This window comes from Narcine bancroftii, chromosome 5 (genome assembly GCF_036971445.1).
Source record: "Narcine bancroftii isolate sNarBan1 chromosome 5, sNarBan1.hap1, whole genome shotgun sequence".
NCBI classification, from domain to species: domain Eukaryota; kingdom Metazoa; phylum Chordata; class Chondrichthyes; order Torpediniformes; family Narcinidae; genus Narcine; species Narcine bancroftii.
The window spans coordinates 238,717,786-238,789,874 of record NC_091473.1 but is presented as its reverse complement, the minus strand read 5'-3'; the positions used below and the strand labels follow the sequence as shown (position 1 = coordinate 238,789,874).

General features: G+C 39.9%; 2 long non-coding RNA genes across 2 annotated transcripts; one reads left to right on the top strand and one right to left on the bottom strand.

Moving 5' to 3' along the window:
• Nucleotides 1-42,792: 42,792 nt before the first annotated feature.
• Nucleotides 42,793-54,353, bottom strand: LOC138762954 (uncharacterized). The gene is made up of 3 exons (XR_011357259.1): nt 54,329-54,353; nt 49,333-49,506; nt 42,793-43,587 (listed from the first exon to the last, which is right to left on the bottom strand). It is a non-coding gene; the product is annotated as an uncharacterized lncRNA (long non-coding RNA).
• A 112-nt stretch (nt 54,354-54,465) lies between these two features.
• On the top strand, nt 54,466-59,396 carry LOC138762953 (uncharacterized). Its single transcript, XR_011357258.1, has 3 exons — nt 54,466-54,526; nt 58,429-58,563; nt 59,070-59,396. It is a non-coding gene; the product is annotated as an uncharacterized lncRNA (long non-coding RNA).
• The last annotated feature ends 12,693 nt before the right edge of the window (nt 59,397-72,089 follow it).

Here is a 72,089-nt window from a genome sequence, read left to right as displayed (position 1 = left end):
TTCACCTTCACTCTATCCTCTCTCAGCCCTGCACATCAATGCTACCATTAACTACCATATATAGTCAATACAGAATAAAAACACCCCCACCCTATTTTTGGACCTGGCTGCCCACTGGATCATCATTCTGTGGACTTCAGTACCAAACACCCATCAGGACTTGGTGCTTAACACAATTAAAAGCAGTGTGTTATAGTCAATGAACCCTAAGTTTTATAAAAATTGGTCCACAGAATTTGGCTAAAGTGAACTGTGTCTCTCCCCATATCCTGTTGCAACTTCAGTTCATTGAGAAGCACAGTTAGTTGCATGTTTCTCGCTCAAAACAATTTTTCATAACCAAGAAATCACCGGAAATGTTAGAAATCTCAGCGCACATCTATATAGGAATATAGTTCTTGCAGATTTTTAGAATCAATTTATTGTCATGAGCCTTTCTATAAACCACCTCACAAAAAATGCAGGAATAAAGGCAGCATCCCTTTTCAAATTGCAGCACTTTGGGTTAGCCCTTCAGGGACCCGAATGCAATTACTGGGGCAAAAGTGCTGGAAGGTCAAAAATTACAGGGAGATCAACCAGGCGATTTAAGGGCAATCCCGCCCCCACAATAACATCGCGTCACCAGAAATACTGCCGGATATTCAGATGCTGGCTGCCCAGTCATGCATGCATACAAACACTGACGTCACCAGAATAAGCGGGTCAGCCATTTTTATTTTCAAATGACCTGGTTAAGTTTCAACGAGTCTGACGTGGTTGGACCCTTTCTAACTGCTGGGTAACGGGCGCTAAATGGGCGAATTGCCAGGTTAACTCCCATTTTACGCAGCAGTTTTGAAAGCCTATTATTTGTGTTTCATTGTTCATTCAGGAATCTGATGGCAGAGGGCAAAAAGCTATATTTGTGCTGCTGAGTGCTCGTCTTTAGGCTCCTGCACCTTTTTCCAAATGGCAGGAGGATGAAGAGGCCTTGGGTTGGGTGGTGGGAGTCCCCATTGAATAGTAACTTGAAAACATCTGAGTAAAAAGTACCCTTGTTACAAATCCCTTGCCGACACATCTATCCATGGTCTCATGCATTGCCAGACTGCAAATTGGAGGAACAACACCTCTTCTTCCATCTGGGCACCCTCCATCCAGATGGCATTAACATCGACTTCTCCAGTTTCCATTAAACCCCTCCTCTACCGTCTTATTCCCCCTGTCATCTTTCACCCAGATCTGTCACCAGACCACCAGCACACACTCGGTTCTCACTGCTTCTATCAGGAAAGGGGAATATGTGCCACAAGACTCACGCCAGGAACAGCTGTTACCATACCACCATCAGACTCAACAATAAACTCGAATCAGTGACTCATTTTAAGGACTCTTTTGCACTTTGTTGTTTTTTCCTCTCTGCATTGCAATCAGTTGTTTACATTTCTTTATTTGTTTACACGTGTATGTTGTGTACAGTTTATTTTGCATTGGTAATAAGTAGTAATTTTGCCTCATCCTCAGGAAAAAGAATCAGGGTTGAATGTGATGTCATTTTAAAAAAATTTCAACATACAGCACGATTACAGGCTATTTCAGCCCACGAGTCTCTGCGGCCCAATTTACCCCCAATTAACCTACACCACCAGTACATTTTTGAATGGTGGGAGGAAACTGGAGTCCCAGGAGAAAACCCATGCAGACACGAGGAGAATGTACAAACTCCTTACAGACAGCATGGGATTTGAACCCTGATGCTGTCCAGATTGCTGCCACTGTAAACGCACTGCTGACAATAAATCTGAAATCTCTCGCTCTCTCTCTCCCTCTGACTCATTTCATAGAGCCCTAAATCAATTTTACCTCTGTCTCCTTTCACAGAGCCAAAATTAGAGCCAAAACCAAAACCATTGATCATATCCAATTAACTCCTTTTGTTGGACTGAACTCCTCCCCCTTCCAGTCTTCGGTCTTTATTCTGATCCCTTCCTGCTCTTTGCTTATTCCTTGAGGAAGGGCTTAAGCCCAACATGTAGGTAATATATCTTTACCTTCTATGGACGCTGCAAAACCAGCTGAGTTCCCCCAGCATCTCTGTGCTTTTACTGCGAACACAGCTTCTGCTGACATTCGTGTTTCATTCAGCCCAGTAACAGGCCCCACCAGTCCATGCCTCCCAAAAACACCAATGAATCTACCACCCCCACACCTTTTTAAAGGCTGGGAGGAAACCCTCGCAGACATGGGGAGAACGCATTTTAACCAGATTTTAACCCAGGTCTCTAAATGCTATACCTACCGTGTTACCTGTGCCAGATCTACCTGGACCAAGCAGATAGCTTTCAGAATTTATGCTCAAGATTGGGATGCCCAGCTAGTAGTGACTAACACTTTTGGGCAGATACTGATATTTATTCAATCTTAGTAGCTCCTCCACCTTGGCTCTTTGGAATTAGAGAGTAATTTAACAATGGCATCTCTAGGCATGAAGAATTTGATTGGGCAGTTTATAGACAGAGTTTTATGAGCATGCCCAATGAAGAGCTTGGAGCATTGACACTGGATTGAAAATTGATTACAAAATGTCAAAGAATATGACTTACTTTGCACACAGCTTTCCTTTCCACCATGGAAGTGGTAGCCAGTGGCATCTTTCATTTCTATCTGTCACCCAATGGCTGAGGCCTCTAAGTACAGGGAAATGTTATTCTAAATATGTATTGCAGTGGAAGATCAAACTTCTGGTATTCCACCTCAGACTTCTATTATTGTGCATTTGGGTTACATTGTTCAAAAAGGTATGTGAGCATTCCAAGTTCTCCAGCATTTAATAGTTGTCACCAATTAAATTTGAGAAGGAGGAGGAGGAGATGCTTTTGGCTCTGCAGTGTTTGAGGTAATGATAATGTCATTGTTTTCTCAAATTTAGAAGTTGTCGGAGTTTGACTCAGTTGTAAAGGAAAAGGATAAAGATACTTCCCAATCTGGATGGTGTGAGACTCAGCTCTTGGTGGTGTATCCCCGAAACACACCACGGATGTGTTGCTCTATGGATCTTTGGCTGCTCAGCAGCAGACGTCTGGGTGAGGTGCTTCCAGGCAACTTTTGCATCGATACTGAGGATAGCATATGATGCAGTGGCATTCTTGCTGCTACTAAAGCACAGTTTTCTTATTATAAATCAGATAATATAGTAAAATCTCTGTTATCCAGCAGCCAGCAAAAAAAATTGCAGAAAATAAATGGGTTAAAAAAAATGGAAGTTTAAAATAGGTGTGCCTCACTGTTAGTTCTCCATTCACATAGCACATAGTTTCAATCAAATGGGAAATTCATTTAGCTGGCATCTACTAATCCCTGTAAGATACCGGATACCTGGGAGTTTTACTATATGTTGTCAAGGATGAAGTTACATGGTTTCACAGCACATGCATCAAATCAGTCATCATACTATCTTTTTCAGATTCAATGTCAGAGTACATACAACCCTGAGATTCTTTTTCCTGTGGGTGAGGCGGAATTGCCACTTAATGGTGGTGCAAAAAAAACTAAACAATGTATACATGTCAACAAATTAACAAAGTGATCGGGCAATACAGAGAGTAAAAAAAATCAATAAAGATCAAAAGTAAACGTCCTTAAATGAGTTCCTGATTGAGTTTATTGTTGAGGAGTCTGATGGTGGAGGAGCGGCAGGAGTTCCTAAACCTGCTGGTGCAAATCTTGTGGCACCTGTACCTCTTTCCTGATGACAGCAGCAAGGATAGAGCATATACTGGGTGATGTGGATCCTTGATGATTGCTGCTGCTCTCCGATAGCAATGTTCCCCATGGATGTTGCTAATAGTGGGGAGGGTTTCGACTGCGATGTCCTGGGGTGTGTCCATTACCTTTTGCAGGGCTTTACCATCAGTGGTATTGGTGTCCCTATACCAGACCTTGATGATTTATTTTTTTTTCCATTTACTTTATTTTTGATACAGAAGGGATTTTGCAATTTTTGTTAAAAATGTGCATTTGCAATTTTTAAATTTCAACCAAATCAGCACTCACTGGGCCAAAATTACATCCACATATCACAAAATGTTGTGGCCTTATTGGGGATGTTTATTTTGAAGAAGTAACATGGTTGGGATGGATTAAAAAGGTTTATATCCTCTAGGAGAGATTAGATCCCAGAGTAAAATTCATTTGTTATAGATCTCATTTATGTGAACAAAACTGTACCCAAATCTATTTGGATTGGAAACAATCTCTGGAAAAAGTGTGGAATTTAATTTGTGATGGCATGGGTTTTTTTTTTGGTACATTTTTATGCAACTGTGTCTGTCATTCTAACAAATATTAAAGGGACTATTTATTAAAACTGATTATAAAAATTAATTGGATTTAGATTTTAAATTTTAACCCTGAATGTGTGATTTTGTGGACAGTTCAAGGTGGAACTGGTTGACTTGCTGCCTCAGAGCTCCAGTGACCTGGGTTCAATCCTGACCTTCACTGCTGTCTGTATGGAGTTGCACATTCACTCCATGACTACATAGGCTTTGTTTGAGACCCTGGTCTCTTCCCATATCACAAATTAGTAGATAAATTGCTGACTGTAAGTTGTGTATTGATGAGTGGCAGAATCAGGAAGAGTCAATTAAATTGTGTAGAGAATAAAAAAACGATTAATGTTGGATCATTGTAAATGGATGTTTGATTGATGACATGGATTTAGTGGACAGAAGAGCCGATTTCTTGATTCTGAGATTCTATGTATCCTACAGTAATTAACCCATATCGACTTTACTGTTTTATTTCTTAACTTTGTGTACCACGGTGAACAACCCAGTGATCTAACTACTTAATTCTTCAATTTTAAAACAATTGATTTTGGAAGGAAAAATAAGATAAAAGAGCTCTGATGTATGATTTCAATGTCAAAATCTGACACATTAAAGAAAAACATATCACCCATGATTTACGATTATATTCAATTGGGGGTGCCGTGTCACTCCAAAGGACTTTAAGCCTTGCCACCTTCAACCTCCACACCATTTTTGGGATTAAGTTCGTACTCGCTCCAAATCCGTGCCCCCACTTTTTCCAAATGAGATCACTGAGATGAAATGAGAACACAGAACAAAGAACACTACGGCACAGTACAGGCCCTTAGGCTCTCGATGTTGTGCCAAAGTATATTCCTACCAAAGTTTAAAAAAACTAAACCCTTCTTACCTCACAAACCTCTATTTTTGTCTAAAATTCTCTTTTAAAAACACTCCTAATTTTTAGCCTCCACCATCACCACCCACGCCTGGCAAGGTATTCCAGGGGCACCCACAACTCTATGTGTAAAACATCTACCGATGATGTCTCCCCTAAACTCTCCTCCCTTTGCTTTGTACAGATTAGGAGCAGGAATTCTGATTAATTATCCTGCCCTCTCTCACACCTTAGCACATCAAGGCTAATTGCTGTAACCTGCTTGAGATAAACAAGCAATGCGGAGGAGTGAATGATCAAAAAGCTAGTTAAGTGTGGCGGCAGTCGTTCTGAACACTATTATTGGAGTCAGAAATCCTTTATTAATGTGAGGCTGGGTGATGATTGGGAACAGTTTTCATGTTGCATTTTTAATTTGGAGCCTGGGAGCACTGGGCTGACCCCTGGATGCTGTGTTCTTGGAATCAGAATTAATGGAAGAAAATACAAAAAGGACCATAAACTTTTAGAGTGTTGTTCTTCTCATTTATGACACCATCTGAGCCCTTTAATGAGATCGCTGCTTTGCATTAACTTTAATTATTATACCATATGTGTTTAAGTCGTGTCAATAAAAATATTTTCTACTTTTCCTGGAGATGCGAACAGAGATCACATTTTAATTAATGGGAGTAACTGTACTTTGAAGGGCCTAAAACAAATATTGAATCAAATATCATTTTTGCTTATTTTGTATACATATTGGAACAAATAAGTGCTGTTTTAGATATACATCCATAACTTCCTTTTCATAATTCAGAATGTTCAATAGCTGACCCTGCTGGAGTCATTTTTCACACCTCCACAATGTGTTACAGCGAGTAAACATAATCATTCAACAATAGCAAAAAAAATCTTTGTAATGAGGCTCTAATTTTTCTCCAGCTGGCAGCAACGTCCAAGAGGCATACGTTTAATTTCTGGAGACTCCAAGACAATCCAAGAAAATTGGCAACCATACCTCCACTGTTAAAAAAAATCATTAACACCTGAGCTGTTTCCAAATGCATTAGGTTAGGAACCAAAGAATTAAGAGGAGATATTGTTGATTTGTTAGTTCTAAAATAAGAAGAAGTGGATATCTGCTGTATTCAGTAAAAACACACCAAAATATTGGCAGAAAAGGAACTCAGCTAGAGGAAGATGACAGGTGGTTGGGGGCGGGGGGGGGGGGTGGGGGCATGGGGGAGGTGAGAGTTTAACAAAATCCAGAGAAGTCGCTATTAATGCTATCCAGTTGGAGAGTGCCCAGTCGGAAGATGAGGTGTGGTTTCTCCAATTTGCAGGTCGTCTTGTCTGGCAGCAAATGAGACCATGGAAGACATGTCAGTAAGGCAATGAGAAGGGGAATTGAAATGGGAGGCCAATAGCATGGATCTCCCAGTGGCCGTCCAAGAAGTTCCCCTAGCTCCGTCTCTCCAATCCATCTCCTTTCACACAGACTTGATAAATTCTTATCTCATCCTTTATCATATTCAATTAACACCTTTTGTTGGTCTGGATTCCTTCCTCAGTTAGCATTGCCTGAATTCTGAGATTTCCTGCTTCTCACTTACCCTGCTTATTCCTCGAAGAAGGGTTCAGGCCCAAAATACTGGCAATATATCTTTCTCTCCTATGGATGCTGAGAAGATTGGTTGAGTTACTCCATTATTTTGGTGTGTTTTTACTGCGATCGTAGCTTCTCCAGTCATTTATGTTTCACGATTATGCTGCATTCAACCATGCAAAGCCATCATTTATATTATTTTGTAAAAATTTGTCAGAAAACCAAAAATACACCTTTATTTTTGACAAATAGTTGCGACTCAAAATAGTGACTGATCATTTCTACCTGTCTGATCTGCTTATCTGAGCATTCTGACTGGTTGCATCACTGTCCGGTACGGAGGTGCCACACTCAGGACAAGAAAAGAAATCTCCAGAATGTTGTAAACTGTGACATCATGAGCACCAGTCCCCACACCGTTGAGGACGTCTATAAGAGGCGGTGTCCTTTCCTAAGAATGCGGCCACTATCCTCAAGGACCCCATCACCCAGGTCCTGCCCTCTTCACTCTGTTACCAATGGATAAAAAGGTATAGGAGCGTGAAGACGTGCACTCAGCAGCACAAGGACAGCTTCCTCCCTGCTGCCATCAGTTTCCTGAATGAACAATGAACCACCTTATTTTGTCTCTTTCTTTATCTTGTACAATTTATTTTGTAAGGTGGTTTATATAAATGTTTGTACTGTGATGCTGTCGCAAATCAACAAATTCTCTGACATGTTCACATCAATAAGTTCTGATTCTAAGTGCCTTCAGCAATTCTTTGTTTGCTCAAGATTCCAGCATCTGCTATTTTTGTGTTTTCTGCACTTATAAAGGCGCTAAATTTGCTGATCATTACTTCCATTAATGCATTTCTTTGCAAATTATATGAGGGCTTTGTTATATTTATTCATGCATACTTTTCCCTTAACTCATTTTACCACAGGGAATAAAGCATGCTTTTTTACACATTGGGCTAGTGCCATATCATATTCCATTTGATACCTTCTCCTTGTAACCACGCCATTGGGCACTCTCTGGAGTTGGATATTTACAAATAATCTTATGAAATACAACTCCAGTCTGTGCAAATATATTTAAGAAAGAAAATAAGAAGTGGAAATGTTACTTGAAGTCTTAATTTGGTTCAAGGTTAATCCATTAACTGTCTATTTGCAAAAGCCTTGTAAGTAAGAATCTTGGGATTGATGGTGGTTAAATACAATGACAGGAACAGAGTCAAAGTAGGATTTAATTCACTTAAATAAGGAGAAGCATGATTGCTGAGTCTGACCAACATAAAACAGTTACTAGGAAAGATGGAGCATTATTTTCGAGCATAAGCAATTAAAGGTTTGTTGTTCTTCACATGAGAGTTATTGGACTGTGCATTCACTGAAAATGCATATCATTAGGTGCATGAACAAATATATTTTTCAGGATCAAGCTATCAAGTTTTACCTTTAAATTGGCAGAGTAAGTAAAAGAAATCTGTCAGGTTATTTTTCAAGTTTAAATTTGTTTGTAAACATAATTGATTTAATTCCTTAACGTTAACTTTTTCCAGCATTCTTGTTGATTTACCTCTCAAGCATTATTAAATGGTAAATTAGGATTTTACCTAAAAGGAGGAAGCAAACTTATATTCCACTCCCACCCTTCGCCATTTCCATGAGACCATAACACCATAAGACAGAGAAGCAGAATTAGGCCATTCAGTCGATCAAGTACCACGCCATTCCATTTTGGCTGTTTCATCTCCATTCTCTTGCCTTTTCCCTTGATTCCCTTCCTGATAAAGAATTGCCTCCATCTTAAATTTCCCCAATGACTTGGGACGATTTCTAAAGGACATTTCCATCCATGACTTCACTATTCAAACATCCCTTCTCACAGCAACTTCCTGTTGGAAGAGCAAGAGTTAAATTTCTCACCCTCTTAACCTATCTGGGGATTTAAGAACTTCTTAGAGTTGAAGCACCAATTTGTTTATACTTCAGTTGAGGATCCTGTTCATGATGCAGTTTTTTTTTTAAATTAGAGAAACTAAATGCAGATTAATGGTCTTCTGTCCACATGTCACTTTACTTCTGGGTCATGGTTACAATATTGATTATTGGAGCTCACTGCAAACCATTAAATATATTAGACACTTGAAGTACACAAAAGTTTAAAATTTAGACACACAGCACGGTAACAGGACATTTTAGTTCATGAGTCTGTGCCACCCAATTTACCCCTCATTAACCTACACCCCCGGTAGGTTTTGAACAGTGGGAGGAAACCGGACTCCGCAGAGAAAACCTACGCAGACATGGGGAGATTGTACAAACTCCTTACAGACAGCGCGGGATATGAATCTGGTCTGGTTCTGATCGCTGTCGCTGTAAAGGCGTTATGCCAACCAAGTGATGGAGAGAGTTAGCAGGTCATGCAGCATCCACGAAAAGCTGTCATCAGTTGAAATTTCGGGCCTGCCCTTCTTCAGTTATGCCAAAAATCAGACAGCTCCCTTGGTAAGAAGGTTCAGGGGGTTGGTGAGGAGGGAAACGTCCTCTGGAGACCCTGCCTCAGGCAGGCAGCTGGCATCATAAAGGACCCTGGTCACGATCTCTTCTCAAGTTCAGGCCATCAGAATTTTCTGCCAACACATGTGGCTACAGGTTGGAAAAAAAAGAATGTTATTGCTCTTTTCAATTATTTAATTGGCTCATGGGAAACATTTGTTTTAACAATGAGACATATTAATGCTTTCTTGAATCACAATATCTGCCTTGTTTTTAATGGGTGGACTTGAGTGAGTGGAAAAGCTTTAAAATTGTTCCACTTATGAAGTTGTGTCCTCATGTTTGCCTTTCATCCTGCCTGAAATACATATTAAGTTTGCAGCTAAAGCACTTAAAGTGGAAAACCAAAACCACAATTTTTTAAAATATATATGACAGCGTGTTAACAATAGATTTTAACGAGGTGCTCCCCCTCATTGACAGCCTCGAGCATTAATCTTCCCATGAGCTGACGTGAGTCATTTTTGGCCTATTTTGTTTCTGATCCAAATTAAATAAAATTATTTTTCAGTCCTTCATCCACAACCTTCTCCATTAGGTTCTGTTCAGGTGACATCTGTTTGATAATGACTTGGTTCCAGCAGTGTTATTTTGCTTGTTCTTGTTCATTAGACAATATCAGTCAGATCAGGTTTTCCTTCCCTTATGGTATTTTAAGAGAATTATGATCACATCATGGATGTATAGCACTTGGAGTTTTAAGAGAAAAGCAGGTCGGAAGAACACAAGGTGTGAGTTAGTCAATACCTATCATTTTAAAAATCTATTCTGTTATAGTGAGTTAATGTTAAATAAGCTCCCCTATTCATTTACATTCACTTAACTAGTGACATATTAAGGACACACAACATCTCAACACTTGTCAGGAAAGCGCAACAGTGACTGCACTTCCTAGGAAGACTGAAGCATCCAAGGCTATCGGCCACTATCATGTCAACCTTCTACAGGAGCTCTATCTGGAGCAGTGGTTCTCAACCTTTTTCTTTCCACTCACACACCACTTTAAATAATCCCTATGCCATCGGTGCTCTGTGATTTGTAAGGGATTGCTTAAGGTGATATGTGAGTGGGAAGGGAAGGTTGAGAATCAGTGTTCTGGACCCATTTGTTACTGAAATATTTTGCTTGAGAAAAATTGTCATTGGCCCATTTCCTTTGGAGTTAATGAATCTGTGCTCATAACGAGTCAATTAGGCACAATCCCTTACTAATCACAGAGCATCTATGGCATAGGGATTGCTTAAGGTGGTATGTGAGTGGAAAGAAAAAGGTTGAGAACCACTGTTTTAATTGTGCCTAATTGACTCGTTATGAGCACAGATTAAAAATAATTGAGGACACCCTGCACATAGCATCATTAAGTTGCTTTCATTGGGAAAGAGATTATAGGTGTATCAGAGACTGCATCACCAGGCTAAGGAACAACTTCTTCTCATGGGCAATGAGAATGCTGAACGACCAAAGGAGCTGCTCACACTAACTATCCGAGACTCTCGTTCACCAAACAAATTTTATTTATTTATTTGTATATATATGAACATTTGTACATATGAATACTAGTCAGTATTATGCATTACCTGTCTTTTAGTGTGTTATGTCTGGTTGTACGTCGTGTTTTGTCCCGAGAACGTTGTTTCGTCAGGTTGTACTTGAGCGATTAGATAGCAATAAACTTGGCTATTATATTTTCATCTTTGTGTTCAACATTTTAATTAAAAATTCTCTTATTTATGAAGCCCATAAGTTCTCAATATTTATGTTCTCCATGTGTGAAGGCAGTTTATGAATTTAGACAGCATCCATGGGTAGAAATGATCAGTCAACAGTACTTTTTACATAGCCACTTCATTCTGAGATATTTGTGGCTTTCTTTACACTACGGTTGCTGTGTAAAAAATCACCGACAAGTCCCGCTTTATTCCAGCAGCAGAGATAGCGCAACAGCCATTTGTGTAAAAGGGCAATCAGGCATCCTGGGACCAGGTAAGGAGGTGTATGTGTGCTGTATTTTATTTGTTTATTTATGGACAAAACATGCAAGAAGGACAACACAAAAAAATAACAATACTACTGTCCTGATCTCTCTCAGCGACCCACAATTATACAGCAAAGGTAAAAGGCAGAATCAATCTGACCTGCAGGCACTTGGAGTTTAGTCCATCTCAGACGTCTATGCCTGTTCCTATAAATGCAGAAGTCTGAAATGAGCTGGAGATGAAATGAGCTGGTGATGAAATAATGACGCATCCACTATTCGACTCACCGTTTTGTTAGGTGGGTGAAGCACTGATGTGTGGCTGGGAAGAGAATGAGAAATGGTTTAATTTATAAGTACATAATTCATGGTTTTGACAGGGTAGGTGTGGGGTGGCTGTTGGTCTTTCAAAATAAGGCTTGATCATTCATGAATAAGATTAAAAAAAAGCGCATCAAAGGGTATTGAATTTGGAAATCTACACAAGGAGCGTGTGAATGCTCAGTTACTGAATGCATTCAAGACAGTCACTGTCAGACCTTTAAATATTAAGGGAGAGGAGATTAGGGAGTACCAATATGATAAAATACTAGCCCCCCACACTGATCCCACTGTCCCGCTCTTGACTGTCCCCAGGTGTCTCTAGTCACCTTGTGCTGTGAGCAAGCTGGTCTGTGGGTTTGTCCTCAGTTTGAACAGTGTAAAGCCCACCACACCCCTCCCCACCCTGACAGCCCACCACCAGTCCCCAATGATAGATAGCAATGATTAATAAGGGATTGCTTAAGGTGGTATGAAAAAGTTTGAAAACCACTGTTTTAGTCATACCTAATCGACTCATTATGCGCACAGTTTCATGACTCCAAAGGAAATGGGTCAATGACAATTTTTCTCAAGCAAAATATTTCAGTAACAATTGGGTCTAGAGCAGTAGTTCTCAACTTTTTTTTTCTCACTCACATACCACCTTAAGTAGTCCCTTACTAATTACAGAGCACCGATGGCATGGGGATTACTTAAAGTGGTATGTGAGTGGAAAGAAAAAATTTGAAATCCTCTGCTTGCAGTAGATTTTCCCACATTCTTTTAGAAATTGTGCATGCACGTTTTATTAAACTGTGCACATTTTTCCCGCACTCATTTATAAATTGGGCGCATGTGTGCCTTAGTCCTGTTACAATTTTCCCATGCTTTGCTATTGATTGTTGTGTGTTAACAAAAGTAGCCCTTGTGTCCAGATTTGTCTCTCTCAAACGTTAAACTTTCTTAACAAAACAATGACCAGTGTGGGGACCAACAACAGGCGAGCGGGAGCGTCTCCTGACAACCCGCCACCAACAATTATCACCTTAATTTCATCTTTGTATATAAGACAGGGGGAATATTTTTGAGCCATTTTTTTGGTTAAAAAAATGGGTCTACAATGCCATAATATACAGTATGTTATACGTGATACTAGATGCCAACGCTGACATCATTACATGATACAACCTGCCTCTTTTACTCCTGAAATGCCAGCTTGCTGTGTAAAAGACACACTGACCTGACATTATTCCTGGCTTCATTCCACTCAGTATAAATGACCAAAGCCAGCTTAATACTGGATCTTCCTTTTGGCAATATCCTGGGATTTCTGTGTAAAAAGCATAACTGTTTCAGGTGTATCAAGAGTAAGATAAAATAGGCAAAATTACATGAATCTTGGGGGAACAAAGCTCAGAGGGGGGACCGGAGATGTAGGACAGAAGGTGTGGGAGGGGTGAAATCACAAGGAAGGGGAAGGGGTGAAAAGTAAAAGAGTGAAACGCAGAAGTCTACAGACACCATGAATGAAGTAACAACACAATGCTGGAGAAACGCCGCAGGTTAGACAATGCACTTTATGTAAAAATTGTAAAAAATATGACATGGAATTTGAAAAGTCAACGTTCATGCCATTAGGTATAAAGATGTCCAGGAGGAATATGATGTGCTGTTCAAGTTTATGTTTGGCCTCACCTTGTCAATGGATTAGGCTGAGGACAAACATGAATGGTTGGTGACAGGAAGCTCAAGTTTAGACCCACAAACAGAGCAAAAGTGTTTGGCTATGTAGTCACCGTTACACTAACTGTGCTGCCCCTAACAGTTACGCCAGTCGTACTGCGTTAGATCTCACCAAACCACTTTGCTGAGTAACGACCTATGGTGTTTGTGGATTTGTATTTATAGGCTTTGCACACTGTGTGAAGCTGAATGTTACTGCATCTGTACTAATCTGGATGAGAGATGAGAATTCCTTCACACTTGAAACAAGCCTTTCAGAGTTAAGAATCAAAGCACATTCTGCAGTAGTTGTCACTTGATTAGGGTTATTAATCGGAATGGTCTCATTTGTTTTCTTTTTTTCCCCTTTTTGCTTGTGGAGGTAAAATCTAAAATAACAGGAATCAACACAGTCCGAAGACTGAATCTGATATTAGACTGGATAACCACACCTGTGATGTATATCTATAGAGCTTTCAAAAGAGTCCTGCACGCTAGACAAGATTAATTAGATATTAGTTGTTTGCAGCAGGAATTTTTGCAGCATATTGAAAAAATAATCAAAAAGATTTAGGCAGAATTTCAATATTTCTAAATTCATTGTGTAGCATTACATTTAGTGCAACACAGTTACAGCACAAGCAATTTGGACTGAGGTTCGAAACCCGCGCTGTCTGTAAGGAGTTTGTACATTCTTCCTGCATCTGCTTGGGTTTCTTCTGGGTGCTTCTGTTTCTTCCCACCATTCAAAACGTACCAGGGGTTGTTCCTTAATTGGCTGTAATTGGGTGGCATGGGCTTGTGGGCTGAAATGGTCTATTAACACGCTGTATGTCTAAAGAAATCTCTTGGTGCCTGCCACATTGACCACCGCCAGTGGGCTGATATCGCCTCCAACCGTGCATCTTGGCGCCTCACAGTTCGGCGGGCAACAACCTCCTTTGAAGAAGACCGCAGAGCCCACCTCACTGACAAAAGACAAAGGAGGAAAAACCCAATACCCAACCCCAACCCACCAATTTTCCCTTGCAACCACTGCAACCATGTCTGCCTATCCCACATTGGACTTGTCAGCCACAAACGAGCCTGCAGCTGACGTGGACATTACCCCTCCATAAATCTACATCCGCGAAGCCAAGCCAAAGTTAAGTTAAAGTTAAGTTAATGTCTAAAGAAAATCGTGTACCCTACCATAACCTTACCATCACTTCCCAAGCTTGTGCAAGATTCCACGACGAAACAAAGGACTCCCTGATTTACAGGTTGTTCCTGGGGATGCTTGCAGACAGACATCCAGAGCTGCTGGAAGATCATTAATGCAGTGAAAGATTTCCTTTGGTCTGCCCAAAACTTGTTGGTAGTCCAGCACTTCTGAGATGTCTTTGAGGGAGGGCTGCAATTTGGCACAATGCAGTCTGCAGGAGTACGTGAGGAGCAACGGACTGAGGCAGAAAATATAAGGACATTGTGGGGAAAGATCACAGAGTAGAGGCCTTCTGCTACTGGACATTGAAGGGCTGAGACTGAGGGGAAGTCCTTCAAACCTCGGTGGGGGGAGCAAGGGGGAGGTAATGGAACTAACCACAGTACATGGTGTCACACTGGTGGCAATGCTGTTAAATCGAGAACAAATGTAACAATGTAACAAAGACTGATCGGGTTTCTTTTATAAATAATTTATTGCGAATAAAATTTATTTTACTAAAAAGTTGAGTAAACACAATGCAAAACCTTGTTCAGTGGGGAATAGTCAGGTAGGTAGTTGAACATTAATGTTCTCATTAAACATACTGGATGAAGACATAAATAACTAAAACATCATTCACAATAGACTTTTGTTAACATTCTCCTTCCTATTTTTATGCTCTTTATATTCATTTCACTGAGCTATATACTTGTCTTGTTACCACTTCACTTTTTCCCTTCACCTCGGCAGTTTTTCTCAGTGATTGATTATGAAATTATATTTCTGAATACAGCGACGGGATCTCATCCTGAAATGGTCATTCAGAGATCACGTAATGCTGTATTGTGTTCTGTTAACTTTCACGAACAAGAATCACACAAAGCTGCAAACTATTTTACAATATTGGACAATTGTGGGGATGGTTAGCGCAATGCCTTGACAGCCCCAGTGATCGGGAATGGTGTTCGAATCCCACGTTGTCTGTAAGGAGTTTGTACGCTCTCTCCGTGTCTGCGTGAGTTTTCTCTGGGGGCGCCAGTTTCCTCCCACCGTTCAAAACTTACCGGGGGTGGAGATTAACTGGGTGTAAATTGATTGGCACAGACTGTGCTGCGTGTCAAAATTTAAAAAAAATCTAAATTTAAAAAAAATCGATTGCTTTCATTTTAAGCTTGACGGGAAATGAGTAAAGTTGAATGAACATTACAGTCAAATTATGAAAATTCTGTAGCTATGTATATCAGAAACTGAGGAAATACTAATTGAAAAGTAATTTGCAAATGCTGTTTTTGCTATGTTTTGAGGTAAGAGATCATATCTGTTAAAATATAGATCACCAGATAAAATCAGTTTTTCAAAGAACTGAACTCAGATAAGGCTCAGTCCATTTTAAACAGAAAATCTTTTATGTGTATTCCACAATATTTTGAACAGAGCAAATTATTTTTAGATACAAAATAAATTGTTTATTATGAATGGCATATCAACATTAATGATTTGCTCATGTTTTGGTGATAAATATAGTCTCTCATGCTATCTTCTCACAAAAGGAGTATTTCAGAACATAAGCTTTAGCATTGCAGGCGGAAATCAAGCCACAGGATAGTTCAGGACCCTTTGACATTCAATGTTAGGATATCCTTCCTGCTCCTGAATGCCTGGTCCAGCTGTTTGGTGTTAAGAGAGGGCATTAGCTGGAGTGTTTGACTCTGAAACACCATTGCCTATTGATTGACATCAAAACGTACCCATTCTATCTATATATTGCATGCATTTTATAACCCAGCTTGATAAGCAGCCAAATTTTGCAGACATCCTCCTAATGTGGTAAATTGTAAAGTTGAGAGAGCAATATGGTAAACATCAAGTTCTCTTCAGTTTCCTTTTTAAAAATAAACTCCATCCAATTTAGTTATCATTATTTAACTGTTATTGCATATGTAACCAGGACTCGGCTCTTTTTACATCTTTACCATAAGATATAGGAGCAGAAGGAAGGTATTCAGCCCATCAAGTCTCTCCCGCCGATTAATCATGAGCTGTTCCATTTTTCCACTCAACCCCACTCCCTGGTGTTCTCTCCATAACCTTCGATGCCCTGGGTAATTTATAACCTATCCATCTCTGCCTTAAATAAACCCAATGACCTGGCCTCCACAACAGCCTGTGGCAACAAATTCCACAGATTTACCATTCTCTGGCTGAAGAAATTCCTCTGCATCTCTGTTCTAAGCGGACACCCTTCAATCCTGAAGCTGTGCCCATTAGTCCTAGACTCTCCCACCATGGGAAACAACTTTTCTATTTTTACTTTCAAAATGTTTCATCGAGATCCCCCTCATTCTCCTAAATTCCAATGTACAACACAGAAAGAAGCAGTCATAACACCGAGCCCTGTGGAGCACAACTAGCAACAGGCAGCTAACTAGATATGATTCCTGTATTCCAACTCTCTGTTTCTTGCCAGTCAGCCAATGCTCTACCCTCAGTATGTTTCCTGTGAGACGAAGGTCTCATATCTTGTTAAGCAGCCTCATGTGTAGCATCTTATCAAAGTCTTTCTGAAAATCCAAATACACATCATCCACTACATCTCCTGTATGTGTATCTAGTCTGTTTGCCACTTCTTCAAAGAATTCCAATAGTTTTGTCAAGCAAAATTTTCCCTTAAGAAAACCATGCTGGCTTTGGCCTATCATGTTTCCAGGTTTTCCATAACCTCATCCTTGAAAATCACCTCCAATATCTTGCAAACTACTGAAGCCAGGTGAATTGGTCTATAATTTCTTTTCTGCTGCCTCCCTCCCTTTCTGAAAGGTGGGGTAACATTTGTGATTTTCCAATCCTCCGGGGCCATACCAGAATTTATTGATTCCTGAAAAATCATTACCAATCCCACTACTTTCACAGTCCAAGGGTGCAAATCCATCTGCTCCGGGAGACTTACCCACCCTAGATCATTCAGCTTTGAGCACCTTCTCCCTTGAAATAGAAACTGCACTCAGTTCACTTTCCTGATATCTTTTGACATCTGGCACACTGCTAGTGTCTTCCACAGGGAAGACTGTTGCAAGATACTCATTTAGTTCCTATCCATCTACTCTCACCTCTCTTCTACTCTTTATATACTTGACGAAGCTCTTTGATATTATTTGCTAACCTCCTTATGTTGTTTAGTTACCTTTTGCAAGTTTTTGAAGATTTCCCAATCCTCTGTCTTCCCAGATATTTTTGCTTCCTTGTATGCCTTCACTTTTGCTTTTACATTGGCTTTGACTTCTCTTGTTAACCACAGTTGTGACATCTTTCTATTTGAATATTTCCTTTTTTGGCATGTAATTATCGTGCATATTCCTCATTTCTTGCAGAAGCTCCACTCATTGTTGCTCAGCCATGTTACCACTAGTGCTCCCTTCCAATCTACTGTGCCCAGTTTCTCTCTCAAGCCAGTTTAATTCCATTTACTGCACTGAAATACGGGCACATTTGATTTTAGTTTCTCCTTGTTAAATCTCAAATTGAACTTAATTATATTGTGATCACCGTCCCCTAATGGTTTCTATACTCTAAGCTCATGACACAATACCCAATCCAGTACAGCCAACCCCTTAGTGGGCTCATCAACAAGCTGCTCTAAAAAGCCATCTTGTAGGCTTTCTACAAATTCTTTCTCTTGACAGCCAGTCCCAGCCTGGCTTTCTACTTTCACATTAAAATCCCTCATGACGACCATAACATGCCCTTCTTTCACACCTTTTCTTGTTTCCTTTTTTTGTTTGAAACTTTGTCCCATCATGTATTACATTGTATTACACCTCATTCATATATAGATCTTATGCATGGATCAACATCAACAAGAAAACCATCACACTTGATCTGATCCTTCAGTGCCCACATTCACATGTACTTTAGCAACAAGGGATTAGAGAAGGCAATCAGGAATCCAAGCCAATTTAACTTCTATTTGGACGGAGTATTACCAGTTGAACCCACCTGTCCCTCCTCTCCAAATTAATCGTAAGCAAGCATGTTAAGCACATCGTCTGCAGAAATGTTTCAATAGAAAAAAAATCTTAATTGAAAGCAGTATATATTTTAAAATTTATTAATCATTAATGCTATCTTCAATTGTCATGAATATTTACAATATAAAAGGAAAGTAATCAAACTGATGCAATCTGATGTATATACTTCAATAGAAATTAATTATGAGAGAAGGGCTGGATGGATAGTCATATTCCCAGTGTCTCAATATTAATTTAGAGATACATCACAGTAACAGACCCTTCCAGTCTATGAGCCCACACTGCCCAAAAACACAAATTAGCCTTCGAACCCTTGGAGGGTAGTGGAAACCAGAGCACCCAGAGAAATCCCACGGAGTTAAGGAAAGAACATAAAACCCTTACAGATATGAACCTGTGTCACTGGTGCTATAAAAGTGTTGCCCCTAATCTTCGACGAATTAGACTTCCATGAGGTTTAGAAATTTCTGCTTTAGAAAGGGAAACACTTAGAGCTGTCCTGAAAAGTAAAGAGAACTAGAATTGGGAGACGAAGCTGAATTGAAAGAAATATAAATTAGTTTCTCTCCCTCCCTCACTCTATCAGGTGCTTCTCTTGGAACCACTGGAGAGTGTAAGGTTACTGACACCAGGTGCCAATTAGCATCCTCAACAACTGACTACTTCTCCCCGAGAAGTAAGCCTGAGCAGAGTCTTTTCTCTCTCTCTCTCTTAAGATGTAGCATGACATTTTCATTTACACACTATCATGCATGATTTTCAGCAGGTAAAAGTGAGCGACAATTTGCAACAAGAACCTTGATTGGTTTTGTCTCTTTCTAGAGCAGCGAAACTGAGACAAGTTGTACAATCATTGCCTTCAGGATCAGTTAGCATAAAGCAGGTGGGCAGTGAAACTTGGCACCGTCTGGCATGATTGATTTACCTCTGCAGTTAGCTCTACTTCTATACTGGGGCAGCTCCTAAAATTCAGGCTATGTGAATAATTTATGCTTTGTAATCCTCAGGTTACCCAGCATGCTGTGTTAAGGATGATATTTTTCCATGTTAGAGGCTCGGTAATGTTTAACATAAACATGACAATAAACGTATGCAGTCGCTGTTATTAAAGCTGAAGATATGAAATATTAATTTTTCCAATGTACACTGGTTTACTTGTGCTTTCTTTCTTACTTAGCTCTACTGGGTGAATCACCTCAACTATCACAGCCAGCTCATGATCAGAATATGAAAGTCCTCAGTTCAAGAATTCTGTTGTAAACTACAATGAGTCATAGCGAGTCTGACAATGTTGTTCTCCCTCTGATATGCAGAGGGAGAGAGTCTTTTGGGATCTCCTGGAAAACTTGTGGAAGATTTTCAAAGTATACTGAGCCTTTACATTCTTTAAGAGGGGATTGAAAACAATTTCAATAGTCACAATTGTACCCTTCACTTCAATATTTTGAATGTGGTCAAATGGTTCCAAAAAATAACACAACTGCAAAGTGAGAACATCTCAAAAGACAAGATGAGCAAAGTTGCAGATGAATCTCAAAATTGGTGGTGCACAGTGAGGAAGGATATATAAGTCTACAACGGGATCTAGATCAATTAGGAAGCTGGGCCAATGAGTGGAAATGGAATTTACCTCTGACAAGTGTGAGATGTTCCACTTCGGTAAGTTAAACCAGGGTAGGATTTACACTGTGACAAGATTTGGAGAAAGTTGCAGAAAAGAGGGACCCACAGATGCATAGTTCCCTGAAGGGGAACTGAATGGAGTTAATTTAAATCTGATTTAAAGGGCATTTCCATGGGATCAGATGCCCATTAGAAGCCCATTGAATTTAATTGTAAGGAATACATAACTAAATTGCAAACTGAGATTTGCCAGTTTCCCTATGGGTGTAATACTCTTGTTTGCTTGTTTTTCAAAATTATGAGTTTATATTTGTGGGAAAGGAAAGAAGTTTGATCATCTATCATAGTTCAATTGAAAATATTCTTGAGTTCCACTCATGAGACTTGAGCACAAACATTGAAGATGAAAGATTCTTTTATTGTCATCTGATAGTAGAGAACATGTAACTGCCCTCTGCATGCCCTAAGGGAGACATAGAGTCACCATTAGTGTCACCTAGTGCTCCTTAGAGTAAAAGAGAAAGAGAGTCCCTTTAGAGTTTCTGTGGATTTGCCTCCAGCCCATCCGCACCCTCTGCAGCCACACAGACCATCTGCAATCGGGCTCCAGGTCCAAGCCTCCAATATGATCAGGAAGTGTTCAGCACCTGAGGCCCTTCAAGAGCATTCTCTCGAATCCCAGCTCTAATAGCTGGTTCCCAATAGTCACCCTCCAGGTCTCCAGCAGCCCACAGACTATGTAAGTTCCCCGAATGCAAGTTGTCCAAATCCTGTGTGGATCCCTCAATCTCTGGACCCCTTGCTGGTCTGTTACCATGCTCACCTTCCCTGTAGGGTCAGCTCCTCTGCTTCTTATTCTTATGGAGGTAGTGGGGGGGAGGTGGTGTTCTTCCTGTTTGTGACGCTCTGTTCTAGTCCACTGCTCACCGGAGTCTGGAACTGCTTGGGGCCACTGCTGAGTGCTGGTGTTGCCATTTATGACACAGAGTTCCATGGTTGCAGAATTTTAATTACAAACATGGGTGGCTCCTTTAACAGGCCTTTTAAAGCCTGTATGGAGCCATTGGCATTGGTATCAGTCTGTGGAACCCATCAGAACAGTGTTGTACCCTCTTCTAGCTCTGCACCAGTGGCAGGGCACTCATTGCGACAGCTCCAACATTGGCATAATTTTTCTTTTGATAGTTAGGTGTTGATGAGAGGCTTTCAGGTGAGAGGCTCAGTCTCTCAAATGGATATAAAAGATCTCAAGCTGTAGTTTGAAAAGAAAAAAATAACTGAAGAATTATCCCTAGTGCCTTGCCCAACATTTATCCTTCAATAAAGATAATTAATACATTCTATCTGTCCATTATCATTTACTGTTCATGAGAGCTTGCAGAATGCAAATTACCTGCTGTATTTCATAAATTATAACAATGGCTATCATTCAAAAAGTACTTCATTGCATGCAAAGAGATTTTAAACATCCCGAAATAGTAAAAGAAAGATATATTAAACAAATATTCAGTAGAGCTCTGAGATGGAGTGGCACGGTTGGTGTAATGGTTAGTGCAACGCCTTTATAGCACCAGCAATCTAGACAGGGGTTCGAATCCTGTGCTGTTTGTAAGGAGTTTGTATGTTCTTCCCGTGCATATGTAGGTTTTCCCCGGGGGCTTCGGATTCCTCCCACCATTCAAAACATACCGGGGGTGGAGGTTAATTGGGTGTAAATTGGGCGGCATGGACGTGTGGTCCGAGATGGCCTGTTACCATGCTGAATGTCTAAATTGGGTCTGTGGCAGGAGGTGAAAGAAAATTAACCTATTTGTCCTTCTTTGCACCAGATGTATCTGTTGCAATTGCATCTGTCCGTGATAATATTGGATATAGTGATTTGCTGCACTGTCTTGTCCTCACACAAGGATACCCTCTGTTGTATAGTATGCCTCTACAATTGTGCTAACAGGAATAGATTTAGACCTGGTGTCTCAATACTTGGCATCCATAAAACTGCAGCAGAATTGTGTTCCTCCATATTCCTCCGTATTTTATGGCCTCATTCAGTTGTCAAACTATCTTTGGTTCAATAAGTAGTGATGCATTACCAGGAACAGCATCTGCCACATCTAAAACTGATGTGGCAATTTAGTGAAATTGTAAAAATAAAAATATATGCATGCTAAATAGTAGAAACAACAAATACAAGATCCAAGATTCAGGGCTAAAGATTCCCTGACCAGATTAAAGCTTTGTCTTTTCTCATAAATTAGAAAGGGGTAAGTCATTAAACATAGAACATAACATAGAACACGACAGTACAGTACAGGCCTTTCAGCCCTCGATTTTGTGCCAACCCGTATATTCCTTTTAAAAAAAGTAGCAAACCCACTCTCTCCGTAACCCTTTGTTTTACCTTCATCCATGTGCCTGTCTAAATTATATTAAAATATTCCTGACAAGGCATTCCAGGCACCCAGAACTCTGTGTAAAAAGCTTACCCATGATGTCTCCCCTAAACTTCCCTCCCTTTGTACATATGTCCTCTGATGTTTGCTATTCCTGCCCTGGGAAACAAGGACTGGCTATCCACCGTATATAGGCCTCTCATAATCTTGAAGCCCTCCATCTAGTCTCCTCTCATCCTTCTACGCTCCAAAAGAGAAAAATTCCAGTTATGCTAACCTTGCTTCATAAGACTTGTTTCGCTATCCAGGCAACCTCCTAGTAAATCTTCTGTCCACCCTCTGCTTCCTATAATTAGATGACCAGAATTGAACATAATACTCTAAGTGTGGTCGCCCCAGAGATTTGTAGAGTTGCAACATGACCTCTCTGCTCCTGAACTCAATCCCCCATTAATGAAGCCCAGCATTACATAGGCCTTCTTAACTATCATATCAACCTGTGTGGTGTCCTCGAGGGATGTATGGATTTGAACCCAAAGATCCCTCAGCATTTTGGTTTGTCCTTCCAAAATGCATTACCTCACACTTGTCCGGATTGAACTCTGCCACTTATCTGCCCAACTCTGCATCCTCTCCTTATCCTCTTGTAACCTTCGACAACTTTCAGCTTCATCCAAACTCCTCCAACCTTCGTGACATCTGCAAACCTACTGACCCATTCTTCCACCTCTTCATCCAGGTCATTTATAAAAATCACAAGGAGCAGAGGTCCCAGAACAGATCCATGTGACACTCCACTAGTCACCGACATCCAAGCAGAATACTTTCCTTCCACTACTAATCTCTGCTTTCTTCCTGCAAGCCAATTTTTTTATCCACACAGCCAAGGTTCCATTGATCCCATGCCTCATGACTTTCTAGATGAGTCTCTCATGAGGGACCTTGTCAAATGCCTTGCTAAAATCCACCACCCTACCTTCATCAATTTCTTTTGCTTACTTCCTCTAAAAACTCAAATTTGTTTGGAAACCTAGACCTTTCAATTCTAGAGAAGTCTATTTCAGTAGACGTCAATTGATAGAGACCAGACACTAAATGCAATTGAGTTGAAAATATGGACAAGTTTAACTGTTTGTGATTGATGTATTGAAGTACAAATTCTCTAGTCATTTTGTTTGGGGTCCCTTTTCCTGAATAGGGAAGGCTACGTCCATTCACTTTGACCAGAGATGGGTCAAGACTATAAAAGATTAAAGATATTTAAATTTCCTCATTGTACTCAATCATTTAAAATAATGGATGGTTCAACTTAAATCGATAATCTTTATTTTGCTTTTAAATTTTAGTTTCAACTGTTTATGCTTCATATCAATACTTTAGATGAAGAAATTAAATGCAATGCCTCGAGGTTTGCAGACAAAATAAAGCTCAGTGGGAGTGAGTGCAAAGGGGCTTTAGTGGGATTGGGACACATTTAGTGACAGGACAGATGGATGACAGATGCAGGACAATGTCCAGAAATGTGATTTTATGCACTTTGGTGGCAAAAACAAAATGCCAAATAATTATCTGAATGCTGATAGATTAGAATAAAGGGAGATACTTTGAGACCTGAGTCAATGCCAGTCAGAGAAAGTAAACATACAGATGCAGCACACAGGTAAAAGAAGGTAAGTGGACATCAAAGAGAGAAGAACATATGCAGGGATGTCTTTCTCCAAATAGTACAGCACCTTGGAAAACTGTGCGCAGGTTTGGTCTTGTCACCTGAGAAGGAGGAAGTGTGTAGGTTCTCCAGTAGGGCTGGATTAAGCTCGTGCAAGGACTGTAGCGTATATTATAAAGGGGCCCTAAATTTTGAAAAATACACTTAAATATTAAAACACATAAACCTCGAGCAGGGCATTAATTTGTCCTCCATTTGGGGATGTGGGGCCTACATCTCAAAATGGAGGACAAATTAAGGGGCAGAAAGGGCACTTACCTGCATACATGGCGATGTTTCTTCTCATGCCTATGGGTGAATGCCGACTCGCCCATGCACGATGAGGGGGAAGTGTGATGGAAACATCCCTCCACCTCCCATCCCCGCCATGAGAGAGCTTCTGATGTTGACCCTGCATGTCCTCTGTTTTGGTAAGTTTGAAACGGCCATCTTATCCCAGTGTCACCCCACCCTTCCACTCCACTGACCCAGGGTCACTGTGTGTTAGCAGCTCATGGTCTTATATTTGAGGCTCCAGCCCCTGCCGTAGTCAGGGACCACCTCAGCGCCAATACAGGGGAAGAAGAGTGCCTTCTTGAGGTCCTTCAGTTGCATGTAGAAGGTGCCCAGGCTGCAGCACATGTGGCGCTCCAGGATCTTGTTGTCCTTGCTGTGCATGTAGTGCAGTGCCTTCTTGAAGCACTCGAGTGCCTACTGGAGGGTGCTGAGGCTGAGGTAGTTGTAGCCATGCTGAGGCAGACCTGTCCATTGAACTGTAGGTGCAGTGATGGCACGGCAAGTCCTGCAGCAGGCCATGGACTCGGACAACGCGCAGAGCTTCTCCTGACTGTAGTATGAATAAAAGCTCTCACGACTTGAGGGAGAACAAATGCTTTTATTAGCTTATAACTAAGGGTAGGGTCTCACTGTAGTCTTCAGAAGGGTTCTGGGTTTAATCGGGAAACCAGGGTTATAAGTGAGTAGGTGGGGCTGGAGCCGGGAGGCGAGGCCAGTCATCGGCACAACACACTACCAGTGAATCCCACTTCACTACACTGACCCCACGGCAGGTTGAGGTAGGCCTCGTTAATACAATCCGGGTGGCTCATCTGGCGGGCCGCCTCAGACTGGGTCACAGCAAAGCGCAGCATGTCCTCATACTTGAATTGACAGCTTGCAAGCATTTAGTACAGGACTCTTGAAAATGTGGTTATGCTATCTTTGCTACTAGGTTAATCCAGCACTGATCACCAGAATGATTTCTGAGATGGGAGGACTGATGTGTGAAGAGAGACTGTTAAAATTGGACTTATATTTGCAGAGTTGAGAAGAATGTAATAGAATTTCACTAAAACGTGCAAGATCCTTGCTGCACTGGACAAACTAGATCGAGGAAGAATGGTTCAGGAATCTAGAATAGGGGCCAGGTCCCCTCCTTATGCTCCATAAGCAAATGACTGAATATGCTATAACATCCACACGCAGAGGTCAGGAGAAAACATCACATGTAATGAAAACCACAATATTTGTAAATTTGAATACTGTATTCTAGGAAAACATTTGCATTGATTATAACTAATTTGACCTTTCAAATGAAGTCTCTGTTCCATTTAAAGTCTTATCTTCAGTTAAGTTGACAAGAAACATCAACTATGTTTTATTTTAACCTTTCAGAATACACTTGCTCTTCATTAACCAGACTAATAGTTTGGTGAAGCATTGATAGAATGTTGCATTCAGCACAGAATATTTGCTCTCAGACATTATTGTGTCCCCCAACTCAACAAGCTGACAGTTCTGTCTGACTATTAATTACTTAATTGATGAGGAAAGAGAATTGACAATGTTCTGGTGGTTTTTTTTCACAAGCTGGCCAAACAATACAGAAGTGTCCCATCCAGGTTACATTGGTTACATGATAGCACAAGATATTAAGCAGAAGGAAACTACAGTACAACTCCAATTATCCAAAATAGTCGGGACCGGGTGTATTTCGGATGGATGATATTTTTGGAGAACCGGTCATTTTTAAAAAACAGCCCAGTAGCAACATTTGTGACAACGTTTATACAGCAACAAACTAAGGAAGGCTTTTAAAGCTTGAAATAATGTTTAATTTTCACACAAAAAAAAAACAACCTGAGTAAAATAAGATAAATCCAACACCAAAATCTCAAAATTCTACTCAAAGGTTTTTTCCAAAATTTCATTTTTTTTTTCAACTTGTAATGTCAGTTCAGCTCTGAAAACAAATCCAATTTCTGATTGTTTCGGATATTCTCATTTATCTGACATTTTTGCAGGCAAAATTATGTCATTTTGACTTCAAAAATTTTTGGATAAATGAGGAATTTTTGATTTTTCTGAAATCCTCAATTATGTGAAAAAAATTTCTCTTCTCCGTCCAAAAAAAATCTGGGTAACTAAAGAGTTCGGATAATCCGATTTTGGATAATTGAAGTTGTACTGTATCTCAAAGTTAAACACAATGTTTGACCATATCATTACAGAATGTAAACAGCACCATAAATTAGAACTTCATTGAAATGGTTCAAGATTACTGCATCAATTCCAGGAAGATTGTCATGGAGATAGATACAGAGCTGGCAACCTCATGCTTTGGAATTTGAATTTTTCTGCTAAATTAATTTGTATTTAAATATTTTTATTCTTTTTAATTTTTAAAAAAAGCATAGAAACATAGAAAAACATCAGCACAATGCAGGCCCTTCAGCCCACAAAGTCCCTACCTTAGAAATTACTAGGCTTACCCATAGCTCTCTATTTTTTTCTAAACTCCATGTGCCAATCCAAAAGTCTCTTAAAAGACACCAACGTATCTGCCTCCATCACCGTTGCCAGCAGCCCATTCCACACACCCACCACTCTCTGGGTAAAAAACTTAACCCTGACATCTCCTCGGTACCTACTCCCCAGCACCTTAAACCTGTGTCCTCTAGTGGCAACCATTTCAGCCCTGGGAAAAAGCCTCTGACTATCCACATGATCAATGCCTCTCATCATCTTATAACACCTCTATCAGGTCACTCCAAGGAGAAAAGGTCGAGCTCACCCAATCTGTTTTCATAAGGCATGCTCCCTAATCTGGGCAACATCCTTGTAAATCTCCTCTTTCTTGTTATTTTTGTTAAAGATGAGGCATTGTAACATCCAATAAAATTACTATTTCATGAGGGCAGTGCTGATTTATCTGTTCTCTTGTTACCATGTCCTCTTCCAAGTCGATGTGCACAATGGTATCAAAGAGTGTTCTGTAGTTAATGAGCATAGGACATGAGTTGAACTGACAAACAGGCTGATGTTGGCTTTATTATCTTCCCAAGATAAAGGCCCTAATTTCTGCATGCCACCTGAATCTATAACTCAACGAGGATCTAACAAACCGTCATCAGTTCCTGCAACCTTTGAGAAAGGATGTTTCATGAGCATGTTACTAGGATGTGAATACTTAAGTTCTAAGGAGAAGCTAGTTACAAATCCCACCTACAAATTTGCTGATGATACCATGGTCACCGGCAGAGTCATAAACAGAAACAAGGAAGTGTACTTGAGGGAGATAGATAAGTGAATTGAGTGGTGCCACAACAACCTTGCATTCAAAGTTAGCAACATTAGATTGTGGACTTCAGGAGGGGGCATCAAGCAGTCAACAGTGGAAAGGGTTAAGAACTTCAAATTCTGAAAAATTGTCCTGGGGCTTCCACATGGATTCAATCATGAAGAAGGCTCGCTAGGGTTTGAGGAAATTTGGTAAATTACCAAAGACTCTTGGACATTTCTACAGGTATACCATGCCGAACATTCTGATCCACTGCAACACTATCTGGTATGGATGTGCCAATGCACAAGACAGGAAAATACTACATACAGAGAGTTGTGAACTCAGCCAGCATGGGCATCAGTCTTCACTCCATTGCGGACTTCCACAAGGTGTCTAAAGAAAGCAGCCTCTCTCTTCAAAGACCCTCACCACCCAGGCCATGCCCTCTTCACATTGCTACCATCCAGAAGGAAGTACAGGTGCCTGAACACGAACACACAGTGGCACGAAAAAGAGCTTCTTCCCTTGGCCATCAAATATCTGAATGGACAATGAACCACAGACTCCACTTTCTCTTCTTTTTTGCACTAATTTATTTATTGTTTAATGTAAATTGTGGCAATATTTGCTCCTGTAATGCTGTGGCAAAACAATGAATCCCATGATGTGTTCATGACAATAGATTCTGATTTTGGTAGGCTGAGACTTCTCCATAGAGAGTTGACCATATATAGATAATAATCGGGGACCTAGGAAACACGAATAGTCTTTTTCACACAGAAATGCCACAATATTGCTGAGGGAAGGACCTGGAAGTATCCCAACTTCAAGCTGGACCCGGTCATTCACACAGAACCGAGAAAATTGGGCAAAATGCCAAGATGGGCGTAATTTCACACAGAAGGCCGGCATTCCTCTGATACAACAGCGTTGGCATTCACTGTGATGTAAAACATACTTGTCCGACATATCCATCTACAAAAATAATGGCAGTACAGCTTGAAGCAATAAATGCTACTAGTTGTGAATATGTTTAGCAAATTTCATGCGTGCCGAATCCCGACTGTTGCCTCATTAGTTCACATTTCCTGCTGAGACATTACACGCCATCACAACTTATCTTCCATATCTGAGCTTCTCCCAAAATGAGATAATCAGCTTTCAAGAGAGCGCGGCATTCCGGGGATGTGACAAAGTCCACTAGCAGAAAATGCTGGCACAGAAATGATCCCCCCCCCCACCCACCCACCATCTGGGTCGCCATGTTTTCAGTCAGCAGACAAATGCCGAAAATGTCCCAGAATGAAATGGGTGTCTAAAAGTGTCTATTGTCGATTTCTGAAAGTAGGGGAGTCTAAAACTGGTGGGCATAGGTGTAGAGCTCGTCGAAAGAACCAAAGACTTGTTGATCCAAACCAAGGCTTTTATCAGCAAAAGACCGGAGCTCTTCACAGGTGGCTGACCAGTCCGGAATGATCCGACCTGGCTAGGGACACAACCCTTTAAGGCCCAGACAATAGGTATGGCTTAGCTCTCAGCCAATCGCTGTAAGCACAGTCTAGATACAGTAACTATATAGACTATGTACATTGGTGATAGATCTGTACTATCACATTCACCCCTTCTTGGAGAATTGACCCTGGGAAAAAAAACAAAAATGAGGGAGAGAATGAAAGGAAGGGGTAGGTCAAGGACTGTAGTGGTCAGGGGGTCTGACCATCCGGCGTGACCGCCGTGGTGCCGGGATTGGGGTCGCTGGAGTGGTGTCGCCAGCGGGCTCGTCGGTATGGATGTGCCAATGCACAAGACTGGAAAATACTACATACAGAGAGTTGTGAACTCAGCCAGCATGGGCATCAGTCTTCACTCCATTGAGGACTTCCACAAGGTGTCTAAAGAAAGCAGCCTCTCTCTTCAAAGACCCTCACCACCCAGGCCATGCCTTCTTCACATTGCTACCATCCATCCGTCGCTCAATTCCCCAGTCGTGTTGTCGGCAGGGTGGCCCGGGTCATTGGGGTGCTAGATACAGTAACTATATACACTATGTACATTGGTGATAGATCTGTACTATCACAATAGGTTATAAGGAGAGGGGAAGGACTTAAAAGGCAACTCAGTGGCAACGATTTTATACATTGCGTGGTGGGTATATAGAACAAGGTGTCAGAGGAAGTGACAGAGGAAACTTCAATCACAACATTTAAAAGATATTTATATGAATAGGATGTTAAAAGAAGCATGCATCAAATGAAGACAAAATGAAACTAGGTTAGTGTTTGTCAGCTTAGATGAGTTGGACCAAAGGGACTGTTTCCATGCTATACAGCTTCATGACATTATGACTCTAGAAAAGAGGAAACACAAAAAAAACCCTGCATAAAGTGTTAATATGACCACAAACCAGGTCATTTTGTTGTAAATTCAGGAAAGGCACTCCAAAATAAATTAAAATGGCATGTATGGCGTCATGGTTAGTGCAACTCCTTTACAGCACCAGCGATCGAGACCAGTCCGGAGTTCCAGTCCCACTCTGTCTATAAGGAGTTTGTATGTTCTCCCCCTGCCTGTGTGGGTTTTCTCTGGGGGTTCCAGTTTCCTCCCACCATTCAAATGTACTGGGGGTGTAGCTTAATGGGGTGTAAATTGGGTGGCACAGACTGGTGGGCCAAAATGCCCTGTTAGCTCGCTGTATGTCTAACAAAAAAATTGTAATCATGCGGTTTAAGACATTTTTATTTGTGATGTGATTTTATTTAATCAAAGTTTATTCATTGCGTATCCATTGATGTGAAAACAATCATAATCTACAGATGCAATTTTGAATGGGTGCAAAGCAAAATAAATTTTCAAGAGGCCAAGTGCAGCTTCTCCCATTATCAGAGGTAGATGGGCCATTTTACAAATGTCATTTGGAAAGTTAATTACAATACCTCCAAGTACTCATTTCCCTTTAAACTTTTAAAAGTAAGTACTTATCTCCAAAAGCTATGAAAATAAAATGGCTGAAATGACTCGTGATTCTGGGTGAGCAGAATGCAGGCACGCTGCTACTCTGAAGGGTTCAATCGCCTGATCCTAGTGCTGACAGCTCTGCACAGGCTTTAAACAGCCCATTAAAGGAACTAACGGTGTTTTATTTGCATCCATGAGGTTTTGCAGACTCCATGGGAGATCCAGTCTGGGGCAGGGCACCAGAAACGGGGAGACCATCTCTCACTGAGAAGCAGATGAGATGACCTAACAGGTCGATGATCATGGCAGCAGACAAGCAAGGGGCTTCAGGGCTAAGGGACCCACACACACAGGCTGCAGGTGACCTGTGGTCAGGGACCCACATAAGCTGCGGCCTGATGGAAACTGGCTCGTGGGAGCCAGGTATCGGATCCATGATTCGATAGGGGGCTGAGGGCAAGAAGGGATCCTGGAAGGCCTTGGATGCTGTCCATTTTTTATTGAATAAATATCAATAAAGATATTTTAAAAAGAAAAACTATATTTCAATTGAAATGTCTTGAATATAATCAACAAATGATCCTTCATAACATTCTTGAGTAAAGAATTCCAATGATTTACAACTCCCGGTGAAGCTAATACTTCTAATCTCAAACCATTTACTCTAAAACTTTAATCCATGTTTCCAAATACGACAGCCCAGGGGGAACATTTTCTTCACATTTACTGTCAAGCCCCTAAATAATTTTCTATATTTCATTCTTTTAGACTCAATGTATTGATCTAGCCTGGTTAATCTTTCACAGAACAAATTTGCCATCCCAAAAATTCATCTGATAAATCTTCAATGTATCAACTCTGTTGCAATCGTATTCTTTGTTAGGCAAAGAGATTACGGTTATGTACTGTATTTAAAGGGTGCACTTATCAGAACCTAGATACTAGGCAACAAGATGTTTTTGCTTTTGTAATCATATCTTCTTGCAATAAAGACCAATATACCATTTGTTTTCCTAAATGATTGCTGTATCTACTACAAATTTACTGCAATTATTTGAGGAAACCACAAGCAGTCTAGACAAAGGTCTTGTAGTGGATGTTGTATATTTAGAATTTCAAAAGGCCTTTGAAAAGGAACTTCATGTTAATTCAAAAGCAAGAGGAGTGGCTATATTAATTAGCAAAAATGTGCCATTTAAAATAGAAGAGGAAATAATAGATCCAGCAGGGAGATATGTTATGATAAAATGTCAGATATATTCAGAGCTTTGGAATCTACTTAATATATATTCACCTAACGAAGAAGATCAAAAGTTTATGCAAGATATCTTTTTGAAGGTAGCTAATACGCAAGGGAACATACTAATAGGAGGGGATTTCAATCTGAATTTGGATCCAAATATGGATAAAACGGGGAAAAAAATTAACAGGAAGAACAAAGTAACCAAATTTATAATTAAATCAATGCAAGAAATGAAACTTGTGGACATATGGAGGAAACAAAACCCAAAAGAAAAGGAATACTCATACTACTCGACTAGACATAAAACATACTCAAGGATAGACCTATTCCTGTTATCAGCCCACATACAAGGGAGAGTTAGGAAAACGGAATATAAAGCTAGACTATTATCGGACCACTCACCCCTGTTATTGGCAATAGAGCTAGAAGACATCCCTCCAAGAATGTATAGATGGAGATTAAACCCCATGCTACTTAAAAGACAGGATTTTAGAGAATTTATTGAAAAACAATTAAAAATGTACTTTGAAGTAAATACGGAATCAGTGGAAGATAAGTTTATACTATGGGACGCAATGAAAGCATTCATTAGAGGGCAAATAATAAGTTATGCAACCAAGATGAAGAAGGACTATAATCAGGAAACAGAGCAGTTGGAAAGGGAAATAATAAACATAGAAAAAAAATGAAGAGAATTGGCGGATAAAAAAATAAAATATGAAACATTACAAACATATAAGGTGGAGAAGAATATAATGAAGACAAAACAGAAATATTATGAACTAGGGGAAAAAACACACAAAATCCTAGCATGGCAGCTTAAGACAGAGCAAACTAAGAAAATGGTATTGGCAACAAGGAAAAAAGACAAACAAATTACATATAATCCAAAAGAAATTAAGGAAAACTTCAGAGAATTCTATGAACAATTATACCGAACCGAAAACGAAGGGAAAGAAGGGAAAATAGATGAATTTTTGACTAAAATTGAACTACTAAAACTACAAATAGAGGAACAAAATAAATTAACAGAACCATTTGGAACAGTAGAAATACAAGAGATAATAAAAAATTTACCAAATAATAAGACACCAGGAGAGGATGGACTCCCAATAGAATTCTACAAAACATTTAAAGACCTAATAATACCGCCCCTCCTGGATGTAATCAACCAGATTGATGAGACACAAAACTTACCAGATTCATGTAAAACAGCAATAATTACAGTGATACTAAAACAAGGGAAAGATCCACTCTCACCAGCGTCATATAGACCAATATCTCTGCTAAACACAGATTATAAGATAATAGCTAAACTATTAGCGAACAGATTAGCAGAACAGGTACCGAAAATGGTAAATTTAGACCAAACTGGATTTATCAAAAAAAGACGCACAACAGACAATATTTGTAAATTTATTAACTTAATTCATGCAGTAGAAGGAAATAAAGCACCGGCAGTAGCAGTTGCTTTAGACGCAGAGAAGGCCTTCGACAGAGTAGAATGGAATTACTTGTTCAAAGTATTGCAAAAATTCAGTTTACCGGAGAAGTATATTAATTGGATTAAAGCATTATATAAGGGACCGTTAGCGAAAGTGACAGTAAATGGACATGTATCAAAGCAATTTAACTTAAGCAGGTCAACGCGGCAGGGATGCCCACTATCACCATTATTGTTTGCGCTAGCTATAGAACCACTAGCAGAATCGATAAGAAGAGATAATAATATAAAAGGAATAAAAATAAAAGACAGGGAATATAAAATCAGTCTGTTTGCGGATGATGTGATAGTGTACTTAACAGAACCAGAACTATCAATAAAAGAACTATATAAGAAATTGAAGGAATATGGAGAAGTGTCGGGATACAAGATAAACGTAAATAAAAGTGAAGCAATGCCTATGAATAACGCGGATTTCTCAAAATTTAAGGAGGAATCCCCATTCAGATGGCAAACGCAGGCAATAAGATACCTAGGTGTGCAAATAAACAAAAATCTAGGCCAATTATATAAACTCAATTACAATCCACTAATGAAAAAATTACAGGACGATTTAGAGCATTGGAAAGAGCTACCACTAACACTGATAGGAAGGATAAACTGTATTAAAATGAACATTTTTCCAAGGATACTATACTTATTTCAGGCATTGCCAATACAACTGACAGAAAAATTCTTCAAAGAGTTAAAGAAAATAATAAGGAGATTTTTATGGAGAGGGGGGAAACCGAGGATAGCACTAGACAAATTAACAGAATGGTATAAACAAGGAGGCTTACAATTGCCAAACTTCAAAAATTATTATAGAGCCGCACAATTAAGGTACCTATCAGATTTTTATCAAACAAGGGAAAAACCAGACTGGACGAGACTAGAATTAGATAAAATAGGGGAAAAGATACCTGAACACATATTATATAAATGGGACGAAAAATTGGTACAACATAGAACTTCTCCAGTATTACACCATCTCCTCAATATATGGAAGAAGATTCATGTAGAAAGAAATAAAATAAATTACCAAATACCAAAACTAATATTGACGCAAAATAAGCTACTCCCTTTTACAATAGACAACCTTGCCTTTAGAAAATGGGAAAAAAAAGGGATTAAAAGAATAGAAAATTGTTTTTCAGGAAGTAGATTCTTATCCTTTGAACAAATGAGAGATAAGTACAATATAACGGGAGATACAGCGCTGGCATATTACCAACTGAGATCCTACTTGAAAGATAAATTAGGAAGCAACTTGAGTTTACCAGAGGGAAGTAACCTTGAATATGTGATTACAGATACAATGTTAATCAAAAGATTTATAAAAAATATGTATATTAAACTGCAAGAAAAGGAAAATGAGGAAACAAATGGTAAAACTAAACAAAAATGGGAACAAGATTTAAATATAAAGATAAAAAAGGAAACTTGGGAGAAGTTATGCTCTGGAACGATGAGAAATACAATAAATACGAGGCTGCGTATGATACAATATAATTGGTTACACAGACTATACATTACACCGCAAAAGTTAAATAAATGGGACCCAACAGTATCTGATAGATGTTTTCGATGTAAAAAAGAAAGGGGAACAACAATTCATGCAATCTGGACATGTGAGAGAGTAGAAAAATTTTGGGATGATCTCAATCAGATATTAAATAAAATAACAGAAAACAATATACCAAAGAATCCAGAGATCTTTCTCCTAAGTAACATAAAAAATAAAGAATTTGGAATTGACTTGGAGGATGCACAAAAAAGATTTGTTAAGATAGCCCTAGCTGTAGCAAAAAAATGTATTATGTCAACCTGGAAATTGGAAGATAATTTGAAAATACAACAATGGTATATAGAAATGAATAAATGTATTCCATTAGAAAAAATAACATATAGTTTAAGAAATAATATTGAAATATTCGAACAAGTATGGGAGCCTTACATTAAATACAATAGCGAAAACCTACCGGGAACAAACATTACCTAAGTTGATGGAAGGAGAAGAAAAGAAAAGAATGGACTCAGTAGAATTTCTGGTGTATTTTTGTTGAATGACAACATTGTCTAACTGAATTAATGCAACCTAGATTGTATAACTAAAATGGATGAGAGGGGGGGGATGGGGGGGTGGCTTGGGAGGAGGGAGGGGGGAGGGAGAAAAAGTCACTGTCAATGTGTGGAAAAGAAAAAGTGTATATCATGGCTATTGTGATTTATGGTGTGAAAAATAAAAAATTTAAAAAAAAAAAAAAAAAGAAAAGGAACTGCATGTGAGGCTGTTTCATAAAGTGAGAGCCTATGGAATTACAGGAAAAATACTAGCAAGTGTAGAGCATTAGCTGATCGGCAGGAAACAAAGAGTTGAAATAAAGGGACTCTATTATGGTTGGCTACCAGTTACCAGTGGTGTACTGCAGGAATCAGTGTTGGGACCATTTCTTTTTACATTGGATTGATTGTGGAATAAATGGTTTTGTGGCTAAGTTTTGCAGATGATACAAAGATAGGTGAAGAGGCAGGTAGTAGGAGGAAATGGAAAGGCTGTAGAGAGACTCAGATAGAATAGGAGAATGGGGAAAGTAGAGGTAAATAAAAATCAATACTGGAAAGTCTACGGTCATGCATTTTGGTAGAAGGAATAAAAGGGCAGAGTATTATTTGGATGGGGAGAAAATTCAAAGTTTGGAGGTGCTAAGGGACTTGGGAGTCCTTATACAGGATAACTTAAAGGTTAACCTCCAGGTTGAGATGGTAGCAAAGAAGAGAAATATTGGCATTCACATCTAGAAGACAAATATTGGCATTCACAGCTAGAGGAATAAGATATAAGAGCACGGATATTATATTAAAGGTTTTATAAGACATTGGTGAGGCCTCACTTGGAGTACAGTTTTTGGCTCCTTATTGGCATTGGACAGGGTTCAGAGAAGATTCACAAGAATGATTCCTGGAATGAAGGGATTAGTATATGAGGAAGTGTTTGACAGCTCTTGGACTGGACTCCTTGGAGTTCAGAAAAATGAGGGGTGACCTCAGTGTAGCATTTCAAATGTTTAAAGGCTTGGACAGACTAAATGTTGCCAAGTTGTTTCCCATGGTAGGGTAAATCAAAGACAAGAAGAGTTAGATCATAGGGCACCCATTTAAAGCAGAGATGTGGAGGAATTTATTTAGCCAGAAAGTGGTGAACTTCTGGAATTTGCTGCCATGGGTGATTGTGGTTAGGTTGCTGGGTATATTTTAGGCAAAGATTGATAACTATCTGAATAGGCAGGGTATCAAAGGTTATGGGGAGAAGACAGGGGAGTGAGGCTGAGTGGGTAATGTATCAGATCATGATGGAATGTTGGAGAATATTCAGTGGGCTGAATGGCCTAATTCTGCTTCTATATCTGATGGTCTTAACCTTTAAATGATTCATGTACAAGGATACCAGGTTTCCCTGAACACCAGCATCTCAATCTCTGAAAAGATATTTTTTTGACAAAGTGACTAATCTCACATTATTCCATTCATGAATCTCACTGTAGTCAGGCAACCAGAACAATTTAAACACCAGTTACAGAATCCTTTTCATGTGCGGTTCAAATTAGTGTAAGGACTCAAATGAATACATGTAAGCAAGCAGGTTAAATGTTCATATATTAATTTGAATGACAATCCCTGAAGGGTTTTTGTTTGAAATTACTATTCAATGGGGATCAAATGTATGATGATTTTTAACTAAAATTCACTGCAATGACCCAATCTGATTTGTCCTCAAAAAAAAAGTTGGAAACCCATCCAAAACTCAAAATTAAAGGTTTACACATCAAAGGCTTTTAAACACAGATCCTCTTGGGAGCAGGATGTTCAAAATTAACAGATTTCTTCCTGCCCTTTAATTATGTTTATTTGAGCTTTATTCAATTGCCAAAATACATTTAAAAATGGTCAATTGATTTGGTAGTTTTCATTGTGTCCTTTGGCGACAAGAAATCCCCAGGTGTATGCAACGACGAGTGTGTTATTTGGAATTGTATTGACATTGACAGGAATTCTTCACACAGAAAAGTTAAAAATATATATATTAAACAAAGAAATACCATAAATGAAAAATTTATAAGATTTTTTTTCATTTCCTTGTCGAGTCAGGAACTTAGTCATAGCCTATTTGCCTGTTGACACGAATTGCCCTGCTCTCCCGTGCATTCTCCTTGAAATAACCCTTAGTACTGGCTGGTGACTTTTCAAGTTAACTTGTTTGGGAATAGTGACCCTTTGTACACACGATAACAAGCAAAAGATATTATATAAGCAATCCATTAAAAAAAAATCATACAAAAAGAATTTAACAGGATTTTGTTTAAAAATGATTTTTTTTAACATACAGTAAACCACCAGCATTGCACGTATTGCATCAAAATACAACATGCTATCAACCCATATGCATGGCTCCTAATAAAGGATTAATCACTGATCAGAACAGTGTTTGAAAATAGCCTACAGGTAGAAGTATAATTAAATCATATCAAGTTAGTTTTTCCAAATGTCGTTGGTGTGTTATACTGAGCACAGATGCTCAGAGCTGAATGATGACTAAATATATCATGAATAATTCTTGAAACTGCTTTTTCCCCTTAGGAAATTTACGAGGTGTTCAACACAGTATGGAAAAATGGATTGCTTTATAAATAGAAATTTATTGACTAATGTTTTCTTTTGACAGTCCCAAGGTCCCACAATATGTAGGACAGTGCTTGATGCCCTGTTCTGTTGAAATCTATTTAGATTCATGACATAAATCAATTCTTTCTCTCTAGATTTGTGCAATTGGACTATCAATCCGATTTTGAACAAGAAGGAGGATAGACGCTCAGCGACTAGTCCATGACAACAGACGAGATATGGCTTCTAACCCATTCTAGACAACCATTGGGCTGACTGTTAATGATGAGACCATTTCGGATACACAAGAGACCAGAATCTGAAAGTACAGTACAGTGGATTATAGAACTGGAATAGGTTATGAAAACAGAGAAGACCAAAGACATGGAAAGATTTGAATGTAACTGTATTCATTTTAAAGTCAAGAGACGGGAAGCCAATATATTGTGAAAATGTGTAAATGCAACGTGAATTCAGAAGTGGATTTTAGATGATGGATGGGTGGCACAGGTCTTGTAGCTGTTAATATGGCACTAGTGCAGCAACCCGGGTTCAAATCCGATGTTGTCTCTAAGGAGTCTGTATGTCATCTCGGTGTCTGTGTGGGTTTTCCCCTGGTACTCTGGTTCCCTCCCACCTTTCAAAAATGTACTGAGGGTGTAGGTTAATTGGGTGCACAGACTCGTGGGCTGGCATGGCCTGTTACCATGCCGTGCTTCTAAATAAAAATAAAAACAGCTTTATAGAAGGTGGAACAACTACATGGCACTTGCTTGCCCAATGTCTGACCCCAAGGTGGTCAAATTCCTGTGTCATACATCAAACTCATCGATAATGAAGATATTTGATCAAGACTATCCAGAGGACATTAGAATTTTCAAAGTTGGAAACCCCAGAGATACATCTAAGCATTTCAACAGCAGATAACACTGAGCTAAACTGATCATATGGAATAAAGTTGGCATGATGATACAATGGTTGGAACTGCTGCCTTACACCTCTAGGGACTTGGGTTTGATCTTGACTTTTAGTGCAGTCTGTGGCATCGTGGGCTTTCATATTTGTGGCTGGCTACTGTAAACTGCCCATAGTGAAGATGGGTGACAAGAGACAGTGAAAGACAGATATCTATTGACGATGTGAGAGCGAAAATAGGATTTGTGCAGGATTACTATGGCTGGATGTTTGATGTTCAATGCTGGAGAGGTTGTTTCTATGCTCTGTGACTCTATGAAATGGATGGCCAAGAAAAGCTGAGGATTTAGGTCAACACCTCTATTTTGTATCAAGTTATGTTGGTGATTGTGTGAGTATTCTGCTTCACTTTGTGATAGTGGTCAAGGAGGAGGAGAATAGAGTGAATGGCTGCACAAGAAAGTTTATGATTTTAGAAATTGGGACAGAAGTTCACATTGTGTCAAGTGATGGACTTCTGAAATGATTTTGTTTTAAAATTCATGGAATCACCTTGACAACATGGTTAAAGTGAGTTATTCTACAAAACATGGCAGCAGGAGGCAGTCTGAAGAATACCTTTAGACTGAACCAATGGTTCAAAGATGATCCAAGCAATATTCAGGATCTTGCCTGGCCAGCACCTGTGATATGGATTAAATACAATCCCAGATGATTCATTCTTCCTTGTGTTTAATCAGATGATATTTAGCAATGGAATATCAGGCCAGTCATTTGGCAAAAGGCGGCTTGAGTGAGGTAGAACAGAGTTACATAGAAGCAAAATTTTAAAGGTTTTTGCATAAAAGGGAAAACAAATCCTACTTAGCTGAAGCATTTTGAAGTATTTCACAAACCATTCCTTATTTACAGCCAGAAACATTAAAATAGAAGAAAGCAGGCAAATCGATCACGCCCCTCCATCCATCACTATCTCTGACCTTCAGAATTGCAGTTGTTGCCTCCCCCGTTTTCCTTCCGTGAAGGCTCCATCTTTGAGCTGAGACCATCGCCGATTTTGAGTTCATGACTACACAAGGGAAAAATATTGAAGTGGTTTCCCATTGCCTTTTTCAGTTGCGGTGTCCAGACTGGACGGGTAACCCTGACCATTGATTCATCTGCCCAGCGTTTTTTTTTTACGACCATGAATTCCAATTTATGGAATCTGCTTGTGACTAGGTCGCAATCTTGCCTCTGTTCACACACCAATGCTCAGATGTGATTTTCCGTCTCTGGCCAATGAAGGAATCCTCTCCCCATTGAACATTGTTTTTCTGGTTATTTTCTTAAAGCATCTACTTTCTTTCCCCAATCTCTTACGAATTTCTCATGTATCTCAGTTTTTTTTTTGTTCCAGCAGCAAAAACTCGCTTCATAGTTTTGTCATTTTGCTAGTCTCCATGATAACAATTATTTTGGGGGTCGATTTATATGCCCGAAATATGATAAAACAATGAAAATGAGGCTGAAAATGGGGACCCGATTTATCTGAAGGTTGACTTAAATGCCAAAATATATACTTTCTCCAAAATACTGTCTACCCATGCCACAGAAATACATTTTTAAATTGAATTTCTGCTCATCTCAAAGAGTCAGAAACTAATATTTTACTGTACAGAATTCTTTGCTTGTAAATTTGCAGACTGTTCCATTGATTATAAAATACTCACACTGGCATGTGTTAATAAACATAATCCTTTGAAGTGAAAGACTGGCAGGTCAGGATTTATTGGAATGGCCCTGTTAAAGGGATTGTTGAAGTTATGTATCCTGTTGCTTTGTGTAGCACCCTGTTCTCACTGAATCTCTTAAAAAGGTTCTTTTAAATTTTATACTTAATTAGCAATAAAAAAGCCAGAAATGGAAAAAAGAGAAAAAAGACAAAAGTATTTAGTGTTAAACTTATATTTTGCACAGTTCATGCATTTTTACTAATTTGAACACAAAACCCTTTTATTTTCATCCTAAGCCTGATAAAAAAGACATATTGTTAACCCATACATAATGGCTTTTCCCTGCATGCAAGAATATTTTTAAAAATATGAATAAAATCTAAAATTAATGCAAACTATTCACATCCTGAAAACATTTAATTTAGTTAAATTTCACCTTCTTCCAATGCTCAACAATTGCAAGTCACCTGTTTTATATGATACATTCAGCTCTTGTTGGGTATACTACAGTATTACAAAAATAAATCATTAATCAGGTTCCCAGATTTCTATCTCCCACATTGCATGCTGATTTAATGCATTTGGTTGCATATTAAATTGCTTGTACCATGTCCAGTTCAAGAGAAAAATACTAGGTTGACTCATCAAGCACTTTTCAGACAAGATTAAATTCAAAGGAAGGTTCCTTTAATCCACTCTAACATTGTCCTTTATTCCCAGTTTCTTGGAAGCTCTTACTTTTGCACCTGCATTATTTATTGTTGTAAGTTAAATGAGCTTCTCATTACCAATACAATTATTACTGTTGATTCAGTTATGGATCAATGATTCCCACCTTTCTTCCCGTCGTGGCTGGTATGGATATCGTGGACCATAGGGCTATCCCTGTACTGTACTGTACTGTTCTATCTTTGGTATCATTGATGTGGTTGTGAAATACTAAGAATGTGGAAACAGGATCAAAGTTGAAAAACTATCAAAAAGCAAGACTTCCATTAATCAAGTTTCAGATATAAAATTCAAAAAGGTTATATTTCTTATCATTCTTAAGTATATCCTTAATAGAGAATTATGCGAAAAGAGCACATATACATCACTGCCTGCAACAAACCCAATCAGACTCATTTAGGGATTCTTACTTTTGAGTTTTATAAATGTTCTTTTCTATCTGTATTGCACAGTCAGTTTGTTTACATTTCTTTCTTTGTTTACATGTGCAGTAGAGTACAGTTTTTATTAACACCATCAATATGTGGTAATTCTGGCTCGCCCACAGTTAAAAGAGCCTCAGGGTTGTATGTAATGTCATGTGTGTGCTCTGGCAATAAATCTGAAATCTGAATTGTTAAACAAGTACAAAGAGGAAGGGAAATTATACTTTTGGCTGTGATTCTTACTTTTTATTTTGATTGATTTCTCTTCCATTTATGAGGGAGAGTGCAGCATATTTACCCTGCAAATCAAGAAGTTAGAATCCACTCAATGGAAAGGGTACCAGGAGGAATCAGGATTCATCACACAATTTACAAGCTCACTTCATCTATGAATTCTAACACAAGTCAGTTGCGACATTTGATGTTTCTTCCCCTTCACAGAATAATTGGCTTGCATTTGGAAAATTCTATACGCGGGGGAAATGGGTCAAGGTGTTCACGTCATGATCAGCTCTTTCTTATTCTATTCCCAGAATCCTGATGTTTAACTGGAAAATTGGATATCATTATAAGAGGGTGCTGCTCGGGCAATAGAATCTTTGAATGTTAGATACAGGTGCCTGATTCTAAATTAAATATCTCCCATGAGTTTCAATAGTATGGCCTGCTTCGACCAGTTACTGATCAGTTCATCAGCTTATCATTAATCCAATTCAGAAGATAATTTGAGGAGTGGGTGGGGTGACTATCTCACATGAATGTTAAAGTGTATAATTTTGCAAGTCACCTATTTAACTAAGAAAAATAGGTTTGTAACTGATGAAACTTGTGAGCTTCAAAGAACCATAAAAAAGTTTAGTGAACCATCAGGTGTTTTGTTCATTATTGGCCCAAATACCATTGGCATAAATGAATACATTTAAAGTTCATCTTTTGAGACACTATCTTGTTGTAAAGAAATGCAGTGGGTGTCACGTTGGCAAGGTAACCATACCTCTGATATCGGAAGCCACACAGAACTGTCCATCATCACTTCGGCACCACCCAGTCTCTCCAGCCTGCCAATCAGGTGTGTGCTCACCCACCAGTCAGAGCACACACTGTCATTGGCTGGCCCCATACATCATGGCCCCTGCTCTGCAGAGCGGGATATTTAAACCTGAACACACTATTGTTCATTCTCTTTGCCATGTGGTCAGGTCCTGCACTCGTTCCGGGTCATTGACATCATGGTGGGGAATGCAGGGGGCCAACCAGGGTATCACTGGAAACCCAGTACATACCAGCATTATAACCATAGTCCTCTGTTACTTGGGGTTAGAGGCTGTGTTTCTTCCCAGTTAGGGCAGTTCATCAGGAGTCAGAACCCCCCCACTGCCCACGAGTGGTTGCTCCCGGGCTAGGTGAGGGCATAAAAGGCTCTTGAAGGACCTCAGGCGCTGAAGACTTCATGAGCGTACTGGAAGTTTGGATCTGTAGCTCAGTTGCTGAAGAATCATATAGAAGTCTGTATGGTTGAATAGGCTGCAGGAGTACTGGAGATGATTCCACAGACACTCAGAGTCTCTGAAGGGGCTCTCGTTTGCTTCTCTCTCTCTCTTTCTGTAAGGGGGTGACTCTTTGTCTGCTTTATATCACCTGGACAAAATTTTGTGTAATATTAATTTTTTAAATATTAGTACATGACAATAAAGGAATCTTGAATCTAATTAAGGCTAATCAAAATATTAATATTCTTATTTATTGGAGATCTACAATCAAAACAACATTTTTTTGTTATTTTCTCTCATTGACCAGTTCATAGCTAACCCTTCAGTGGTTAATTTACAAATGGCTAAAAAGTTAGAAATGATGGTTATAGTTGGCAAGTTAAAACTTCTTACAGTAAGAACTGGGATGAAAAAAAAAGGAAATTGCCCAAAAGATTGTTAAGCACTATGTAGGAAAGGGGGTATTTGAAGAAGCTGCATTAGAACAGTTTCCAAAGGAGAAAACTTTAGAGGAAGTAAAGTTGGGTTTGAGAAAACTAGAGTTAGAGGAAAAAAGAGAGGCAGAAAGGAAAGCCGAACGGGAAGCAGTAAGGCAGGCAGAAATGGAGGAAAGGGCAGCAGCAAGGGAGGAGTGAGAGAAAAAGAATGGAAACATGAGCTAGAACTAGTTAAATTGAGGCAGACCCTAATCCAAGGAGAGGGAGAAGCCCAAAACCCACATGCTGGTCAGGAGGAGAGGTTTCTGGTCAGTAGAGAAGTGAGGTTAGTTCCTCCATTTGAGGAAGCTGAAATAGACCAGTATTTTCAGCATTTTGAGAAAGTAGGTGTAAATTTAAAATGGCCACCAGACCAGTGGTCACTCCTGCTACAAAGTGTTCTTAAATGGAAACCCCAACAGGTGTATTCGTGTCTCATGGTACAACAAGCAGCTGATTATGAATTTGTAAAGCAGGCTATACTCCGATCTTATGAACTAGTCCCAGAGGCTTCTAGAGAAAAGTTCAGGAGTTTAAAAAAAGCAGCCCAATATTACCTGGAATTTGCTTATAGGAAGGTTGTGTGTTTTGATCGGTGGTGTGCCGCAATGAAAGTAGAAAATAACTTTGATTTATTGAGGGAAATCATTCTGATTGAGGAGATTAAAAATTGTGTACTTGGCAGAGAAAAATATAAAAACTTGGCAAGAATTGGCTAAATTTGCAGAGGAATGTGCTTTCACCCACAAGTCTAAGTGGACACCAGGGAAAACCTTTCAAAGGAATACTGCTGATAATGCAAGTAGAGTAGAAAGATAATCTAGAAGTGAGGTTAAAGGAAGAGAGGAAGAGAAATGGGCGAAGGAAAAATTTTCGAGTGTTATTTGCCACTATTGTAAGAAGGCAGGGCACATAATAGCGAATTGTCCTGTACTGAAAAGGAAAAAAGAGAAAGGGTGGTACCAACTGCCTGTGTTCAGAGTGAGAAAGTTAGGGATATTTTAAACCATTCATGACTGAAGGTTTCATTTCGATTAAAGCAGGATCCAATCAAGTGCCAGTTAAAATCCTATGGGATAGTGGAGCAGCCCAATCGCTTGAATTAAGCAACATTTTGAATTTTGGTGAGGAGACCGATACTGGAGATGTGAATTAAATTAAAGGCATTGATGGTGAACCAAAGCCTATACCTTTGCATAGAATAGTGATGAAATCAGACTTAGTTAATGGCCCGGTTACAATAGGGATAAGATCAAGTCTTCCGGTGGATGGAGTTTCTCTTTTGTTAGGGAATGATATAGCAGAGGGTAAAGTCATACCTGTGGTGAAACTCACAAGTAACCCATTGGTTTATGAGTCTGAAAAGGATTTGGAAATCTACCCTGCATGTGCCATTACTAGAGCCATGTCTAGAAAACAGGTAGAGGTAGAGAAAATTTGTGATGATCCTGTAGTGGAGGCAAGCATTGAGGACAAACCTAAGGATCTAGCTTTGCTGTTGTCAAGAGAAGAATTAATAGCCAGAAAAAAGCATGATCCTGATCTTGCTGGGATAAGAGATAAGATTCTGTCTAACCATGAAATTGAAACTCTGCCATTAGGTTACTTTGTTCAAGATGGAATATTGATGAGAAAGTGGAGACTGGGTGGTAATAAGGAAAGTTGTAATTCCCAAAACTTACAGGAATGAAATATTAAAGTTGGCTCATAGTACACCTTTAGGAGATCATCTTGGAGTGAAGAATATGGAAGAAAAGATAAGGAAACAGTTTTATTGGCCGAAATTAAGAAAGGATGTTGTGAACTTTTGTAGAACCTGTCACACTTGTCAACTGCTGGGCAAGCCTAATCAAGGACCACCCGCGGCACCTTTACAACCCATCCCTGCTTTCGGGGAGCCCTTCTCAAAAATGATAGTGGACTGTGTCAGCCCATTGCCAATAACTAAAGCAGGAAATGAATATTTGTTAACACTCATGTGCACAGCTTCAAGGTTTCCAGAGGCGTCAAGGTTTCCCTGAGAAACATTAAAGCAAAGACGATTGTGAAGGCTATGCTAAAAAATTTCACACTGTCTGGCCTACCAAAGGAAATTCAGTCGGGCCAAGGGAGTAATTTTATGTCTGAAATATTTCAACAGGTGGTGTATGAATTGGGAGCCCATCAAATTGTGTCGTCTGCCTATCATCCTGAAAGTCAAGGGGTCTTGGAAAGGTTCCATTTAACTGTGAAAAATATGATGAGGGCTTATTGCGTGGAAAATAATAAGGATTGGATGAAGGAATCCATTTGTTATTGTTTGCTGTTAGAGAGGCAACTCAGGAGGCTCTTGGCTTTAGTCCATTTGAGTTGTGTTTGGTCATGAAGTCAGGGGTCCATTACTATTGTTGAAGGAACAGTGGATACATAATGACATACAATCAAATCTGTTGGATTATGTTTTCAAATTTAAAAATAGATTACATCAGGCTTGCGAGATGGCAACGAAAATTTAAACACTGCTCAGGGAAAAATGAAAATTCGGTATGATCAAAAGGTAAAAATTAGGGATATTAAACCTGACGACAAGTATTAATTTTGTTTTCAATTCAGTCAAACCCTTTGGGAGCTCAGTTTTCAGGACCATATAAAGTGAAATCAAAAATTAACCAGGTCACCTATGTCATTGAGACGCCTGATCGTTGAAGAGAGACACAGGTCTATCACGTGAACATGCTTAAACCTTACTTTGAGAAAATGACTGAGGAGGAGACTGGGATTCCAACCAAGGTGCTAGTTATAGAGGAAAGTAAGGAGGAGATAAGTTTCATGGAAGGTCATGGAGCACAGAAAGTGATAAGCCCCAGGGTGGAAAATTCTATAGTTTTGCAAAACTCAGACCAGTTACAAGATTACAGTAATGCATTTGACTAAATCAGAAAGGGAAGAAATGAAGATATTACTTATGAAATTTCAAGATATATTCCCAGATGTTCCATGAAGAACTACTGTGGCTTGTCATGATGTGGTGGTCAGTGATGCTAAGCCTATTAAGCAGCATCCTTACTGAGTTAATCAGGAAAAGAGCAGATTGTTGGATCAAAAGGTGGATTATATGCTCAAAAATGACATAATCCAAAAATCAAATTCAAATTGGAGTTCATCCTGTTCTCTGGTACCTAAGCCAGATGGCTCAATAGGTTTTGTACAGATTATTGAAAGGTAAACATGGTGACAAAGACTGATGCATTCCCTATCCCCAGAATAGATGATTGAATAGATAAGGTGGGGAAGGCTAAGTTTCTTACAAAGATTGATCTCTTAAAAGATGCTGGTGTGTTCCTTTGACAGAGAGAGGCAGGGAGATTTCTGCATTTGTTACACCTTCAGGATGAAAAATGCACCTGGCACATTTCAGTAATGCAGTAATTCAGGATTTAGAGCACACAGGAGCCTATATCGATGATTTAGTAATTAGTACGGATACATGGGAAGAACACATGCTTGAATTAGAGCAGTTATTTCAGAGACTGGTGGAAGCACACCTCACAGTGAATTTGCACAAGAGTGAGTTTGGGCATGCCACTGTAATTTATCTGGGTTATGTGGTAGGACAGGGACAGGTGGCACCGGTTGGAGCGAAAGTATTGGCTATCACTGCGTTCCCTATCCCCGGTAATAAGAAACCTCTTCGAGATTTCTAGGTATGATTGGCTACTATTGTAGATTTTGTAAAAACTTTGCAGAAATTGCATTCCTATTAACAAAACTACTTGTAAAGAAAGAAAAATTTATCCGGTCAGATGCATGCAAGGAAGCTTTTCTGAAGTTAAAGGCCATTTTATGCCATCAGTCTGTACTTGCGTCCCGTAACTTTGAAAAGCCATTCTCTTTAGCCGTGGATGCCAGTGACAAAGCAGTTGGTGCTGTACTGTTACAGAAGAAGGATGGTGATGGAGCAGAATATGCTGTTTCATACTTCTCGATAAAATTTAACAACCATCAACAAAATTATTCAACCATTGAGAAGGAGTTGTAAAACACTTGTTTTAGTGTTGCAACATTTTGATGTGTATATTTGTACTGCTCAAAAACAGTTAATAATATATATTGATCATAATCCATTAGTTTTTCTGTCTAAAATGAAAAATAAGAATGGACGTTTATTGAATTGGAGCTTACTATTACAAGAATATGATTTAATTTTTACACACATAAAGGGGATGGATAATGTAATAGCAGATTGTTTGTCAAGATGTTAATCTGGGTAGATATGAATCTAATCACATACTTATTGTAAAAAAAATGGGAGTGTTTATTTTATTTTATTTATGTAATACTTCCATTAATTGTTAAAAATTTGTTCTTGTGGACCAAATATTTTTTTTAGCAGTGAAGGTGTTACAGAGTTATGTGTTGTGTTGTTTTATGTTAAAAAGTGACAGTTTGCCTTAGAGAGCCAAGGTGAAGGTGGACTGCTGAGAGAGTGGGAGACAGACTGAGCATGTGCAGAAAATGATCTAAACATTTCTGGACTTGGATGATAAACCACCACTGGGGGTGATGTGGAGTGGAAGAAGCCCCAGAGCATGAGTCATGGTCTGGAGGACAGTTTAGAATATTGGGATTTCAAAAAGTATGACGATTCCGAAGGCAGTCAGAAGGATCTGGACCAAGCCATTGTTCCTCTCTCTTCAAGCAACACAAGACAACTTTGAATCTTGTGCTCTCTCTCTGTCTCAAAGATCTTTTGGCTTCAGTTTACCAAACAAACTGAATTTTGTTTATGATTTTTGCTTCAGTTGAGATCGAAGTTTTGTGAGTATTGTATGTTTTGTGTCTTAGTTTTTTTCTGTGGGCTGGTTGGAAATATAACTTAGAATTTAATTACATATGTTACATTTAGACTGGGGAATTTATTAGTTTTACACTGTTATAGAAATTTGCATAGTAACCAGTGGGCATTGTTATAAAAGGGGGGATTTTGAATTAAAGTTTGAAGGTGAATTTTTGTTATTAAAGTAATTGTTCATCTTTACCCCTGTGTGATATGCCTTCTTTGTGGTTGCTGGTTTGATCTGGTAGCAGGTCATAAAAGTCAACATCATGAGTGATCTATTCACATGCCTTGGTTGTCATGCCAGTCCTAATCTGTCACTCCTTACAACATGCTTGCAACTCACAGTATTAGTCATGCCAGATGGCATATTCTAAAGGCAGCACATGAATGGCTGCTGATAGGATTATCCAGGAGTGAAGGGCTATGGAATTATGTTGATAAAATTTCAATAACTGCAATGATATTGTTTACTTCATTACTTTAGTCTGGCAAATAATATAATGCTGGTGTCCGTGCTGCGTAATCATTCAATAAAAGGAGGTGTAAGGTACTCCTTTTATCCAATAGCTTACAGGTGACATTGTGCAAAGTGTAGTACCTGTTTAGCCTCCCATTCAGGATCACGTGAAGCCATGGATTGCAGATGGTGGATGGTTTTTTTTTAACAAGCAGATTCTACGAAATGGGATTTATGGTTGTAAAACTAAAAATGCTGGGCGGATGAATCTGCTGATCAATGGCCAGGGTTACCAGTCCAGTATGGACACTGCAACTGAAAAAGACAATGGGAAACCACTTCAGAATTTTTCTCTTGTATAATCATCAACCCAACATCAACTACGGTCTCAGCTCAAAGACGGAGCCATCACTGAAGGAGAACAGGGGAGGCAAGAACTACAATACAGAGGGATGGAGAGACATGATCACCCACGCCCAACAGCAAGACACCTGAATGATGATGAAATAATACAATAAGAATCAGTCTTCATAAAGCCTGTTCTAATGTCTATTACAGACAGTAATCAGGCTTGAAATTAAAATGACAGTTTTGTAACCAACAGTAACATCAACAGAGCATGGGCTGCTGGCCCACAGCAAGCGGGCTATTTAACACAAGGCAACGGGGCTGTGATGGTTGGCTTACTTCAAATCAGATTTCAGATACCTGCAGAAAAATTATTTTGCTCAATTGCAATTGAGATCAAGGAAGCTTTCAGACTTGTCACTTCAAATGTGGTCACAAGCATAGATACTGGCACTGTCAATAATTGGTACATCTGTGTGGACAGAATCAGCCATCACAACAATACTTTTGGAAGTCCTGATTCTCTGTCCTGACATTTTGGATCAATTATCTGAATTACTTTGTCAAACTAAAGGTGTTTGAACATTCAGAGGTGCCTTGTCAGTAACAGCACACCTACTTTGCAAATAAACAATTCAAAGGATCAATTGGTCAGACTGAAATATCAACGTAGTTACTGAAATCTGATTGAATCGCCTGCTAGAATCTTTGTTTTTTTAAGTATAAAAATGAAATACTTTGTGTTTGGAGCCTTTGATGGACGGAGACTCGGCAGACAGAATTTCCAGACAGAGTGATTGCTATCCTGTTAAAAAAAGACCTTGTGCATCTTTATCAGCTTCAATCTTTACCAGTAGATATCAGCCGAGAGAGATTTTTACCTCAACCTGTAATATTGAAGTTTACCGTCATGCTAATAACTTCTCAATTTTCCAGAACTGAGGAGTCTTAAGGACATCCAACAGAATTTAAACATTCATCAACTAATAAGGGGTTAATTTTGATTTCAGATTTCAAATTTATTGTCAGAATACAGTAAAACCTCGTTAGAATGTGATAATTGGGGTCCAAGATTTTTGGCTGTCTAATGATTCACTTGGAATAAGAGAGGCAGAAAGGAACTCTTTGGTGACCTGAAAGAAAGAGGTTTTCATCTGGAGAACCCTGATGGGGCAAGTTTTGTTAGCAAGACACTGAGGTGTGGATGTCCTGGAACAACACATCTCTCTCTGAAAACCAACAAGAACTTTCCTGAGCGGTAACCATTTACTTTTCAAGCACCAAAGTCTGGTGAACTTTATACACATTAAATTCTGTGCACAGTATAAGAATTTTCTGCAACGAGTGAACTTGGAGGAATGAGAAGTGAGATTGAACTGTGAACAAAGAACTTTCTGAATTTACACGAACATTGCATACACGTGTGCTTAGAATTAGAAGGGGGTTAAGTTAGGTTAAATTAATAATAGATAAGTTAAAGTTTGATTCTGTTTTCATGTTTAAAGATAATTAAAAGCAACTTTTGTTTAAGTAACCATTTGTCTTGGTGAATATCTACTGCTGCTGGATTGATGGGTCCTCTGGGCTCGTAACATTGCATTCTGATTACAACAGGTGCTGGCAGGTGTTGTAAAACACATTCTAACTTGGGAGTCCGTGCAGAATGGCAGAGCATGAAGAGTATTGCCTCCATGCTTTTCTGCCTCTCTGTGAGCAAACATGTGCCCCACTCCTTCATTATTAGTAAAAAGTGAAAAAGATGATAAAAGGATTAAATAATTTAAATAGTTAAACAGACAGTGTTCGAGCATCCATGAGACCAGTCAAAATAGAAGTCAATGGGCATGGGAGAGAAAATTATCCAGTAAGTGGAGTTTAAATAAGGAAAGATGTTGGTGTTTGTGTTTGTGGGATATTTTGTTGAGAATGTAAGTTTTGGGTTATTGACCAAGAGAGAGGCCGACTGAATTCCATTTTTGTTTGGCTGATAAGGAACTCCTCATTTGGCAGAGTAGTAAAAGACTATTAACTATTGGATAAGGGATGCAACTCTGATTAACAAATCCCAAGAACATTCAAAGAAACTGTGATAGTACAGACCTATCACCAATGTATATTGTTACAGTATCTAGAGTGTAATGACTGTGCTTACAGCGATTGGCTGAGAGCTTAGCCACGCCTACTGTCTGGGCCTTAAAGGGTTGTATCCCTAGCCAGGTTGGATCATTCCGGACTGGTCGGCCACCTGTGAAGACCTCCTGTCTTTTGCTAATAAAAGCCTTGGTTTGGATCAACAAGTCTTTGGTTCTTTCGACGAGCTCTACAGAAACATATTTGTATGGAGCACACTGTTCAAATTTTATGGAAAGCTAAAGGTTCGGACTATATAAATATATGATTTATAAGCCATGAGGCAGACTCTCTTGAGGTGGGACCAGCTGCTTGTGGCAATGCTTTTTGCCCTGATGGAGTTCTCAGGTTTTGCAAAGAGATTAAAATTTGTTTTTGCAGCTGTATTCATGTTTGTCTTCAAGTCCACTTTAACAAAGTGATGTACATAATGGTCATCAGACATTCTTCACCTAATGATGAATATTCCATCCCAGAAGACTGTGGAGGTGCAGACATTGGTTATATTCATGAAAGGCGTGAATAGATTTCTAGATATTAAAGAACTCGGGATTTCAAGGATAGTGCAGGATAATGGTAGAAGTTCAATGTGATTATTTTGCATGGTGGCGCATGCTTAAGGGGCTGAATGGCCAACTCTTGGCCCAATTTTATGTATTTATGAGCTCATAATCTTTCATTAAAACTAAGAAAAGTTTGCTGTAAACATTTTATGTTAAAGAAAAGCAAAGGGATACAGATGCTGCTGACCCGCTGAATATTTTCAACATTTTCAGCTTTTAAAACATAATTTTCAATCTCATTTACAACTTATTTTTTTTTAAAAGCACACGCTCCCATTTATACAGTAAGTCCCAAGCAACATTCAGACATTGACTGAGAAGTGGCAAGGGACATTTAAATTCACCCTAATAATACACAATAATGCACAAATACCCATTTCATCATGACCCTTGAAAATGCAGAGGGACTTGGACAGGTTGGGGGAGTGGGCTGCTGAATGGAAGATGACGTTCAATGTAAGCAAATGTGAGGTTATCCATTTTGGGGGAAATAATAGGAAAGCTGAGTATTATTTAAATGGAGACAAGCTAGGGAGTGGGGAGGAGCAAATGGATCTGGGAGTACTTGTTCACTGGTCACTGAAGACTAGCATGCAGGTTCAGAAAGCTGTGAAGAAGGCAAATGGCATGTTGGCTTTCATAAAGAGGGGATTGGAGTATAGGAACAGAGACGCCCTTCTGCAGTTGTACAGGGCCCTGGTGAGACCCCACCTGGAGTATTGCATCCAGTTCTGGTCTCCAATTTTGAGGAAGGACATACTAGCTATAGAGGGTGTGCAGCGCAGATTTACAAGGTTAGTTCCAGGGATGGCGGGGTTGATATATGCTGAAAGGCTAGAAAAATTGGATGGAGTTTAGAAGGATGAGGGGGGACATGATTGAGGTATATAAAATCATCAGGGGGATAGACAGGGTGAAGTCGGATTACTTATTCCCAATGGGGGAGACGAGGACTAGAGGGCATAGTTTAAGAATACAGGGTAGGCCCTTTAGGATGGAGATGAGAAAACATTTTTTTACCCAGAGAAGTGTGAATCTGTGGAATGCTCTGCCACAGAGGGTGGTAGAGGCAGATTCGCTGATTATGTTCAAAAGAGAGTTAGATAAGACTCTAGTGGGCAAAGGAGTTAAGGGTTATGGGGATAAGGCTGGAAAGGGGTACTGATGGTAGTGATCAGTCATGATCTGTAAAATGGCGGTGCTGGCTCGACGGGCCAAAGGGCCTACTCCAGCTCCTATTGTCTATTGTCTATTGTCTATTGACCTGCCACACTAATGCCTGGGCTGCAAGAGTAGTTTAGAGATGGCATATCATGTGGTGAGTGACCTCATCTCCAGACTCTCTGAGGTCTTCTGCAAGACAGAGGACAATAATGTGGTGGACTTCATGGAAATATATTGTTATTTCCTTATTGTTGCTGGTTCTAAATAGTGAAACCCTATCCATCAGCCTATCTGGGACCATGGTGGGTCAGAAATTTATGACCTATTAAGGGAAGTCAATAAGTGCGGCCAACAAAACCCACTTCTATAAAAAATGAACAAAGAAAGAAACTATCATTACCAAATCTTGATTCATACTTAGCATTTCTATACAATATGAAATTCCACAAGTTCATCTATACTTAGTTCCCATTCAAGAATTGATATGAAGATAATTGGAGGCATTGATTATGTGGATCGACAGAACTTATTCCCAGGGTTGAAATGGCTAACGCGAGGGAGCATAGCTTGAAGATGCTTAGGAGTAAGTATAGCAGGGATGACAGGTGCATGGAACATGCTGCCACCAACGGTGATAGTGGCAGGTAAAATAGGATCTTTTTAGAGACCATTAGATAGGTGCATGGAACTGAGAAAGATGAAAGGTTATGCAATAGGAAAAATCTAGGCAGTTGTTAGAGTAGGTTATTAGGTTGGTGCAAGATTGTGGGCTAAATGACCTGTACTGTATGAGAAGCAAGAAACCTTTTGAGAGAGCTCTATTGTTCAAGAAGAACATGGCTGGTATAATTAAAAATTAAAAAAAAAACCACAATGCTGGAGAAATCATCAGGTCAAACTGTACACGTGTAGCAAAGATAAAGATACATAACCAATGTTACAGGCTTGAGGCCTTCATCAAGGAACGAGCAAAATGTAGGTAGGCGAATGGCTAATATGATTGTGGTCTCACCGTTTTACCCATTGTGATGAAGTCCTAGAGTTGCTAATTAGCTGATTACTATCATAGACTGCACTGACAGAATTTTGGGCAACATTCATTTGCTAGGATTTTTTAGGATTATAACAATGTAAGTTTTAACGATATTCGATTCTTATATTACATTTTTGAACATCTCAAAAGCGTTCAGAGTATTTTAGAAGAGATTCCAAGTCTCAACAATTCTGATGTTTGCAGGCATTTCAATCTTATGATGTAAAAGATTCCTTCATTGGGTGGGGGAGGGGGGCAGGGGAGGAGCTCTCAACCTTTTCCACAGATTACAGTTGAGATATCACCAGAAATATTGAATGTACCTAACTAGGACCTGCCAGTACTATTTCTGAGCAAAGATGTAGGGTACTCCATTATTAGTCTCTTCTCATCAAGGGTAGGCTATAGCATTATTTCACTGAACTTAGTGCAGGAATAACCGCAGACGTCACTCATATGTGGTTATTGCCATTCTGAGTTACTTGTACGTGAACAGCAATTCAGACGATGCTAGATATTTGTGGTTTGGCAGGCCATTCACCTTATCCCACCCACACATGTCCCAAGTCCTTTATGCCAATCTCTCCTTGTGACTCAGATGCAAAATCCACTTCAGAGCAGTATGCAGATTTTTTTTTTGTGATGGGAGCTCTTGACCTCTGGCGATTCCAGGCATACATTTGATCAACCTGAAAGCTTTTATCTTGGTTAAATTTAAGTTACTTCAATGTATCCTTTACAATGATTTGTTAGTTTTAGAATGTTGATTGAATTATAACTGGTGGATGAGGAAGATCCCGTGGTATTATTTTGAAGTTCGGGGCATTGTCCGCCAGCATCACAGCCAATATCCATTCTTCAATCACCATTACCGAAAAATATACAGATTGTCTGCTCTTTTTACTTGCTGTTTCAACATTACTTTGTGCAAATTACTGTTGTGTTTCCTGCATTACAACAGCAACTGCTTTCAAAAGTATGCAATTAGCTCAAAGTGCTTTGGGACTTCCTAAAATGGCTTCATGTAAATCTAAATTTTTCTTCTTTCTCTTGAGGTTTATCTGGTCTGTGTAAGTCAAGGATTTACTCTGCAGCAATCCAAACACCAGCATTAATGATATCCCTCCATCGATGAGCTCTGTTCTCTTTAAATAGGAGCCATAGTCTGAAACTGTCTCCCGGTTTGGTTTGACCTCCTTTATATTTAATCAAGTACAAAATCTCCAAACAAAGTGGGGAAGTTGAATTCAAAGATAGATTTATGACAGAATAAAATGCCTATTGTAAATGTGGCTCACATGGATGTCTGATGACTGATTCAGGAGCGGCATTTAAATCAGGACTGATTCAGGAGCTGCTTTCAGTCTGTTTTCTTCCTCTTTATTACTATTCAGAAGATTACCGAACACGATAAACAACCTGAAATAATTGAAGCAAAATAAATAAGTGAACAGTATCAAACTGCATTCTGACATATTCCCAAGGGCTTCTATAACCTCGGTTAAACCATTGCCGCAATGCCAGTCAGTGTTCCTCTTGTCACTCTCATTAATACTAGCCTGCAGCTGTCTCACAATGCTACTGTGCAAGTTCACATGAGGTAATACACATGCCTCCTGAGTCTTTTTTTCCTTCAGTGCAGCCTGTCAGCTGTAGTCTCTGCAAAACCCATGACTTGGGACTTGAATCTTTAAAGCCCTGCAGTAGATTTCCAGCACTTGGTGGTTAAATATAACAAAGTTTGCATGATTTGACTTATTTATAGCTTAGCTCTTGAAGACCTTGACAGCTGTGTTTCAAAATCCTGCCACTAAATATGACAGTTAGCACACAATATTCATTTGGACATTAACAATGCTATCCAAAACTTTTGATGCATTTACTGGAAATATTAGTCATGATTTAGGCAAGATATATTGCAAGAAAAGAAATGTTATTTGCATTTACCATGTGGAGAGTGAAATTGGCATTGATATTTTCAAACAATTAAATGGAAATTAGTTTAATAAATGTCCAGTATTAAAACAAATTATGAACTTTGCAGAATTAAAACTCTTTCCTCAAATCAAAATGTTCTTAATGATTTTTAAAATCCTGCATTGTTTTAATTTTCATTAGGTATGTGGTAGAATTTTGCTTCTATCACTGGATGAGACATCAATGGCCCTCACCGTTGGTTTGGAAGTTAAAATTTAAATCATAACAAGGCAACTGAAATCAGTTAATTAAATAAATTTAGCAAAATGAAAGATAAAGACAGAATCTATCATGCAACAACACAGCTGCTGTTCTATAATAATTCATTAATGTCCATCGGGGGTGGGAATCAGCTTACCCTTCCCTGGCTTGGTCTATATGTAGCCTCAGAGCAACAAGGTTGACTCTTAGCCACCCCTTGAAATTGCATTGTAAGCCACTCAAGTATCAAGAACAGAGCTCAAGGCTAAAAAGCAGAGCATTGTGGTAGCCACATCTTGTGAATGAATAAAAACAAATGTAAGGCATGTGGCTAAGTTCTTAATGTTCCAAAGTACATGATTGAGAACACTTGAATTGGGCAGATGAATGCATAATATAAGAACATAGGGAATAGGAACAGGAATAGGGCCATCTGGCTTATCTGATGATCAGCTCAGCTCCACCAACCTGCCCTTTTCCCTATATCCCTTAATTTCCCCACCACGTTAAAAAAAAATCCAATCTTGTCTTAAATATATTTACTGAGCTAGCTTCCACTGCTTCAATGGGCAGCGAATTCCATAGATTCATCACCTTCTGGGAAAAGCAGTTCCTCCTTATCTCTGTCCTAATCTACTTCACTAAATCTTGAGGTTATGTTTCTTAGTTCTCGTCTCCCCCACCAATGGAAACCTCTGTTTTATCTATACATTTCATAATTTTATACATTTCCATCAGAATCGCTCTCATTCTTATAAATTCCAGCAAGTACAGCTCCAGATGACTCAATTTCTCTTCAAAGGTTAAACTGGTGAACCTTCTCTGTACTGCCTCTACAGCCAGTAGATCCTTCCTCAAGTAAATTTGATATTAGGATTTGCATAGATGTGACTTAAGGACATTGCTCCTTGCCGTGGCACAGGTAGATGGCAAATTTATTTCCTGTCAAAAATTCATTTTTGGATGCAGGTCACAAGCACTAAACACTTGCAAGATTATCATCTTTGCATGATTTATTCTGTGTATTTCGGGCACACAATTTTCTTAAAGGTCTGGGAGGAAAGAAATCAGTCAAGGCTTCTGCACTTGCTTGCTGTCCATCAATTTCAGGTCAAATTGACAGTGAGTCGACAGCATGCTCAGTTGGGTCTCCACTCCAATCAAATACCATGCTGCCAATTACTGATTATACTTCAGGATGAGGCATCACAGAATTATTGGAGCCCACTGAACTGAATCCCAGAAAGACTTGAGTTTACAGCATCGATAGTGAGGAGTTAGGGTGATGGAGTCGACGATGAAACCAAATAAAATCTATATCTGTCACGTTTCTAGTTCACGACCCTTGTTGTTATATATTTCTCTCATAAAACACCGTGAGTATAATATGATTGTAGAAAAAAATACATGTATAAATCAATTTGGCTCATGTACAGCTGTGATTGACATGGTTTCCTTAATCATCTTCATTTGGTCTATAAATTGATGGTACTATTTGTAGCCATATTTATAATGAAAACTGACTATACATAAAAGTAAAAAAGTTGCTGGCAATCTGAAATAAAGCAGAAAATGATGCCAGTCTTGTTGACCACAGATAAATTTGTCCTCTTGAGATTATATTTTCTAAGCAATGGTTCACTGTAGTACAGTAAAAACCCCTAGTATCCAGCACCTATGGGCATTGGTAGATACTGGATAAGTGAATTTCCCATTTGCATGACATTGCGTATTGCATGATTGCCGAACTAATGGTAAGGCTCACCAATTTTAAACTTTCAAATTTTTTGCCTATTTATCCTTTGCAATTTTTTTTTGCAGGTTGCTTGAGGCTGCTGGTTGCTTGAATTCCAAACAACAAGGGTTTGAATGAATAATTTTTTTTAACTTCCTCAGTGCAAAAAAATGCTTAAATAATTTACATCTTGATACTTTTAAAAGTATTTAGAAGAAAAGGTACAAGTAAGATCAGAATGTACAACATTTAACTTTGCCTATTTGCTCTGTCCGTATACTAAAAGGGAGGGACCATGTTTCATGCTGGATAATGGTTCTGTAGTGAAGCGCTTCTCAAGGGCTCTTATTATTCAAAACACCTCCATCTTCTGGTTTTGTGCAATATTGAGTGGAAGGACAGAATAGTCTAGTCATCACATGTAAGTGCATTTGATTTCTCCCTCTGCCATTGGACTAACCCTCAAATTCAGTGGTGACATCAGAGTGTGCAGAACTAATTGGCCTGATGAACTTTACATCCAGCTCATCAGCAAGATGCATGCAAACAAAAGCCCTTCATTATTTGAAAAGGGTCAACAACCTTCATTGAATTTTTAAAAACCATGTTTTTTTGGCATTTCCTTCTTTCGTGGTTTATTTCCGTTTTAATGAATTAACAGCATTGTCATGTGTTTTAACTTGGTTATTTTTAATACAAGTGTTTTATTTTAATTAAATTTCAGTAGCTTTTAAATGGATCTGATCAACAGAATATTCGTGAAGGATTTTGACTGCTTCCTCTTCAGCCTCCCCAAAAGTCGATCGCCAATCCAAAACCCACTCTCACTCTGTCGATGACTTATACAGTGGAGGCCAATTGTATTGCCCATTTTGTCAATGTTATCACAGGGGGATGAGTGTGAGAGGAGTGTCAGATTGAGCCAGGGCTAGTCCAGTACTTCAGCAGTAGACCATCTTTCGCCTTGGTTACCAAAAGCAAATCTTTTACGGTGGCACCTATAGTTCACACAATGTATCACATCGTGACAGGGATCTCCCTATGATATTTCACTTCAACGAAAGACAATTCATTTTTATTTTGCTCTAATAAACCTGAGCTGCCTCAACTGATAATCGCATTTTATTCTGACTAATTCTATCTGATGCAATGGAAAACCTGAATCTTCCTGAAATTGTAAACATTAATGTTTTTTAGACTGCAATTTTGGAAAAAAATTGCTGAAAAAATTAACATAATTACAGGCCGTGTGACACTGGGCATCTTTTTAGACTGCAAGTATCTGATTTCAACAGTCCTGGTGGTTGGACATGCAGTAGAGTCAATGACCGGCAATAAATTTTTCGGTACGATTTACATTGCAGGCTTCCTCCAAAAATTTGTAGGGGTCCTGCAGGATGAATCCCGGGGCAGGAATCGACTCAAAATTCCTGCACATTCCTTGTTAGATGGCCCACGTAGCGGCAAAATTCCTTGAATGTGCCGTTACATGCCTGCAGTGTAGAAACCCCTATTGTCACTCTAAATAACTCCATTTCATTGACAATCCTTGAGCATTTCCATCGATACTGTTTTACTGTAGTTCTTCTTCATTCTCAAAGCAGCTGGGCAAAATAAACAAAGGTACCTTAATTAAAAATAAAGGATTATTGTTTTCGCAACATTCATTTAATGCAAGTAAAACAAACCTGCAGATACTGTGATTGAAGTAAAAAAACAATGTTGGATAGCTCAGCAGATCAAACAGTGTACTTTAAGATTCAAGATTCAATTAATTTTCATGTAATAAAACAGTCTCATATTACATGGAATTGCGTTTGCTGCTATAAGGCAGACAGATTCACCATCAGCAGACATTGCCTAAAGCATCTCTTACAGTCAGTGAAAGAGAAGCAAAAAAGAGTTCCCTCAGAGTCATTGAGCGTCTGTGGATTTGACTCCAGCACTCCTGCAATCTCTGCAGCTGCAGGGAGTCCAGTCTAAATCACTGGTAACCCGAGCTCCAGATCACATCTTCCGACATGATCAGGAGCCCTTCAGTGCACCCTTGCATCCCAGATCTGATACCTGGTACCCCTTCAGCCAGTTTTGAGCCAGTCTCCAAGAGTCCGCAGCCCGGTGCGAGTCTCTCAACAGCAGTCTCCAACAGCCCCCAGCTTCACCGACTTGGCAAAAGAACTCACCAAATTAAAACAAAATCGATCGATACACCACTAATGTAGCTTGGAATGAAAAATGAATAAGGCATTAGTTTTCTAGCAGTGTATCAGAAAGATAAATGCTACCTTGCAATATTTTTAGCAAGGCTTTTAGATAAAGATTTATATTTTATTCAGCTTCTTTGTTCTTTCCTATTGAACAATGTGTAAGTGACCCAGGCAGGATGGCATTGCACTTCATGGTTAGGATGACTCCAACATTTACAGTAGCATATCCACTGTTGACAGATAGCCAGGCAACTATTGAGGAATCCTGTGTTACAATAGAAATTTAACAGCATATATGCAAAATTGGCCTGCATAATCAAGATTCAAGATTCTATTTATTGTTTGCCCTGTGAAGGCACCAAGGAGGTGTCACTAGCCAGGAAAGAGGAGAAGTGAATGAAAGACCCTTCAGAGAATTGAGTGTCTGTGGATTTTGCTTCCTGCATTCCTGTAACCTCCGCAGCCACCTGACCTTCTGTCCATTCTGGTCAATTCAGATTCAGATTTATTGTCAGTGCATACATAGAATTACATACAACACTTGAAATACTTTTTTCCTGTGGGCAAGACAAAACTACCACTTATTGGCAGTGCAAAAGAAACTAGCGCAATGTACATATGTAAACAAATAAAGAAATGTAAACAAGCTGACTGTACAATACAGAAAAAATCAATAGAAATTGTCTCTGATTGATTTTATTGTTGAAGAGTCTGATGGTGGAGGAATAGCAACTGTTCCTCACCCTGGTGGTGCAATTGAAAGATAAACTAGATATCAGTGTGCTTAATAGAACCAATTGAGATGTTTGTCTTGTCTTCTGTCCCCATTCCCAGAATTTGGTCACCATTGCAGGAGAACACATTCCCCCTTCCCCCTCCCCACTTCCTCGGAGAAGGACACCTATATCTCTTTCTTGATGGTAGCAGGGAGAACAGTGCATTTGCTGGGTGGTGTGGATCCTTGATAATTTCTGCTGCTCCCGGGAAGCAGCTTTCCCTGTAGATGTTGGGGGAAGTTTCACCCATAATGTCCACTACCTTTGGCAGGGTTTTTTTGCTCAGGGGCTTTGGTGTCACCGTACCAGACCATGATGCAACCAGACATCTGTAGGGATTTGCCAGGTTTTCCAATGTCATGTCAAACCTCTGCAAACCCCTGAGGAATTCGAGGTGCTGTCATGCTTTCTTTACATTGCCATTGTGTGTTGGGTCCAGGAAAAATCCCTAAAAACTTAAATCTCCACATGCTCTTCACCTCAGATCCTCCCAATGATCGGTGAATCTGAGCCTGAGGCATCCAAGTCACTTTCCTTGGCCCCTGGTTCTGAACAGTAGAAGCCATTTTAAACTACTTGAGGCCCTTCGAGAGCCATGCTCAACATCAGCACTCTCATTGTTCCTGTACCTCAGGGGTGTCAAACTCAAATTCACGGAGGGCCAAAATTAAAAACTTGGACTAAATCGAGGGCCGAACTAAATATTTATTGAAAATTTTCAACAACATCTGCATGTTTTCTCTTCTTTCAACATATGTAATGTTAAACTTTAGGATATAACTTTAGGAGGATAATGTTACAGGTCAGGAGTAGGTAGCTCAAGTTCACCCTTTGCTTGACCTGAGGGAAACCTATTTATTCCCTTTGGAGATGTAGTCAGCATTCACAGGCTGTGTCCATTTTGGCCTGCATCAGGACTCAGCATTTCCTGCTCACTCCTCAGGCTCTAGGCCTCTATTCACCCTCGACCCACCATCCCTCTATCTGACCAGTCCTTTACCCAACCTCTACTCACCCCTCACTCCACTCGCTCTGCCTCTACCCACCCCATCCTATACACGCCCCTCTACTGCCTCTCCCCTCAATCTGTTCCTCCCTCTACCCATATCTCACCCTCTAATCACCCCTCCCCTACTCGCCCTGCCCCTCCCCTTTTACCTCTTCCCTATCCACCCCTCCTTCTACTCATCCCTCCCTCTAACTGCCCCTCGCATCACCATAACTTCCCCTGCCCATTACTCCACCCCTGCTTACCCACCCACTCAGGCCCAGCGCGCTGCCGATCAGCCTTTGCGGACAGCCACCATCTCTCTCTTCACGTGCAGGGCCGAACCAGCCGTCCCTGGGGTCCGCGCGGGTGCAAGCGCTGAAGGCCGTGGCGACCGGGAGAAGTGCGCTCGCGCTGTGGAAGGGCCGTCCGGTGTCAGTCGCGCGGGGCTCGCACTGCCCGGGGGCCGTGCGCAGCCTGCCATGCCTGTCGCGCCGACAGGAAATCACAGGCACTCGCCCATCCGCCGCACCGCTCGACAGGTGAGAGAAGTGACTGGTTGTGCGGGGAGCCTTCCAACTGGCTTGCCGGCTGATGACATCGACAGACTTCTCGTGTTACAATTTCTCGTGTTACAATGGGGAAGGATGTGCAATGAAGGAGGAGGATGGTGGGGGTGACATTACCAAAAAACAGCATCAGCTCTCGCTGCAGGGCGGGCCACCTCTAATACATTTTTGAAATGATCTTGCAGGCCAAATATAATTATGGCCCGCGGGCCAGAGTTTGACATGTGTGCTGTACCTGACACCTGGTTCCCAGAAGCTGGTCACCAGCAAACTGTGAACTAGAATGAGGCCTCAGCTGCTTAGCCCTGTGCTGGAGCCTGGTCCACTGATATGCATTCCAACCCTCGAGGATCCTTTTCTCCTTCTCCAAGGAAGTGGGGAGGGGGAAGGGGGAACGTGTTCTCCTGCAATGGTGACCAAATTCTGGGAATGTGGACAGAAGACAAGACAAACATCTCAATTGGTTCTATTAAGCACACTGATATCTAGTTTATCTTTCAATTGCTTACTCTTTTGTTAGCATTTTTTGTTGTGATAAAATTCCGAGGACCAAAGTAGTTCACTTTTAGTTCTCTTAAGGCAGTGGCTTTCAAACTGCCCCCCTAAACTCACATTCCACCTTAAGCAATCCCTTTGCCATAAGTGCTGTGCTTGGTAAGAGATTACTTAAAGTGGTGCGTGAATGGGAAGGGAAGGTTGAGAACCACTGCTCTAGACCCAATTGTTACTGAAATATTTAGCTTGAGAAAAATTGTCATTGGCCCATTTCCTTTAGCGTTATGAAACCGTGCACATAACGAGTCAATTAGATATGATTAAAACAGTTGTTTTCAATCCTTTTTATTTCAACTCACGTACCACCCTAAGCAATCCCTTAAGAACCACAGAACACTTATGGCATAGGGATTCCTTAAGGTTGAATGTGAGTTTAGGGGGACAGTTAGGGGGACAGCAATCCCTTAAGAACCACAGAACACTTATGGCATAGGGATTCCTTAAGGTTGAATGTGAGTTTAGGGGGACAGTTAGGGGGACAGCAATCCCTTAAGAACCACAGAACACTTATGGCATAGGGATTCCTTAAGGTTGAATGTGAGTTTAGGGGGACAGTTTACACATAGACAGGAAACTGTGCGACCGTAGAGGTTACTGGGCACGGGAGGCAGTAGCATCAGACAAGCAGGTTCAATTCACAAACACTATCTCTTTTGCTTCTTCCTCACTTTGGTCATGGCCTTGAATGACTGGTACCTGTTTATGTGCCTTTACAGAAACAAAAGTAAACAAATTTTGTGTATTTAAGCACATGGTAAAAAAAGGAAACTCGATATTTGACCTATGTGGGTTAAAGTGATCTTCTGGTTAAATAAAGTGATTAGTTTCTTTCTAATTAGGGTCACCAGATAGCTATTGAGATCAGAAACACTGATAATTTTTAACAGTTTGATTTCACTAAACTCAAATGAAAGTCAGTGTTGACTAGAAATTAAATCATGGAATTTTCTTAACCGAATGACTCATTACCACAGCTCTGAGAACCATGATGTGAAATTTTTTACATTCAAATCAAAATTTCTCATTTAACAGTACCATTTGACTTTTAACAGTGGATGATTGACAAATACCTTCTACATATTTTCTGAATAACATTTGGTTAGATTTAATGGGGGCAGTTTCTACAGAAAAGCATTGATAAGATGCAAATTCCACTTTCAAAAACACAACCTACTCAATAGGTGCTTTTAAGCTGCACCACCCGGGAAGCCCTCCTGAGACCCAGATGTGATTAGTGGGGCAAAGGTGCCTCCAGCAACTTTTAAGCTGAGGGGGGAATAGCCCCAGTAAATCACCAACCTGGCGATTTAAGGGGGATCCTGCCCCCGGGGTGACGCTGTAAGTGGTGCGTCATGAAAACTAGCCTCCCCCATCCCCCCACAAGCTGTCAGTTGCTCCTCCACTGGCAGTCAGTCTCCCTCCCACCGTCAATCGCACTACCCCCCAGCAGCTGACTCCTCTCCCCTTCCCCACAGTAGTGACTCCTCTCTCCTTCCCCGCGGTAGCAACTCCTTATCCCTTCTTCGCAGTAGCGACTCCTCACCCACTTTCCTGCGGTAGTGACCCCTCTCCCTTTGATCATAGCACCTCCCCCCACCTTGCGGCAGTAGCCTCTCTCTCCCCTCCCAACCATGGCAGGGACTTCATTAGGGACACCAGCACATAAGCGCTGATGTCACCGAAACAACTAGGTTGGTCATTTTTGGTTTCAAGCCGTAGGAGGTGAATATTACTGGGTTCCCTGACTACCTCTGAGGTAGGGTAGGGACCCGGTTGAATTGGGACGACCCTGAGTGGGTCGGACCTTTTCAACCTGCTGCGTAAGTAGGGTGCTAACCAAGCAAATTACCCATTTAACCCAATTTTACATGGCAGCTGGAAAGGGCCTATTGACTCAGTGACCACCCCAACCAGTTCTACCCCACATATTGAAACAGATTTTTTTGCTAACTTTTCCTAATTCTAACAAAGGGCTATTGATCAGAAACGTTAACTATGTTTTTCTCTTGTGTTGAAATGAGAATTTATTTTCTTAAATACAAGAACAATGTAGAAATGCACTGAAATTTCTTGTAGGTTTCCCCTCTACAGATTTGTAAAATACACTGACAATAAAGTACAAATTAAATTAGCACACAAGAGATAAAAAGATAATAAATATTAATGGGGCTGTCAAATATTTCCACTCTTTTCTATTTTTATGCACTCAGCTCCAGTTGAAGAGATAATCCCCTTTGTGTGAAACGTGAACAAGCAAAAGAGGAATACTCAAGTCACTAGAACAGAATTTAAAATTTGTAGAAGGCTTCAAGTCTAAAACTTCAACTATCTATTGCTTTCTATGGACCAACTGAGTTTCTCCAGCATTTCTATGTATTGTGCTGGTTCCCTGGCATCTGCAGACATCTTGCATACTACCAATGCATTAAATTTGGGTCTTCTGGGAACCAGGAGCACAGACCGAACAAGCCTCCCACTTGGCTTAAACACGAGGCTAAGTGATGAGGGCTTCTGATAGCTTTTGGGTTTGGAGACCAGGTGGAGGCAGCTGGATACAAGGGCTTGAGCTGGTTGTCTGGAAGTGGTGGAGGAGACTACATTGGAGGAGAAGGCATGGCTTTAGAACAGTCCCTTCTCCCAAGGAACCTTATTTATTTTCTTTCCCTATTTATCCCCCTCCTGTTTTTTTTTGCAAAATAGCCTTTGGAAGCTTTTTAATGTATCTAAATGATGTGACAATAATAAATAAATTGATAAGTGGATAGGATTGTAAAGAGAGCTTTTGGCACTCATTGGCCTTCATAATATTGAGTACAGGAGTTGATATTGTGGTAAAGTATATGATGTTGGTGAGGCAAAATTTGGAGTAATGTACATAGTTTTGGCCACCAAACTACAGGAACGATATCAATAAATTGAAAGAGCGCAGAGAGGATTTACTGGGATGCTGCCATGATATAAGGAACAGGGGAAGGTTAAACAGGTTAGGGGCACAGAAGAATAAGGGGAGATTTGATGGAAGTGTTCAAAATTATGAGTATGGACAGAGTAGATGCAAGCAGGCTTTTTCCACTGATGTAAAAGGTACAAGGACTGCCTAAAGAAATCTCTTGGTGCCTGCCACATTGACCACCGCCAGTGGGCTGATAACGCCTCCAACCGTGCATCTTGGCGCCTCACAGTTTGGCGGGCAGCAACCTCCTTTGAAGAAGACTGCAGAGCCCACCTCACTGACAAAAGGCAAAGGAGGAAAAACCCAACACCCAACCCCAACCAACCAATTTTCCCCTGCAACCGCTGCAATCGTGTCTGCCTGTCCCGCATCGGACTTGTCAGCCACAAACGAGCCTGCAGCTGACGTGGACTTTTTACCCCCTCCATAAATCTTCGTCCGCGAAGCCAAGCCAAAGATGTGATAAACAAACCAGAGTATTGGGATTAAGGATGAAAGGGGAAAAGTTTAGGGGGAACTTCTTCACACAGAGAGTAGCGGGAGTGTGGGATGAGCTGCCAGCTGAAGTAGTGAATGCGGGTTCGATTTTAACATTTAAGGAAAATGGGTACTTGGATGGAAAGGGAGCAGGTCAGTAGGACTGGCCAGAATGATAGTTCTGCACAGATCAGAAATGTTGAAGGGTGCGTCAAGCGTGCTGCAATGTTCTGTGGTTCTATGGATCTATGAGAGATAAATAAAATAAGGTAGAATTACAAATAAACATTGAATTCAGTTTCAAAAATACAATTAAATTTATTTCAAAGGAAGTGAATTTCAAAAGCAGATTTTAATCACATTCAAGATTGTGGTGCACTGCTAGACAGAATCAGACATACACAAAGTAAAGACTGTACAACAGGCTTTAATCCACAAAGACTTCCACAGAGCCAGGCTGGCTGTGGCTGCAGCAACTCTGAGTGAGCTTCAGGAGGTCGGCGCAGGCTTATATCCCAGAGGGTGATTGACACCCGACCGGGTGGGGCTTGATCCATTCAGCCCGACTGATTGACAGCCGGCCAGGTGTTGTCCTGTCCCCTTATACTCCTGCAGGTACAGAGGTTGCCCCTGCAGTAGGCCGGTGGTGTACCACCACAAAGAGCTTTTGGGATATATTACATTGAACTAATGTTTACTCCCTTGGATATTTGGTAACATACCAGTTTTTTGGCCTCATTTTTCCAATGCTAAACTGGAAAGAATTTCAGTAACGTGACCTAACAAAATAAGATATTTCTTTGCTTGCAATTAAACAGATAATTCCAAGGTCTACAGTTCAATCTGTCATGAAAAATTAAACTCTGTCTAACTTTTTTATATAAAGGATCTGAATTACAGGTAAGATGTACAGAAGGTGTATGGAACCTTGGTTTTCAAGTGATATTGAGACCCTGGTTAAGAAGAAGAAGAATGGGACCATTAGAGGGCGCATAAAATCAGTGAACCGGTGCGAACTCGAAAGGCCAGCATGGCCTGTTTCCGCTCCGTAAATGGTTATATGGTTATAAGGAAAAGTAGAAATTTGGATGTAGACTGCATTGATTGAGAATATACACTTACTGCATTTGGGGAAAAAAGTTATGTATTCTCATGGTAGCAAAAGTGCTTTGGTTGAACAACACAAGTGGAAGCAAAACTCAGAATCTATATGTTAAAGTTATTTGGCGTGAGAACCTTCCCCACAGAACATTCCATTGGTTTAAGTCAGTGGAAATTCTTATGGTCCATATACATGGACCTGATTTCTCACAATCATAAACTTTTGGTGCACTCCCCTATTTTACAACTACAGATGCTTATGAGTCATTCCTTCTACCCTTTCTTTCCACTGTACAAAATTTTGTAGTACTCTGATTAATACTGGGGAACCCATGATCATGAATCACTTCAGAATCATCATGGTTATCTAATGCGCCCTACAGTTTTACATCAAAGTTCCTCTCACATCGTATGAAAGCTATGTTTTGTTTACCTACTGCAGTTTTCACACCTGATTTACTGAAGATTAAAATTAATATTTCTCCCCAGGATTGAAATTCCACATCTTTTCAATTTTTTAGAAAGATTTGAAAAAGGTGATTTGCAACCTGGCTGGCAGATGAAATTCAAGATATGCCAGGATTAAAAACAGCAGAAAACCATTCAAGTGAATGCACAACTTTTTCAGTCTCTGGCCAGTCACACAATTTCATAACACCTTTTAACTGTGCTTGCAATGAGTGTCACAGGATCACTTTTTAGTTTATGGTGACAGCCTAACTAAGGTCACCACAAAAATGCGGTCAGCCCTTTACAAACCCTACCCCCACTCCTCCTCGTATGGACAGTTCCCGTAATGGGTGGCTGCAAGTTGCCTGATTTCCCTGAAATAACACCACAAGCCCCGAGATTCACTTTACCTATTATTCAGATAAATTCTGAATGGAAATTTAAAGTTCATGTATTTTTGCTGATACTTAACAAAGTCCTGAACTTTCTGAGCATTTTAAAATTTACCTCACCTCAAACAAGTTATGTCATTAGAAAAGTTCCATCCCTAAATTGATCGTGAATCACTTTTGAATACAAATAAAATTATGTCATCGCCTTGAATTTGGACCTGAAAAATATTTTAGGGGATTTAATTTTTCAGAATAGCAGTTCACCTTTTGAATATCAAGTTCACGTGATTACATGAGAAAAGCACGAACCTGGAAAATACAGTTTTTGCCTTTAACAGACACTGAACTAATGCATTTGTATGGCAGTGTAGGATAGGATCATTTTTTAGGATGGACATCTTTCAGGTTCCTTGCTTCTAGGGTTTGATCCCTGCCTCATTGCATGGCCATTTCCTTAATTCCTTTCTATACAGAATCTTGAAAGGGTACAGTCTTGAAATTCTAGAGCACCCATTGCATTGGATTGGTAATGGCCATTTCAATTGTGAGCCCCAAGATTACAAACGCCTGTTGTGATAAAACGATTAGAGGAACCTCATGCAAACAGGAAGATCATCTGGTTAATGGGTAAGGGACATCAAGGATCAGGCTTTGAAGGATATGACCTCGAACATCAGAGCAAAATAGGGAGCTAGAATTAGGAAATGGTAAAGGATGAAAGATGTGAAAGAGTCTTACTTTACAGGAGTCACAATGTCTTGGAATTAACTAATGATGGTCGCTCCCAGGATCACCCAGTTAACATTTCCTTGCAATGCTTCAAAAGGTTCATTACATCAAGAATAATATCAGAAGTGCATCTGATGCTCAAATCATAGAACATAGAATGTATACCCCAGCACAGCCCCTTGGCCCATGATGTTTGGCCATAATATCCCATTTTTAACATCCTATTTACCAACCCATGGATTATATTTCTCCATTCCTGACCTGTTTATGTGTCTCACAAACATTGTTCTCATAATCTTCTTCCACCACTTTTGGCTCTTAAACTTCCTTGAAATTTTCTTCCTCTCTCCTGAAAGCTGTGTCCTTGATAACATGATCCTTCTGTCCAGGGAGAAAGATTCTGACTATCTATGCCTCTCAAGGTGTTAAATATTTCTATCAATGATCTGAAGAAGATAAGTACACGTTAAACAATACGTGCACAGGTTTCTTCGCTGGGTGGGCCACTCTCCAAGATTGGACATGAGCCAGTTGAGAACTCATAGGAAAAAGACGATCATCCTTAACTTCAAGGGATAGCCATGATGACAACGACTTCCTTTATATTTTGACCAAATTTGCAACTTCCTGAAATTTGTCAACCTGCTCTTTCTTCTTTACAGGAAAGAACGTTAGTCCATGTTGGTGCTGAGATCCTGATCGCAGGCATTTAAGTCCAGAGATCCAGGAACAAGTATGACTTGCAGAAAGCTATCTCTCAGATAAAGTGAAGATTCCAGATAAAAATGGAAACAACAGCTGTGGCACGGCCTAAACGCTATAAACTGTTACAAAACTAAATTCAGTAAAGAAGCAGATGGCAAAGCTTCTCTCCCAGAGGAAATCAATGCTTTCCACTCCCGACATGATGACAGTGACTGCGTAAAACCATCCCTCCGCACCCACACATCCCCTGATGATTCCATCCTCTCTATATTTGAGGATGGCATGCCTGCTGCCTTCAGGAGAGTGAATCCATGGAAAGCATCTGGCCTGGATAGAGTGCCTGGCTGAATATTAAAGATCTGTACTGACCTTAGCAAGGTATTCATGGACATATAACAATTACAGTATAGAAACAGGCCAGTTCGGCCTTTCTAGTCCACGCTCAACATATTCTCCCACTTAGTCCCATTGACTCTCACACCCCTCTTATAAAATCGAGCCCATGTTGAGGTTGTTTAAGACATAGATGAAGCCAAATTTGGAGCATTGCATCTTCAATATCTCACTCCAACAAAGCACGGTACTCACCTTTTTCAAACATACCAGTGCCCAAGAAGAGTGTAGTAACCTGCCTTGATGATGAAGTGTTTTGAAAGGCTTGTGATGAAGCAGATAAACTCCTGTCTAAGTGGTGACATGGATCCATTCCAGTTCGCCTATTGTAGAAACAGGTCTACAGTGGATGCCATCCCATTGACTCAACACAAAGCCCTGGAACACCTGGACTACAAAAATGCATTAATCAGGATGGTCTTTATCTTCTACAGTTGGTATTTAACACCATCATCCCCTCAAAACTGATCAGCAAATTCCAAGACCTAGGCGTTAGCACGCCACTGTATAACTGGATCATGGATTTCCTCACTTCCACATCACAATCAGTGAAGATTGGTAAGAACTTCTCCTCCACAATCTCCATCAGTACAGGAACACCACAGGGCTGTGTTATTAGCCTCTGCTCTACTCACTTTACACCTATGACTATAGCTCAGTACAACAATAACAGTATCTACAAATTTGCCGATGATACCACAGTAGTGGGTTGTATAAAGGAAGGGGATGAGTTAGCAGGCAGGATGGGGGATTGAAAACTTGGTTGAATGGTCACCAACAACAATCTCGCACTCAATGTCTCCAAAACTAAGGAGATGATTGTTGTCTTCAGGAAAGGAAAGCCAGTGGTATACAATTCAGTGATCATTGGGGGGTCAGAGGTAGAGAAGGTGAGCAAATTTAGGTCCTTGGGAGTCACTGTCTAGGAGGATCTTTCCTAGACCCAACACACCAATAGTATAATGAAGAAAGCACATCAGCGCCTCTACTTCTTCAGGAGTTTGTGGAAGTTTAGTATGACACAAGAAATCCTGGCAAATTTCTACAAAGGTGTGGTGGTAAATGCATTGACCAGCCCTGTCATTGTCTAGTATGGGAACATCACTACCCCTGAGCGTAAAGTCCTCCAAAAGGAAATGGACACAGCCCAGGACATTACAGGCAAAACCCTCTACAGGGAACGTTGCTGTCAGAGAGCAGCAGCAATCATCAGACCTGCACACACAGCACATGCTGTGTTCTTGCTGCTGCCATCAGGAAAGAGGTATAGGTGCCACAACACTTGCACCACCAGGTTCAGGAACATTTGCTAGCCTTCCACCTTCAGACTCTTCAATGACAAACCAATCTGAGACTCATTTAAGAACTCTTACTTGTGCACTTTAATGATTTTCATTTGTTCTCTCTGTATTGCACAGTCAGTTTGTTTACATTCAGTATCTATTCAAGTTT